The sequence below is a fragment of the Aedes aegypti genome, chromosome 2 (assembly GCF_002204515.2).
Source record: "Aedes aegypti strain LVP_AGWG chromosome 2, AaegL5.0 Primary Assembly, whole genome shotgun sequence".
Lineage (NCBI taxonomy): Eukaryota > Metazoa > Arthropoda > Insecta > Diptera > Culicidae > Aedes > Aedes aegypti.
This window is the reverse complement of record NC_035108.1, coordinates 158,287,679-158,359,767: the sequence shown is the minus strand read 5'-3', so window position 1 is coordinate 158,359,767 and position 72,089 is coordinate 158,287,679. Positions and strand designations below refer to the sequence as shown.

The window sequence follows — 72,089 nt, the reverse complement described above, 5'->3', positions numbered from 1 at the left end:
TGATAATGGAGTATAAATTGAACAATTAGACGGGGTTGGTGGTCTGATGGCTACCGCTTCTGTTTCATATGCAGAAGGTCATGGGTTCAATCCCAGGCCCGTCCCTTTCCTCGTACTTTGTAGTTGTATATCTCTCACTTGCTTCTATCTTCCATTCTAAATATATCACACTCAAACTATTCGTTCATAGCAAACGCTAGAACCAGAGACGGACAAGAAACCGTTTCCCTAACGCTTCCTACTTCCACGCGCACGCCTTACTTACGCCTGATACATAGGCAGTCTGCTAACCACAAAAGCAAACCTCTCTGCCATGCCTTTCCCCAATCCATACACTCCCGCATGAACTGACGTGGATGCAGTGGAATATACGGTCTACGTGGGAGTCAGTTCAATGCATCATCAATTCCTCCCCCTTCCCCTCATTGGTCTGCATTCTGACGTGGCAGGTGCCATTGTTGCCTAAAAATAGAAGATCACCAGCACTTATACACTGAGGATGCCTGTTAGTCCCAAGCAGTCATTCGGTTGGTTCCTTGTGTAAGTGCAGCTGATCTGGCGATACTGGAGTGCATCCACGGGCGGCCAATCAAGCTCAAGCTCAAGCTCAAGCTCAACTTTGATAATGGAGTATAAATTGAACAAGATTGAATGAATTACGGAACATTTATAAGGCGTTGCAAACCACTAGGCGTTTAACGCTACATGGAAATTTCTGACTTAGATTACAAAAATGGTCCCAGTTTGTCAAAATGGTTTTCGCTAAGAGATTAGATACCGAATTAATGTTCTACTATAACTAGGCTGTGATGGGTAAGTGACGAACTCATTATGAATTTATCAAATAGTGGTCGTAGAACAGATTGTTTGTACGCGTTGAAAAAATGCTAAAATCATATAAAAATTTATAATATTTGCTTAAACTCCTCAAATGCACTTGATTCCAACGAAAATAGCTTTGACATGAAGTGTCATACTAATACTCTTTACTTTTGCATTCGTTTTTCTTAACTGATTGACAGAAACTTCGTTATTTCGTTTAATATGTTGGGGGTCTAGCACTATCAAAGTTACCCGCATTATCAAAGTTACCCCGTTTTACGGTACCTGATTAAAAACTGAAATCACCTGCATATGGGATAAAGAAACGCTTTTTATTAAACTAAACTTTATAATACAGCGCAATTATTACAGTTGATAGTTTTTGTGGTGGACAGCGCAAGATATAGTACTACAACGATAGGGGAAATCAGGGTAAAACCAACACTGTGGGTAAGCTCGACACCCTTTGATTTTTCAAGTTTTGAGCAGATTTTCATGCAATTTCCACCACGCTCTATCTTAACTTATAAAATGTTGTGTTTCGAATGACATTACAACTGACGCTACCAATGAACTGCCAAAATAAATAACAAAATCATATTGGGATAACATAGAAGCAACAGCAGATGCAATATTTCGCTGTTATTCTTTAACTATTTCGCATGTGAAATTTTTTTAAAGTCATTTTTTGTTCTGCGGCTACATCATCATTTACTATTATTACGTTGATACAACATCAAGGAGAAATTAATTTTTGGTTTTTCGAGAGCTGAAAACGCTATTGAAAAACAAATGTACACTCGGGGTAAGATCGACACTTTCATTTGGGGTAAAATCGACACCTTTCTTTGCTTCATAATCTAACTTCAGGGAATCTTTCTAATCGGAAGACTATCTCTGTAGTTTATGTGAGTCTTTATTTTCGAATTACAGTGAAGTTCATGAATGGCGAATTTGTTAACATGTAAAATATGACACTATATGACTTGCCACAAGCTATCATTAAGTATTCAAAAAATATTTCTATGTTATCACGTTTCAACTAATTTGATGAAACTTGGAGAAATTTTTCTTATTTTAAATTGAAGAATTAATAGAATTTGAAATACTTTCACATAAATTAATCTTATTGTTTATTTATAAACTATGAGGTTCGACAGTTTTTATCATCTAAAAATAATAACACTTTTCTGTTTTGTTAAAATAAAACAGTATTTATTTTTAAAAACAATTATCGCTGCAACTTCATCTTCGTAAGCATTTCATGAACACAAATTAATAATATCCATGTGTATTCACCCCAACTTTGTAACCTTAGCATGGGACATTTGAAATTTTCACATATATTTAGTGGATCTTTGGCCTCTCCTCAATAATTTACGTAATATGTGATTAATCCTTTGGAGTAAGGGGTCATAAATGTCAAAAGTCACGTTTAAAACATTCGTTCAAATATGCATTGTGATGCTGATGTTCACAACGTATAAATTCTGTACTTTAAATCAAAATGGAAGTGTCGGTTTTACCCCAACAGGGTGTCGATCTTACCCGCACTCTAAATTGTCTCACCTAAAAATGATGAAATTTCAATTTGATTTAAATCACTATATAAGCTTAATATATCATCCAGCGATCGCAAGGATTGATAGATTTATAACCAATATGTGATTCTACAACAATTTTAGGTTCGTTTAACAAGCGAAAGTACACAAATTTTATCAATAAGCTTAGGGTGTCGGTTTTACCCCGAATTCCCCTACTCGGTAAGTACCACTTGTGTATTGGTGTTAACTTAATGCTATCGATGGTCTGAATAACTAGCGAGCGAACACGGCTATTCATTCTTTGAGTTATACGCGTGTGCCACGGATCTCGGCACCACAGTTTTAATGATTACTTTTGAAAGTTTTATTAGAAAATAGTATGGAAATAATATCGTTCTTATAATCTGAGGAATTATAACTCAGTTTTGTGGGCTTTATAGCCATGCGGTTAGTGTTGTCAGGCAACTGAGCGCATCGTGTCATGGGGTGCGGGTTCGATTCCCGCGGCAGTCATTGAAACTTTTTGACAGGAATACTTCTCGGCTGTACCATTGAAGCATGATTGTCCGTTGTCTAGTGTTACGTTAAGCCTGTACAGCTAAATGGCTAAACGGTGTCCGTATCTTTTAAAAAAAAAACAATGACGATTAGAAATAAAATACATTGAGAGAAAAAATCAGCAAACTTATATTGAATTGAATATAATGCCGATTACTTTAAACCATACCCTTTGATTGTTTGTAGTTTTTCCCTGGGAAGCTTGTCCATAACCAAATTGAAAGGGAAAGTTGCGTGAATCTAATACTCATTCATACCGTTTTGACTCATATTCCGAACACTTAAGGCCAACAGTGACTTCAAATGCATCTGATAGGCATAAATTAGCTGATATTTGTGAAAATTTCAATTTTTTCGCAAAGTCCAACTGTTAGCTGTTGGGTTTGCCGATAAAATTCTTTATTTTAACTTGTTTAGTATTGTTTTTACGCAAAAGTATGGAACAACATTTTGATTCAAATGCCGAACACTGTGTTCATTCTGTCTCATATTCCGAACACCTTGACTCATATTCCGAACAGCACGAATAAATCGTATTCAAATAAATAATTTTGCAAATAAATTTATCTGCGCTAGTTTTACTGGTCTCGAACTAGAGGATCATCACTACTCCAGAGGTATAGAATAGATTAGAAGAGTTTATATTGGATTGCAATTGACTGCCATTTCCTTGCAGTTTGATGACATATTTCAGCGAAACATTTCAACCAAATCCCCATACAAAAACGGAGTGTTCGGAATATGAGTCTGTTCGGAATTTGAGACAAAACGGTATTAACATGCTCATAGTTGTTTTTTTGAATGTTCTGAAAAGGCTTTTCATTAAAAATCAAATTCATTTCAAAGCAATACAAATGCAATCAAGGACAAATGAAATGTTTTCCATTATGAAACAGCTTTTGAAGTTTTGATGATGACGGAAATCCCGGCAATGAAATAATTACCATAGTCCGGGGTAAAATAGATCAGTTTTTTTTAATATTTCTTAAATGTTTCATTTTAAAATGCAAATGTTGCAAGTTTTGTATTTTTAAAACAAGTACTGCCACCCATAGCTCGTGACAATATACTGTATTTTGTTTTTTGAAAGATTTAAGTATGTTTAGCTGATATGGGGTAACATTGATCACCTATGTAAACAACATTCGGTAATATTGAAAATGTCGTTATTTACTCTCTGAGTTATTTTAAAGTTAAAAACACCTCGAACCGCGGAATACGCCTAAAAGTAGGCAATTTCCTAATGAAATTCGACATTCTTGACAGTAATTCGTTGATGTTGCCTAATTGAACATACTTATAAAAGTTTTGACAACAGAATCGTTTTCGGCGATGCCATTTTCAGTGATAACCACATTTCTTTTGCTCATATCGCCTGTAGAACTTACGTGAGAAATGAGTCTTCGGTAGTGTCTTCCTTAATCATTGAAATCGATGTTTCGAAAAGTTGGAAAATTTACGCGTGAAATATACGGAATTTTCACATAAATGGTAATTTTTATAAGCTCATGAATATAAGAAGGAGAAACGCCATTCATGCTTTCGAAATGTGTCATCAATAAATTATAATACAAACGTTTTACGAGATGAGTCATTCCGATCAATGTTACCCACGCTGATCAATGATACCCCGGATTACGGTACCGTAATCCGGGGTAACATTGATCATTTTTCTGAATGTTTCTTTAATATTTCGGTTGAAAATGCAAATGTTGCAAATTTTATATTTTTAAAACAAGTACTGCCACCCATAGCTCGAGACCATATACTGTATATTGTTAATTGAAAGATTTAAGCATGCTAAAAAAATGTTTTAGGCGATTTTTTGAATTATCTGATATGGGGTAACATTGATCACATATATAAACAATGTTCGGTAATACTGAAAATGTCGTTGCTTACTTAAACCATGGCCCCTGAAGCCGAATATGAAGGCCAAACGCTTACATCTCATTTACTTTTTGAGTTATTTTAAAATTAAAAACACCTCGAACCACGGAATACGCCTAAAGGTAGGCAATTTCCTAAGGGAATTCTACATTCTTAAAAGTAATTCGGTAATGTTGCCTAATTGAGCATACTTATAAAAGTTTTGACAACGGAATCGTTTTCGGCGATGCCATTTTTAGTAAGAATCACATTTTCCTTGCTTATATCGTTTGCGGAACTTGAGTGAGACATGAATCTTCGGTAGTGTCATCCTTAACAATTAAAATCATTATTTCAAAAAGTTCATAAATTTACGTATAAGGTGAACTCAATTTTCTCAAAAACATTAACTTTCACCAGCTCATGAATATAAGAAAAAGAAGCACCATTCATAATTTGGAAATGTTTCATCAATAAATGATAATACGTACTTTTGATGAGATGAGTCATGCCGATCAATGTTACCCCGCTGATCAATGATACCCCGGATTACGGTACTATAAAAATGTCGGTTTGTTATGTTTATTTCCGTAGACGATTCACAGCAATATTCAAGTTTTATATTTGCAATAATAGCTTTTATACTCTTGATTGCTAGAGTACATGATGAATATAATAGCTTCTAATCAGTAGCAGAATGGGCAGTTGATAAAAACAATCTCTCCGATTATATGGATGCATTCATGTTCTTTCCGTTACTCTGATAAGATAGGCGCATGCGCTCTATTGACGTGAAGCTTTTCCAACGCTATCTATTTACAGTCGACTGAACTATACTTTGTGGGGATAAAGCTTCTTGATAAAACTTAAGGCATTGAGCTTTTGCTATCCAATTGTGTGGTTAGAAATTTATTGCAATGCAAGTACCTTTCATGCTACGTATTTTGAAAATCGACTCTATAGTAAAATCTAGCTCCTGAACGAAAGTTATTCAGCCAACAGACTTGTCACAAGCTGGAAAGCCGACTGAATTCTGCATAGATTTTTTGTTTCTTGACTTCCCGAAAAATTCTTGTTAATAAAAGTCTAAAAGGTTATGAAGTTGGTGGTTGAAGATATCCACTCAGGTTGAGGTATCCACTCAAGATTCAGGTGAACTAGAAGTTCGGTATCTTCGACAAAGTTTTTCAGCAGATCAAGAGATACTTTTACAAGAAAAAAAAACTGTCTAGTGACGCTGGTGAAAATTATTCTTGAGTTTTCTATATTTCAAAATCCTGATAAGTTGGAAGGTTTGGCGTCTTTGTCAAAGTTGATCAGTAGATTAAGGGCTATCTGATTGAAAAGTATTCATCTAGGTTGCACTTGCTACGAATTTTATTCAATCTTCCATTACTCAGGATATTAAAACGGTAAAACGTTCAACGATCTTGGATCTACTTGATTGTAATTGAATCAATTTAAGTATCATTTGCTATGTGGCAGTAGTGATAGTTTTACTTTTATTTTTTTTTTTTTTTCCATCACAAGATCCTTATGAGCGAGAAGGTTGATGTCGTCAGCAAAGTTGTTCTGTATGTTGAGGATCATCTGGCGGTGAAAAGTTTGATTGAGTATTCATACGCTAGGTGTCGTTAGTAAATTATCTTCTTCAATCCTCTATATCTCAAGATCCTGATAAGGGGGAAGAACACATGGTGATGTAGTGTTTAGAACACATAACTCTCACGCCGAGGACTTGGATTCGAATTCCGTCTCCGACATAGACACTTTTCAATCTTAATGTTAATTCCCTTCGGAAGAAAATGAATCTGGGGCTAAAAATAAGAGAAGAAAAGATCCAGACTTTGTATCGTACAATTTTCACCTATGAAAGACTAACATCTGATAGTGATAAAATTGTTCAAATTTTGTCCACTTGGTGTCGCTAGTTGGGCCTTCCTTAGTCGAGTGATTAGAGTCCGTGGCTATATAGCAAAGCAATGCTGACGGTGTCTGGGTTCGATTTCCGGTCGGTCCAAGATCTTTTCGTGATGGAAATTCCAAACAAAAGTATCATTGTACCTAACACACGATACACGAATGTGAAAATGGAAACTTTGGCAAAGAAAGCCCTCAGTTAATAAATGTGAAAGTGCTATAAGAACACTAAGCTGAGAAGCAGGCTCTGTCCCAATTAGGTAATACCTAGAAGAAAAAAAAGAAGTGTTGCTAGTATCATATTTCAGAAAACTTCTGTACTACTAGATCCTAGTATGCTAGCAGATTGATTTTAACGAATGTGTTCACATTCAAATGTCGGTCTATAGCTATAAAATACGTCAATGGAATTTTTAATATTGTTCACTTTGAACCTCCTAGCTTGTCAGGATCATAAGATAAAGAAGTCCAATTTTAATCAATTTGATAATTGACAGATAAATATTAGACGTTTGCACATATTGGCTGTAGTTACCAACCTTCTAGAATGGCCTAGAATGGGTGGCCTTGATGATCACATTAGAAATTTATCACAATATGATTTTTCCGATCTAAATAGTGCTTATTTGAGGCTGAAATTATGTACAACTCATATCACATATTGAGTTGATAGTAAATAATTCTGATAGAAATTTCAATACTAGTACATCATGGTGCTCAACACCGCTAGCGCATCACAGCTAACCATAGTAGCATGTCCGAAAGAACTTGAAACTATTGAGAACCAGAGCTACAGGTCCAAAGCCCTGATAAAGGCTATGTGATGGCTATGACCGTGGTCATCATGTAAAGAACAAACAGACAATGCTGTATCGTGTCAGCACCGAGGAGGCAGCCCCTCTAGCACGATGTAGGTAGCGCAACCCTGGTTAGGTGGCCTATCGAAGACTCTTCACCAACCAAGAAAGGCAAAAGTAGAGCAAACGGATTAATTTTACGGCAACAGACCCGGCAACGAATAAAGGACAACTATTGGAAAGTTGGATCTTGGAACGTGAGAACGTGTTGAGCTCCTGGCTCGTGAACTGCGGAATGTCGGCGTGAACGTGGCAGCTATCCAGGAAATACCCTAGCCGAGAACCAAAGAGCGCGAATTCCGAGCGGTGGACCCCATCGCCAACACTTCATTCAAATAACATATCTACTACAACGATAGTGACAGAGCAGCATGTGGAGTTGGCTTCATAGTGATTGGGAAGCAGATGAAGCGAATTATTCGGTGGAAACAGGTAAGCGACCGAATCTGTGTGTTGAGAATGAAGGGCAAGTTCTTCAACTACAGCCTGATCAGCATATATGCGCCAACGCACGATAAGCCCGATGACATGAAAGATGAGTTCTATGAGAGCCTGGATAAGGCCTACGGAGAGTGCCCAAAACAAAATGTCAAGATAGTCATCGGCGACGCAAATGCGCAGATCGGGAAAGAAGATTTCATCCGACCCGTCATTGGAACGGAAAGCCTTCATTCCGTTACCAATGATAATGGCCTGCGGATAGTGACCTTCGCTGCTGCTAGAGGGATGGCAATCAGCAGTACTTACTTCGCACGAAAGAATATCCGCAAACACACCTGGCGACACCCGAGTGGCGATGCCTGCTCCCAAATAGACCATGTGCTGGTTGATGGGCGACATTTCTCAGATATCATTGGTGTCAGGACCTTCCGAGGCCCTAATATCGACTCAGATCATTATCTCGTTGTAGCTAAAATTCGGGCGCGGTTATCCAGCGTCACGAGTTCCATAACAAACAGAACACTGCGCTTCAATATACAACGCTTGTCGACTGATGGGGTAGCTGCGCAATACCGTCAGCAACTAGACGAGCAGTTGGGAAGAATCAACGTTGCAGGAGACGTCGACAGCCTGTGGGACCCTATCCACGAAGCTGTGACAACAACGGCGCGGGAAGTGATCGGCACTGGTCAACGACGAAGACGAAACTGCTGGTTCGATGAAGAGTGCCAGAGGGTGACAGACATGAAGAATGTCGCCAGAAGCCGTATGCTTGTGGCCGGTACCCGACAGAACAGAGAGCGGTACAGGGCTGTGAGAGCCGAAGAAAAGCGAATCCACCGCATAAAGAAAAGGCAGCACGAAGCAAGTGTGGTAGCAGACGCTCAAGAAAGCATGAACCGGAATGATATGCGGAGATTCTTTGCAACGGTCAATGGTGCGCGGCACAATACCGTACCAGTGCCCGCCATGTGCAATGATCGAGAAGGGAATTGGCTGACTGATGAAACGACGGTGGCTGTCAGGTGGAAGGAGCACTTTCAGCAATTGTTGAACGGTGAGAATGGAAATGTAGCGAGGAACAGGATGAACATAGATGATGACGATCAAGCTGTGGACCCACCATCCATAGGAGAGGTTAAAAAGGTTATCAGCGAGCTGAAGAACTGTAAGGCTGCTGGGAAAGACGAGATCCCGGTCGAGCTTCTCAAGCACGGAAGCAAGCAGCTTTACCACTCGATCCACCGAGTACTGCTGAAAGTATGGGAGGACGAAGAATTGCCCACCGGCTGATTGGATGGCCTCATCCGCCCTTTCTACAAGAAAGGGCACAGACTGGAGTGTGCCAATTACAAAGGATTACCCTACTGAATTCGGCGTACATAATTCTGTCGCGCATCCTGTTCAACAGACTGAGACCGCTTGAAGAGTCTTTCGTCGGCGAATACCAAGCTGGTTTTCGTGAGGGCCGTTCGACAACGGACCAGATGATTAGCTTGCGAATGATCCTAGACATATTCCGAGAGTATAACTTGCAGACTCACCATCTGTTTATTGATTTCAAGGCGGCGTACGACTCAGTGAAAAGAAATGAGCTTTGGCAGATAATGTCTGAAAATGGTTTTCCGGCAAAACTAATTAGGCTGATACGTGCTACGCTGGATGGTTCGAAATCAAGTGTTCGGATCGCAGACGAGGTGTTAACCTCGTTCGTGACGTTAGACGGATTGAAGCAGGGAGACGCACTTTTGAATTTACTGTTCAACATTGCACTCGAGGGTGCTATTAGGAGATCTGGCGTGCAGAGAAATGGCACTATTATCACAAAGTCGCACATGCTCCTTGGATTTGCGGACGATATAGATCTAATTGGAATCGATCGCAGGTCAGTGGGTGGAAGAGGCCTTCGTGCCTCTGAAAAGGGAGACAGCGTGAATAGGCCTGACCATTAATTCTACCAAAACGAAGTACATGGTTGCAGGTAGAGATAGAGTCAGGTTTGGTGGTGTAAGTGCTGCGGTAGTGTTTGATGGGGATGTGTTCGAAGTTGTTGAAGAATTTGTTTACCTTGGAACACTTGTGATATGTGACAACGACGTTTCCCGCGAAGTGAAAAGACGTGTTACGGCTGCGAATAGGGCCTTTTACGGAATACGTAACCAGCTTAGGTCACACAGCTTGCATACGGCAACAAAATTCACCCTGTATAAAACATTGATTCTTCCGGTGGCTCTCTACGGGCACGAAACGTGGACGTTGAAAGAGTCAGACCGGAAAGCTCTCGGTTTTTTCGAGCGTAATGTGCTGCGGACAATACTCGGTGGGAAACTCGAAAATGGTGTGTGGCGCATACGCATTAATCACGAGTTGTATCAAGTGTACAAAGATCTTCTTCTTCTTTCTGGCGTTACATCCCCACTGGGATAGAGCCTGCTTCTCAGCTTAGTGTTCTTATGAGCACTTCCACAGTTATTAACTGAGAGCTTTCTATGCCAATGACCATTTTTGCATGCGTATATCGTGTGGCAGGCACGAAGATACTCTATGCCCTGGGATGTCGAGAAAATTTCCTTTACGAAAAGATCCTCGACTGGTGGGATTCGAACCCACGACCCTCAGCTTGGTCTTGCTGAATAGCTGCGCGTTTACCGCTACGGCTATCTGGGCCATCTGGGTGTACAAAGATGCGAATATTATCACTTAGTGCGAATGTCGGAAGAAAGATTTGCGAAAACAATATTCAGCAGGGAATTAGGTAGAGGTCGGCGGCTTCGGGGAAGACCACCAATATGCTGGCTGTACGCAGTTGAAGAAGACCTGGCGACCCTAAACGTTCGGGGCAACTGGAGAACTTTCGCCCATGACCGACGAAGATGAAGCTCTACAATACGCCCGGCAATGGCGTGACGCTACGCTGTAGCCATCAAGGTAAGGTAGGTACATCATGGTGCTCATGTATAATCTCAATGTGACTGGTATGCAATTACAATTACCAATGTGAAAAAACCTGGTATTTGTTTCGAATTTTATAGAACAATCTCACAGGTTTGAGTAAGTTGATCGAAAGTATTTATCATTTGATGACTCTCCCCGGTATTAATTCAAAATTGTCAAAAATGTCGAATGTGACATATATGCAGTTGACATATACACTACCCGTCATAAATACGGACTCACTCAAATAAGTATTGCAACACACAGCTGAATATTGAATCACCCTGAAAAGTTTAGCATCACCTCAAAACAGGTAATTTCACATTGCTATACCTCGAGATCCTTACGACTTACAAAGAAGCGATCTTCAGCAAAGTTGTTCAGGGGATCAAGGACATCCTGAAAGCAAACAGTTTAGTTCGCGATTTTGCCGATAGGTGGCGCTAGTGAGCATTTAAAATTGAGCATTTTGAACTAGTTCTAGCTTGTGATCCATAAGAGATAGAAAGTACGGGTCTTCGGCAAAGTTGCTCAGGGGTTCAAGGACATCCGGAAAGCGAACAGTTTAGTTCGCGATTTTGCCGCTAGGTGGCGCTAGTGAGCATGTAAAATAGAGCATTTTGAACTAGTTCTAGCTTGTGATCCATTAGAGATAGAAAGTTCGGGTCTTCGGCAAAGTTGCTCAGGGGTTCAAGGACATTCGGAAAAGGATCAGTTTAGTTCTCGATTTTGCCACTAGGGGGCGCTAGTGAGCATGTAAAATTGAGCATTTTGAACTAGTTCTAGCTTGTGATCCATAAGAGATAGAAAGTTCGGGTCTTCGGCAAAGTTGCTCAGGGGTTCAAGGACATCCGGAAAGCGAACAGTTTAGTTCGCGATTTTGCCGCTAGGTGGCGCTAGTGAGCATGTAAAATAGAGCATTTTGAACTAGTTCTAGCTTGTGATCCATTAGAGATAGAAAGTTCGGGTCTTCGGCAAAGTTGCTCAGGGGTTCAAGGACATTCGGAAAGGGATCAGTTTAGTTCTCGATTTTGCCACTAGGGGGCGCTAGTGAGCATGTAAAATTGAGCATTTTGAACTAGTTCTAGCTTGTGATCCATAAGAGATAGAAAGTTCGGGTCTTCAGCAAAGTTGCTCAGGGGTTCAAGGATATCCGGAAAGGGATCAGATTAGTTCGCGATTTTGCCGCTAGGTGGCGCTAGTGAGCAGGCAAAATTGAGCATTTCAAACTAGTTTTAGCTTGTGATCCATAAGAGATAGAAAGTACGGGTCTTCGGCAAAGTTGCTCAGGGGTTCAAGGACATCCGGAAAGCGAACAGTTTAGTTCGCGATTTTGCCGCTAGGTGGCGCTAGTGAGCATGTAAAATAGAGCATTTTGAACTAGTTCTAGCTTGTGATCCATTAGAGATAGAAAGTTCGGGTCTTCGGCAAAGTTGCTCAGGGGTTCAAGGATATCCGGAAAGGGATCAGATCAGTTCGCGATTTTGCCGCTAGGTGGCGCTAGTGAGCATGCAAAATTGAGCATTTCAAACTAGTTTTAGCTTGTGGTTATCGTTGGGCGATTTTGAATCGATGTCCCGAAAACCGATGTTTTCATTTCGATTAATCGATTTTTTGAATCGATATTTGGATCACATTAAACCGGGTGAATCGATTCTCTTCATTTGATTTTTTTATTCGATTCATTTAGATGAAATCGATATATATATTTCTTAATGAGTTGGTAGGAAAGAAACCAAATTTTGAACTAGCTTTGAAATACTAAATCTGTTCGATTGATTTTCAGAATAGATTTGATTGAATGATGTTGAAATCGAATGCAAATAAATATGGTTCAATTTCAAACTTTATGAATTTCAATTTGCTTTCGACTCGAATCGATTCAAAAACATCGATGCAAACGATTCAATTAAAACAGTGAATCGATTCGGCAGCTCAAATGTGAATCGATTCAGTAACATCGATGTTCTAGACAAATTTGCCCAATGCTACTTGTGATCCATAAGAGATAGAAAGTTCGGGTCTTCGGCAAAGTTGCTCAGGGAATCAAGGACATCCGGAAAGCGAACAGTTTAGTTCGCGATTTTGCCGCTAGGTGGCGCTAGTGAGCATGTAAAATAGAGCATTTTGAACTAGTTCTAGCTTGTGATCCATAAGAGATAGAAAGTTCGGGTCTTCGGCAGAGTTGCTCAGGGGTTCAAGGACATCCGGAAAGGGATCAGTTTAGTTCGCGATTTTGCCGCTATATGGCGCTAGTGAGCATTTTGAACTAGTTCAAGCTTGTGATCCATAAGAGATATAAAGTTCGGGTCTTCAGCAAAGTTGCTGCAAACAGTTTAGTTCGCGATTTTGCCGCTAGGTGGCGCAAGTGAGCATGTAAAATTGAGCATTTCAAACTAGGCACTTTCAGACCTGCAGCACTTGAATATAAAGCGAATCAAACCTGAATCACTTGAATATGGAGCGAATCCGACATGAATCACTTGGATATGAAGCGAATCAAACATAAATCACTGGAAATAAATCCTAAATCTCTTGAATATGAAATCAATCAGACCTGAATCACTTGTGCATAAAGTGAATCAAACTTGAAACATTTGAAAATGAAGTGAATCACTTGAAATCATTTGAACATCAATGAATCAAACCTAAACCAGTCGAACATGAGTGAATCAGATAAGAACCACTAGGATATGGAACAAATTGAATCACTCGAAAATGAAATGAATCAATTCTGAATAACTTAATAATAAAGTGAATCTGACGTGAAACACTTGCGGGTATGGAGAGAACTAAACTTGCATCTACTGAATATAAAATGAATCAATCCTGAGTCACTTGAACATGGAGTGAAATTGACACGATTTTTGTTTACTCCATATTCAAGTCAAACCTGAATTTCTTGAATATACAGTCGACTCTCCACAACTTGATATTCTATAACTCGATATACTCTATAACTCGATCGATTTTTCGGTCCCTTCAAATTCCCATATATCGTGCTCTCCATAAGTCGATATTTCTATAACTCGATATCTCCATTAGTCTCTCACGTGACAGGAAAATTTCCTTCCATAACTCGATATCCATTTTAAAATCCTTCTTATACTGGGAAACTTGGACTTATTCTTGTCTGGAAGTGAATAAATACTTGCAAGTTGTAATAAATGTTCAAAACATTAAAATAAAAAAAAATCGTAAGGAAAACAATGGGATATTTGTTTGTAAAATAACATCAACAAATTTTTATTGCTTTTTTACAGAAGTAATCATATATGTATTGGAAATAATAAAATTTGTTTCTTCGATTTTGGGATTTTTTTTGCGTTGGTATATTCTATAACTCGATTATTCTATAAGTCGATGGTCCCTTGAATATCGAGTTATGGAGAGTCGACTGTAGAGTGAATCAAACCCGAAAGACATGAATATAAAGAGAATAAGACATCAATGACTTGGATATGAAGTCAATCAAACTTGAACCATGAAGAGATTCTGACTTGAATAATTTGAATATGCTGAATATGAGTCCTGACTGAGTCACTCGCACATGGGGTAGGTCATACCAGAATCACTAGCATATGAATCAGATATGATACACTTGAATATACATTTGATCAGACCTTTCTATCTCTTGTGGATCGCAAGCTAGAACTAAATCAAAATGCTCAGTTTTACATGCTCACTAGCGCCACCTAACGGCAAAATCGCGAATTAAACTGTTCCCTTTCCGAATGTCCTTGAACCCCTGAGCAACTTTGCCGAAGACCCGAACTTTCTATCTCTTATGGATCACAAGCTAGAACTAGTTTGAAATGCTCAATTTTACATGCTCACTAGCGCCACCTAGCGGCAAAATCGCGAACCAAACTGATCGCTTTCCGGATGTCCTTGAGCACCTGAGCAACTTTGCTGAAGACCCGAACTTTCTATCTCTTATGGATCACAAGCTAGAACTAGTTCAAAATGCTCAATTTTACATGCTCACTAGTGCCACCTAGCGGCAAAATCGCGAACTAAACTGTTCGCTTTCCGGATGTCCTTGATCCCCTGAACAACTTTGCTGAAGATCGCTTCTTTGCAAGTCGTAAGGATCTCGAGATATAGCAATGTGAAATTACCTGTTTTGAGGTGATGCTAAACTTTTCGGGGGTGATTCATTATTCAGCTGAGTGTTGCAATACTTATTTCAGTGAGTCCGTATTTATGACGGGTAGTGTATATGCAGGGCCGTTCAAAATTGAAAAATGTTTGAAAATTAAATCTCCCATATATCATAAAAATAGAGTTTTGTGAAATTTTAAGATTTATAGGTGGCCAAAAGACAATGTAGGTTTATATGCAAATTACGATGGATACATTTTGAAAAAAATATTCCAAACTCGTTAATTCTGTAATGTAAGTACAGACTCATCATTCCATAGTGAAAACATCGTACCGTAATTTCGGGTGAAATTGATCATTTTTGACAGTTTTTCACGTCTGCTTTCTAAAATGATGTCAATGCCAAACAACTAAATGCGGGAAAACAAGTACGGCGGTGAGCCTTATTGGCCCATGTACAGAAGTTTTCTTACAAATGTGATTTTAAAGCTGAAAATAATCTCTAAAATAAAAAATCAGGATACCCCATTTCGGGGTGAAATTGATCACTTGTCAAAACAAATAATGTTAGTTTCGAAAACAACTTTACTTACTTAATTTGGGCTCCCTGAATCCGAATATGCTATAAAATGCTTAACAGTGTAATAGTTATGGAAATGATAAATAATTAATTTTCAAGATTATCGCAGCAAACGCCTAAATGTAGGCAGTTCCCAAAGGAATCTTTTGATATCTAACAGAAATTACCCGTAACGCGGGTAGATCACCTTTTCGTGGTGCGTTACGGGGTAAGATCTACCAATTTGAACTCTAGTCTCATCTTGTTTGTCAGGCTAGGGTAATATGTTCTGGTAATTCAAGGATTCGCGGTACAAAGTCCTTGTTACTGGCAACAGTTTCTGAAAATTAATCTATTTTACCTAGCAGATGGTTAAAGACTCGGAGTTGGTCAGTCCCGAGACTACACTTGAGGCCAGGATAACAATCATGAGTATTAACTCAACAAGGACTGTAAGTACTGGTAATTCAAGGACTCACGTGAATTCTGATTACGATGGCAACCAGCCCGTGTTCCCATGCAACAATTGGCGAGACCTAAGGACCAAGGAGGGTTGAAGCTCCAGCTACCATTTTTCAAGGGGAAAGCCCTTCTTATCAACCGCCACCTCCAAGAGATTGGTTCCATTCCATACTATCAATCCTTTCTCACCCAAGCAAATCCTCCCCCTCCCACTGCAGATCTTCCTTGCCTTAAACTCATCCTGCAAACATATCCTCGTTTGCCAGCCCTTATCCAACAATCTCCATCCTCCAATCTAATAAATAATTACTACATCGATCAGACCGATCGACCGAAAGTTGAGCTGCACCATCCAACTGTGAACTGGAAACGAGTTTGGAACAACGTAAGCAGCAAACGAATGAACTCAGCTCAGCGTAGCAGGTGGTACCTGCTCGTCAATGGGAAGCTAGAACACAGACAACTGTGGTACACCATTCGTCGTGTGGACAGCGAGCAGTGTCTGCATTGCAATGCAGCCACGGAAACACTCAAACATAAGTTGAGTGAGTGTCAACGAGCGACTGCGGCGTGGTCGCATCTGCAGAATGTGTTGGCAACGTTGATTAATGATCGCAGAAGACTCTCATACGAGGAACTTATTCACCCTGTTTTAGACAGAATAGGGAATAGAACAAAAACAAAAATACTCAAGTTGTTCATAAGTTATGTCTCCTTTATCATTGATTGTGATAATGCAGTAGATGTCGGTGAATTAGATTTTTATCTGCGAATTGAATAGTAACTATCTTCAATGTAACTAGTTTTAAACAATCTCAACGACAAATAAACTGAATTTTATAAAGTAAAAAAAAAAAAATTACTAAACAAATTTTCTAGCTTGATTCGGTTTTGCTGCTAGCATAAAGCCCCTTTTTTTCTAGTATTTTTCTGGGACTAAACTAAAAGCGAAACAAGGATGTGACTAGAGTTCCGTTGCATGGTCAAATATCAGTAGTACCGATTTGGTTCCTCAGAAATTTAATCGATTATGTTTGCCAAGGGGCGCGCCTTCGATGAGATGTAAATTTCTATGAAGGGTGTAAACAGCGGGACCTTTTCATCATAGTCGATTTTTATCAATTTCTGAGGAATCAAAACAAAAACTGTACAGAAATCGATGCTTCATTACCTATCAATGGAAATGGAGTAATGCGACATGCACTATACACTAAGGATACGGGTAATGCCACAATAGATCTAAATACTGGTCGCAGTGGCGCATCCGAACAGAGAAAAAAATAAACAGAAATTCAGTTATTACAACAAAATGAGCGTATTGATACGAATTTCGATAATACAATCTGTTTTGGGGATATATTATAAGCATCCTCACAAACTTTCAGGTTGACACCATGTCCAAATCATAGTATAAACTTACAAGTTTTGTAGATGTCTCACAATACCACATCAAACATGATTCTGGAATTTTACATTTTTTTCATGGAAATAACATTCTTTAAAATAAAAAAAAAACTTCACAATATGCAATTAGACAGTAATTAAGGCATACAACGTTCATTTTCCAAAGTTTGCATTGATATTTGTGCTCTATAAATAAAATATAAAATTGTGTGACACGGTGATCAATTTCACCCTACTGATACATTTCACCCGAATTTACGGTAGCTTATAACAAACAACGGGGCTGTTCACTTTTTGTATGAAAACATTTCATTTCCAAAAGATAAATGAGCTCTTTAAGGAAGTTTATACCCTACCTGACCCAGAGTTGTTCTTGAATAACTTTGTCCTCAATGTCCTCAACAGGTCTATTTTTAATTCGAACCCTACCATGAACAATGTTCACGCTTAAAAGATCAGTTCTTTTTGGTCTAAACGCACATAATTTTTTTTTCAATGATTTTCAATTGAAAAATAAAATAATTTTATCGATCGTAGCTAAAATAAGTTCATTTACCTTCAATAGTTGTGGATGTTCCTATAAGGTATGCGCACAGCAAAATATATAAATAGTATAAAAATGAATCTATTTATTTCGAAATCCAATGTATCTCATGACAAAAAGAGTTAATTGACGAACATTCGTAAAAAATCATCATTCGCCTTCATATACACATGCACGAATTTTCATACACAACATTTTGCACAATTCCCTTCGTTACAGTTTTGGAATCATTTCGAGCTTTTTTGAAAAACATTTCTCATTATTTGCCTCTTCTTACGTTCACGGGATTTTACCTCACAATGTCCTAAAATATTTCAAATAGTGCTGGAATTTTTGAAAAATAACAATCCTTTGGTATAATTTTAATGTTTTTTTTCTGTATATCACCGCTGAGCCACTTTGTATTACATAAGTGACGCAAAATAAAGCCAAAATAATGCAGAAAGCATGTTCTTCTATATAAACGACAAGAGCCATTTCTGCAGACACTCTAACTTTTAATTACTGATTAATTGTAACGGTTGATTTCTGGTGGAGTTCTGATCCGATTTTATCAGCTTCTTTTAACGAACTTTTTGTTGTCAACTTTTTGTTTTGCTCATAAAAATTACAAGTGTTGCTTTATTTCATAATTAGCTTAATTGTTTTGATTTTTCTCGAGAAGCCGAAAAACGTTCTTTAAAAGGGGCTGGCAAAATCAAGTCATCTATGTATCATGCTTTTCATACCACAACTACACATAGCTTGCTTAACCATTCGTGGCTGGATTTTGGTCGTTTATACTGTTTTGAAGCTTATACTTCAAAAAGTGCTTATAATTTGCTTCGCAGTACCAATAGTTGTGAAAACTGTTCCTGTAATGAAGGATCTCATAAGAAAACAACGGATACCGCACCTGTTGGAACAAAAATTGAAAGTATTCCGTAAAATCGGGTGTAATTGATCAGAAGGGTGAAATTGATCATCGTATCACACGATTTTATTTATGCATAATGGAGCACAAATATCAATGTAAGCTGCAGTAAATGAACGTTACTTGTCGCAACTATTGTCAAATTGTATGTTGTGAAGTTTTTTTGTGTTACAGAATGTTTATTACTATGAAAATAATGTAAAATTTCAAAATCATGCACGTTGCAGTATTGACAAACACCTATGAACTTCTATTTCTAAGCAAGGATTTGAACATGGTATAAACTTGAAAGTTTGTGAGAATGCTTGAGATATATCCACAAACCAGATTTCATCACCAAAACTCGTACCAATTAGCTCATATGGTTGAAATAATTGAATTTCTGTTAGATATCATTGAATTCCTTAGGAAATTGCATACATTTAGGCGTTTTTCGCGTAATTCTTGAAATTTGACTATTCGTTATTTATATAAATATTGCATTGTTAAGAATTTGACAAGCATATTCGGATTCAGGGAGCTCAAATTTATCATGTAGAGTGGTTTTGAAAACTAACAATAATGGCATTGACAAGTGATCAATTTCACCCCGAAATGAGATCCCCTGATTTTTTATTTTAGAGATATTTGTTAACACTAAAATGACATTTGTTAGAAAATTTCGGTACATGAGTCGATGAGGTTCACCTTCGTACTTGTTTTCCTGCATTTAGTTGTTTGGCATTGTTAACATTATAGAAAACAGACTAGAAAAACCGTGAAAAATGATCAATTTCACCCGAAATTACGGTACCACAACTAAACGAACAGTGTACCAATAGATAGAGGGACAACAGAGACCAGATTTTGACAGCCCCTCAAAGATTATTAGGCTGACAAAATGGGGAACTTGAGAAAGTCGTGTCACTTTTTTAGTTCTTGTTTTTTTTTTTCAAATGTTAACGTGGAAATATTGGCTTACGAACTGCGTCTGCAACCTGCATGGACTTCTAGGGAGGCGAGGGAAATTTGTGTAGCCAGGTTTTTTTTATGAATATATTGAAACATGACGAAAACGATTCGTTTGTCATATACAAAATCGGGTCAGTACCATTATTTTTAACTAACATCCCGTTACAAGAACATATATAACAATATATACATGTATTGATCTTATTGAATTTTGAGAGATTAATTAAAATTGAATCGTGCCTAATTACTCCAGTATTGGTACATCTATCCTCCTTTCATTTGATGGAAACGAAAAACATGAATATATAAGTTTAATTAATTAGACATTTTTCAAACGTCTTCAAAGAAAGATCCTCATTTTTAATTGTTTAGTTGTTTCCGAATTGTATTAGATATTTGATGTTAGTTTCAAAAAGTATTCAAGCACTCTGTTATTTAAAAAACAAATTAATATCGTTTTTTTTCAGCTAAAAATTGCAAAGACTAAACGATTAATAAGATTAGGCAACGGACAACACAGTCCACCCAGAGCTCGGTGAATAATTATTTATTTGCAAAAAGTTTCCTCCGCAATACAGACGATACGCCGTTAGCCGCACGACAACAATATTTCTTATGGATTTTCAAGGATAACAAGCATCACCATTTTGCTAATCAATGATTTACAGTGCTGAGCACTTAGAATCACCTTTTTATACAATAGATCCATTTTTTTTAACACATTTACACCAGACTCCTTACAAAAAATGAAAAGAAATTGTGCGTTTCTTTCGTTTGTAGATTTAATATTGTTTATTCTAGTCACATTCCGCAAAACTGGAGTGTGTAGCATCGAGATCTGTATTCTGATAAATGAATTCAATAAAGTGAGATACTTTGGTCAGCACTCCGGGATATGGTGCTATCGTACACGGCTTGATGCTCCACGACACAATGCCGATTTGGACCCCTTTGTGCAACAATGGTCCACCGGAGTCACCCTGTAACGGCACAAGAACATGAATTTAAAGCTTATTTCAAAGCAATGTAACTATAACATCACACTTACATTACATTGCCCTCGGCCACCTCCAGGATATGCGGCACAAATCTGTTGCGGGAAAATTGTGTCCGCATGAATTCGATCGCACTCGTCGTTCGGCACCACGTAGTATTCCACCTGTTGCAAAACGGTTTGAGCAATTTCATTCTCATTCAAGCCCCACCCTATCAGCGTCACTTCCGGATCGGTTTGCTGTACTTCAAAACAGGGCGGCGGCAATTGCACTGGTTGCACAGTTTCACTGAACTCCAGTGGCCGTCTGAGCTTGAACACGGCGATATCGTTAACGAAGCTATTGTAGATGTCGTAGCCCGGATGGATGATCACCGACTCTATCTCGTACACCGATTCGTCTACAGGTCTGGATATTTCCGTTCGCCCGACTTGGATCGTGTATTGGGCGGGGGTTAAAGTTTCGTGAACGCAATGAGCGGCAGTCAGAATCCAATTCTGGGTGAGAATGCTTCCACCACATGTGTGGCCCCCGTATGTGGATCGCAGCGAAATCATGAACGGGTAATCTTCAATCGAGGCATCCGTTCCGTTGACAATTTTGATACTGGATGGTGCGGCTAATGATAGATGTATTCAAGCAGCTCTTAATACAAATATGGATGAAAAAGTTCATGAGGCTACCAACCTGATGCCAGTATCAAACACATCAAAAAGTAAACTAGTTTCAGAAACATTTTAAAACCCACTTGATTATACTCTTGTCTTGTGGGTGAACTGTTTGCAGAACAATAAGGAAGAAGATACTTATATCAGGAAATAATTGCGCTTTCCGCTACTTTCAGCTTAAGTAGATCAAACGTGAGCAGTTTACAGGTTATCAGTGTAGGACAGTGCAAGGTTCGCATGCGCAAGTGGTCGTTGCATTTCTAGGGCAAATGTATCGATCAATTAGGGCCATCGCTGCTTGGATTAAGTACGAAAACTTCTGTGCTTATTGGGTGATGAATTTTGCAAACGGACATTAAGTGGGGCGGTACAAAATGCATAAATGCTTGGGAATTCCATCTCCCATATTTTTTATTTATTGGTATCGAGCGGTGTATCGAAAGAAAGTCGCAAACATTTAAAACAATTCAAAAAATACTGAGTTGGACCCGCAAACAATTTTAAAATTAGAAATACCTCACATTGTATTTTAAAATTATGAGACGTTGGTATTATTTCAGTAAAATGGATTTTTGTAGTCTGCGTCGATGTTGATCATTGGTCAGAAGGTTTTAAAGATATGATATAAACATGTATATTTATATGATGTTCCTTGGAGGACCGACATTTCCCATACAAAAATTCTTTGGGCGCCATTTTGTTTTTAGTCAATTTATAAAAAACCTAAAATGTGGGATAAGCAATGTCAGGTTATAGGGATTTTTTTTTCTGAAAAAAACATACAAAACATTTGAGTACAAGAATTTTGAAAATTACAAAACGATGTTTTTAGAAGTTTAAATGATCTTCATACGGCCAGATTGGTACAAGACACATAAATGTTTATTACTCGAAAACGGTTGCACCAATTTGCTTTATTTTTGTACAACAAACTCAAATTAAAGTGTTGTTTTCGAACAGTAAATGACCGAACATGACAAAAATATCTGTAGCCTGAGATATTTACGTAAGCTATAGAAAAACGTCGGTCCCCCAAAAAAATTCGGAATGCCTCTGGATCTAGATGTCTGATGATCAATATTGACACAGATATTCAAAATAGAAGAGTTTTTTGAGGGCTTGGGAAAAAATGGTGCAAAAACATCGAAAAACGAAAAAGTTATCGCTCTTTGAATATTTTGTTGGGGTAAAAAGTGAAGCGGCCGGTAGAGGGGTTAAAAATGACTTTTATGGCCCCTGGCTTTTATGACTCTAAAGTATAATATACATATAACGTAAATTATTGAGGAGAGGAAAAAGATCCACTAAATATGTGTGGACATTTTGAAGCTTCCATGCTAAGACTATAAAGTTGGGATGAACATACATGGATATGATTCATTTGTGTTCATTGAATGTTTTCGAAGATAAAATTGAGGCGAATGATTGGCTATCACAATAAGCACAGCTTTATTTTATCAAAACAGAAGATTCTAATTATTTTCTGTTACTAAATATTGTTGAACTTCAAGGTTTTGAAATTCAAAATGAGTTTAATTTATGTGAAAGCGTTTCAACTTCTAAAAGCTCTTCATTTGTTTATGAGAAAAAGTAATTCAAGCTGGATCGAATATGTTTAAACGTAGTAACATAGGAATAATATTTTTATTTTTTTATTGCATGTGACAAGCCATATAGTATCATATTTCATATGTTAACAAGTTTGTAAACCGTGTACACTTGAAATAAAAAAAAAAAACAAGACAAAACAAACAAGACCGAGAGCGGCGGGCTCGTGTGTGATGCAGAGCACCACATCCAAGGAACGGTGAAGCATGGAGGAGGAAATGTGATGGTCTGGGGGTGTTTTTCATGGAGTGGAGTAGAAAACCTCGTGAAAATCGACGGAATAATGATGGCAGATTCCTACATTAACATCTTGCTGGAAAATCTGGAGGTTTCGCTGATCCAGACGGGCCTTGAAGAGAAATTCATATTTCTCTAGAACAACGACCCGAAGCATACTGGAAAGAAGACCAAGTCTTTTTTCCGGTCTTGTCGGATTAAACCGCTGGAATGGCCTCCACAAAGCCCAGACCTCAACCCCATCGAGAATTTGTGGGCGATTCTCGATGCCAGGGTTGAAAAAACTGGTGTTACCAACAAAAATAATTATTTTGAAGCCTTGGAGCGCGCCTGGGAAGAACTAGATCCACAACACCTACAAAACCTGGTGAAAAGCATGCCGAAGAGCCTCCAGCAAGTCCTTAAGGCCAAAGGAGGACACATTAACTATTAAATTGCTTTTTATTTTTCTTAAATCATCTTTTCTGGGGCCAAGAAGGAAGTGGGCACTTATTTTTGTCACTACTTTTTTTTCAATACAAATTGATTTTCTTTTTCTTTAAGTAAAATTCTTTTTTTTATCAAAATTTCGTAAGTGCAACTTTAAAAGAACATCAAAAATAAAATATCACAAAAAGATTTAGGTGTGTTAACTTTAATTTGAACCAAATCAATGAGAGAAATTCGAAAACTGGTAAGGTGGGCACTTTATTTTGCCTCTCACTGTACATGAATTACAGAAAATGTTTTCCAGTAATAAAAAAAATCCATGAAGTAAGATTATGAAGCAATGTGTCGGTTTTACCCCGAGTGAATATTTCTTTTTAAATAGTATTTTCAGCTATCGAAAAGCCAAGAAATACCTTTTCCTTCAAGTTGTATCTACGAAATAATAGTAAATGATGATTTAGACTCTGACATTTTAAAAATTTCACAGGCGTTATAGTTAAAGTATGCATTGCAGTTGTAAAAATTGCAACTGCCGTTTCTTCTATGTTATCGAATATGATTTTGTTAATTATTTTGGCAGTATATTGAGAGCGTCAGTTGTAATATCATCCAAAAAACAACATTCCACAAGTAAATATGTAGTGTGGTGAAAACTGCATGAAAATCTGCTCAAAATATGAAAAATCAAAGATTGACCATTTTACGCTGACTATCTCCAAGGCAAAAGCTCGTTGACTGAAATATATAATATAGATACTTCTGTGACAGAAACTAGCCATAAAAAGTTGTTTGCATAAAAATATGCAATACATTTTGATACCCAAAAATAGCAATTATTCCCTAAGGTAGCGTCCATTTATTATGCGACGCTAAAATTGGAAATGTTTAACCTCCTCACCCCCTTGTATGAGCCGTAACGCTTGAGCCTACCCTCTCCACATCTTCGAGCGTAACGTAATTTAAGGACGTCGCCTAAACTATTTTTTTTCTGTCCCATGCAATGGAAGATTGATTGAAAATTAAAATTTTCACGTTTAGAACTAACGAAAAGTAGAGGGTGTCCACGATGAAATTGCCACACACAAAATTGATTCGCAAAGTTCGAGTTTTCATTCGATTGCCATCAAATTTTCAGGGATTGACAAATAACTATTAAACTATTCATTTTACCATTTTACTCGTATTTCATTTACAGTACATACGCAAATGTCCGCACCTTGGCCTTAACCCCGACCATAAGATTCTGCACAACCTGTGGAACAACCGTTTTTTGCATGTAAACCTATATTTTCTTCAGTTCCTCGACTGCACAGTGGTCCAGGAATCATTTTTACCCTTAAAGATGCATTTTGAGCTTTAGAATGAAACATTAGACGAAAACGGTCTTCTACAAAGTTGTTTGTATTAGTTAAGCCCTTTGTTTGGTGTTATTTAAAATTAGGGTGGACCACATTTTCATAGAAATTGTGTAACTAACTTTCTTGCATGAGCAACACTAACACACTCACAAATCAATGAGGGTAGGCGTACCTCGTTGCGTATACCCCTCCTGATGAAGGATGAGAATCCGCAGGAAAAAAAAAATCACCTTTAGATACTTTGCTTAACTCGTTAGCGGTTGAAAATATCACTTCCGCAAGGTACGCGATTCCGGCCAACTGGGGGAACACTTTTAAGACGCACTCTGGTGCGTTCTCATCCGCACAGTACGAACTTTTCCGCGAGCGATGAGTGTATCTTTCCGAATCCGTGATTCAACCCCTCAGATCAGTTCCCAGATAGCCGTAGCGGTAAACGCGCAGCTATTCAGCAAGACCAAGCTGAGGGTCGTGGGTTCGAATCCCACCGGTCGAGGATCTTTTCGGGTTGGAAATTTTCTCGACTTCTCAGGGCATAGAGTATCTTCGTACCTGCCACACGATATACGCATGCGAAAATGGTCATTGGCACAGTAAGCTCTCAGTTAATAACTGTGGAAGTGCTCATAAGAACACTAAGCTGAGAAGCAGGCTCTGTCTCAGTGGGGACGTAACGCCAGAAAGAAGAAGAAGAAGATCAGTTCACTTAGACAAATTTGACAAAAACTAGAACAAACTGCGAAACTTAACAGTTAATGTTTTCTTGTATTCTTCGTACAATTGTGAAATAAAGATATCTGAGGAATCTTAAGGTAAAGCGGCGTGTAACTCAAAGAATCATTAGAATCATCATTGATGTAATAGTAGTAGTGTCGCCTTTTCATGTATATTTTCAAAACAAACAAACAAAAAATATAACATTTGTGTTTAGCATATTTTGATGTAAACACATGGGAAATTTAGTAGATTGACGAGTATTGGAAATCAAAATCAACTCTTCAATCGTACATATCAAAAGAAAACATTACAATTTAATGAAGGGCAACGGAATTTCTCTGTTTTTAATTGAATTTATCGCATATTTTTGTTATGCATCGGTACGGTTTATGTTTGCAAGGGATGACGGTGTTGCCAGGTGATTGGTGACAGATTTTTCTAGCAATTGTTATATGCTTGTTTTCGGAACATTTGCTGCATATTATAAAAACTTATCATTTTGCAAATAGTTTTCCATCACAAGATCACTGATTTAATAAAATTTCAATGATTTTTGGGATCAATTCACATTAAATGCTATGATTTTACAGATAGCAACTCAGACATCACTGCGCTCAACGATCGCGATGATTGTGCACACACGATTCGCGTCTACGAAGGTAATTACCACAGTTGACCCTATGCGTGAAGCTCCGATTATTTAACATGGCAAAGCATAGGAAGTCAATTTTCAAATGCTTCTAAAAAATTCAAAACACTTTTTAATTAAATTCTGTTAAGTGTACGGGGTTAGACTATTGATCAACTATAGAATCAGCAGCACATTGAGAAAAAAATATAAAACTCAAAATTATATGCCTATGATGTAGCCCATTAAAAGTATATAAACATATACTGAAAAGATTTTAAATAGCTATTGTAGTTAATTTTATATGAGCATTTGAAATTTCGATTCCTATACCTTGCCGGGTAAAATTTTCGACGCTTCACGCATCGAGCAAACTTTTCCCAGATGGCAGCACCGTACCTTCGTCTACTCGAATAGACGCGTCCTGACGCATCCCGACGCATCGCACTGTGGAGCTTTCCAATTATTTTGGGTGGTCCAAATTGATAAACTCTTGGTATGATTTTATGCTTCGTAGAGATGGTTTTCGTAATTTGACAGAATCGAAAAACAAACAACGTATGAGTTCCAAGTTTCTATGCTTTGCCCAACCTTTCCGTACTGAAAATTAATAAAACAGGAACAAAATTGGATATTTTAGACTATAAACACAGGCATGTCTCAGTGTGCGGTGGCGGCGTCGATTTGCAGCAAGTAAAAAACAACCCCATAATAGTTTTGAGTGTTGTGGTTGATAAAACTTTATAAATATTTGATTCCCGTTTGAAATGTGTTCCTCTAAGGAAAGTAAATGAATGATTTGTTTAGTGGAAGTGTAGTGAACGCAATATAAAATCCAAAATACAAATGTTTGCTGCAGAATTACAATGGAAAAGGTAAGCACCTTCTATTTACAAGTGTAGTTGTGTGAGGCAATGAAATGCGGCATAAAATCGGAGATTTTTTTCGAGAATATCTGTATCTGAAAGTGTTGTTTATTTATTGAAATACCACCTGAAGCATTTTTCTTCGCATAAATTATCCATTCAATCAGGTGATAAGCAGTTATATTTCATCGATGCTGCAAATACCAATACTATCATAACAATATGTTAATGATTTTGGAAGAAGCCATTTTGTGATGACGCACCAAAAGACCTTAACTGAGCTTTCTAGAAAAAAAATTCTGTCGACTCTCTATAACTTGATATACTGCTTCACGTTATAAAATGGGTTAACCAACGTGCGAAGTTTGATTTTTGACCAGCTTTGCCGCGCCGCAAATTGATTCTCAGGGGCATAGATGCGTACTATAGCGAAGTGACTCACGACGCGGTATTGATTTTCAGTATTTTTATGAGCATTTTAATAACACAATTTGAAATAATATTTTTTTTTAAATACTATCCACAAAATAATGATAATTTTTCCATTTTCCTCACAAAATTTCAACTCTCTCGAGAAACTCAAAATCACTTAGGGCCGATTTCTTCACTTTCGTTTAAGCCGTAAACCACGTTTAGCCATACGATTAAACCAGGTTTAGGGCCTAAGCGGTGGTGAAGAAACCGCTTATTAAACAGCAACTTGTGCTTACCGGTGAATCTAATATTTTTGGTGTTGTTTTCAAAATCAATAAAAAAACAAAACTTCCCCTGCCTCCCATATTGTTAGTTATACATCTGTAACAAGTGAAAATAAAACATAAAAAAAGATAGTAAAATTTTATTTTTCAAATTTTGTAAAATATCAGGCCAAACAAAACATGCAATAGCGAGGAAGCGTATCATTCAAAATGATTCTCTTCGGAAGAAAAATATTAAATGTTTCTGTTCAATCTGATGGAAATGCTTTGTTCTTGAAAGTTTGTCACAACTTTGAAGAATACATTTATAATTCGTTGAATAGTTTATTGTTCTTCTCTCGAAAGTGTATTAAAGCTAACAAAATTACATTTTAATTAGTTCTGCAAACTACTGTCTTCAACATTGCAGGGCCACTAAAAGATATACAGTTAACTCTCCCTTACTCGATATTCCGTTTCTCGATATCGAGTTAGAGAACCATAGTAAAAGTTGGTTTTCATGGCAAACTCCCTTGGATCCCAGTTGCATTGGTTTTGTGTTCTGTAACTCGATACCTCCCTAACTCGATGGTCCCTTCAATATCGAGTAAGGGAGAGATGACTGTAGTACCTAATGAAGTACTGTTTTATCTCAAATTCCTCTCATAACTCATATTCCGAACAGTTTTGATTTCAAAGATAGGAATTGATATTTTCACAATTTTTATATATAGAGGACTTGGTTCTTGTTTAATTGATAGAACAAGTCAAGTGTTCGGTATTTGAGTCATGTTCTGAATTTGAAGCAGAACGCTAAGTAAACATTCGAGCAAAATTTATTGGAAATCAATGACAGCCGGTTACACGTACTGTGGCTATTTAGCGGGGAATGACCCACATACAGTTTTTGAACCGTAGCTTCTGAGTAAACCATTGTAAACAAACGGTATTTTGTATGCAAGTAAATAGTGCGTAACTGTCTGCATTCCTGCAGTGTCAATGGAAAATAGATTGCTTTTGTGAGATTCCCAATCAGGTTATCGATATTTCACAAATCCATCATAGCGCTAGATACGAAAGGCGCTACATTTACGCGTCAAACTGCTCAACAGTAGTAACTGACCTAGATCAATAAGACATTTGCGTGGAATCGCTTTGTATCTGATGAAGTGATAAGCAGATACCTTCAGTTCCCGATTTAATATAAATATCCATACGATTCCAATATTGGCATTCAGTAAGCTACCAAGAATCAATCGCAATCACATCTCAAAACACAAACCAAAATGATAATTAAACTGTTGAGTATCGTAGCATTAGTGCAGGGGCTGACGGCCGCTCCTACGGAGAAAATCATCAATGGAACTGATACAACGATAGAGCAATACCCATTTATCTTTTCGCTTCGCTCTTCATCCGGTAGCCACTCCTGTGGTGGAAGTATCCTAACAAACTATTGGATGCTCTGTGCGGCTCATTGCGTCAACGAGTACACCACTCCAATCCTGCAGTCGATTCAGGTCGGCCGAACGGAGATAACCAGACCGGCTGACAGTTCTGTGTACGACATTGATCGGGTAATCATACACCCGGCGTACGATCCGTCCAACAGCTACATCAACGACATTGCCGTGTTCAAGCTGAAGCGTCCTTTGGAGTTTAGCGATGCTGTCCAGCCGGTTCAACTGCCTTCACCGTGCTTTGAAGTTCCAGAATCGAACCCGGAAGTGAGTCTCCTTGGGTGGGGTGTAACCGACGCAGGAGTTGTTGCCACGATTCTTCAGAAGGTGGATTATTACGCAGTACCGAACGAGGAGTGCGATCGGATTCACAGCAATACGATCCACTCAAGTCATATCTGTGCAGCATATCCAGGCGGTGGCAAGGGGCAGTGTAGTGTAAGTTTTTCATGATTTGTGGCATGCAGTGGGTATTTTATCAGCGTTTTTCTTTATTTGACAGGGCGATTCTGGTGGCCCGTTGATACATAACGGAGTGCAGGTAGGGATCGTATCGTGGAGCATCAAGCCTTGTACGATAGCACCATATCCCGGAGTGCTGACCAAAGTTTCACATTTTATTGATTTCATTCAACAAAATACTGATGTGGAATTGAGTGCGCACTACAATAAAAAATGTGTTTAACTAGGTAACATAATAATTGCGAATATACTCGAAGTTTTTTAACGAAAGATAGAAGGCACAGTTTGCACGGCGTGTCTGGTAGAACAATATTATCACAAAAAAATAGGCATCGCTAAATCTTTCAGCATTCGAAAATATAAGTTTTTAGCTTTCATTTGACGGGTTCCCCAAAAAAATCCACCGAGGGATCCCGAACATTTTTTTTTATTTTAAATTTTTGTTCCTTGAAGTACAATATTTTCAAATATAATCATAGTAAAAGACAGTTTTTTTTCCCTCAAGCTCGATGGTAGCCCAAATTTCAAATGAATGTTGATATAATATAGATATATAAGATAACATATTGTAATAGACATAACTGTCCTATGTGATCTGGGGATACGACACTTACTCGTACAGTGGAGGACACATTCAGTTGAGTTCAACTAATTTTCATTCTTTTACCAAGATCCGCACAGCTGAGCGGTAAGCAAATTAATTTTAACTGATATGTCAGCCTAACATCAAGTTTACTTAAGGTGACACAGTTTGGAATCAATTTCTAGGACTGCACTGAAACTTAAAAGGCACAAATCTCGCGAAGAAAGCATCCAACAACAGTGAACTTTTTATTTTGACTTTGTGCACTAGCAGAAAGCTTAAAATAAGAAGATCAGAAACGTTTGCCAACTATTACTGCAGTTTTGTGCCTTTGAAAACGTGAGTAGGGGCACAAGGCGGCCATTGTGACGACCATCTTTGGATTCCGAGGTGTTTCACCTTAAAACAGCACCTTTGGGTGCCGTTACCAAACGTCACTTTTACTAAGATGTCAACAAACGACCTTTTACCGAGATTTGCACAGCTGAGATCGGCATTCGGATTTAAGTGTGAATTTGATTCTAGTGTATAACTGTTTCTGTTCATATTTAGAAAAGATTAATTTTCTTTTCCTTCTTTCTGGAATTACACCCCTATTGAGACAAAGCCAGATTCTCAAATAAGAGTTCTTCAGTTACTCATTAACTGAGAATTTGATTCGCCTATCATGATTGTTTTTTTTTTATATTGTGTGTAAGAAAGACATACTCGACCGATGAGATCTAATCAACCATCCTGTAAATTTCACAAACTACGTAACGCTCAAGGAGAAGGGGGGAATTGCGTTTAATTTTTCCATACAAAAAACGTTACGGAGGGGGATGGGGTGAGGTGGTCAAAAATTTCCGATTTTAGCTTACGTAATAAATGGACGCTGCCAAACGATTGATACGAAATAGAGCTCTTTTGAACCATTTTTACAAATCAATATCACTTGCTGATAAGTTAATATTGTCATATTTTCCACAATTAATATGATATAAAAAAAAAACAATATGCCAATATAGTGACTCTTTGAATTGAAAATAGTCTTGCAGTTGTGTTAACTCAACTGTTATATCCTTGAAAATATCGTGGTCAACAGGCACTACCTGGCTTCATAAATAAGCAAAAATGTCACATTTGAGGAACAGAAAATCTATTCAAGATTCAAGAAACGCCATTCCATGACCAAGTAACTAACAGTTTGGACCAGACCAAAAGAATCATTGAGTCATTTTTTTTTTTTGTCAAACAGTACGAAACAGTCGATAAATTCGATATCTTTGGAAGTTTGTTCATTATGTCTCTGCAACGGGAATTCCATGAACATCTGACATAAAAAAGACACATGATTTGAATTTGGAGATCCTAATTTGACTCCTCCTGACTTAAGTTTATGGAGCCACTGTAAAAACAGAGGCAGAGCTCAAGGCAGACTCTTGAGTCGCTATCATCGCAAACCCCCCCAAAAAGCTCCAAAAGGTAATGTAAAATGCATGCTGTATGGAGCTCATTTTGCTACGACCAATAAATGCAGCCACTTGATTGATGTTGCTTTTATGAAAAAGCCCAAAAAATTGCAAATGTTGCAACCTGTATTCGCTGATGTCCGCACGAATGAGAAGGTATCTTTTCGAGATATTGAAACCTTTCGAATAAAGTCATAAAAATCTACTGTAAATTGCAGTTACTCAACTCTACGGGGCAAGTGGGCACATGAAATTTAACTTTTTATTCTTCCTCATAATAGTTTCCGTTGCCAATAATCACATAATTAACCATATTTCATGTTGAAAACATATATTGTATAAATATGATATCAATCTAAAAGGAGTATAAAATGGTAAAACTTTCTTGTTTGTTAGCTACTTACGTGTTTTAATTACTGCAGTAATTGTGAAAATTGTATTATTGTTGTTCTGCTTGTCAGAAAACCACTTTCACGGTGGAATTATTTTTATGATTTGATTTAACAGGAAATATCTTCCACTATATTCTTAGCTAAATTCCAAGCTAAAAACATCAAAATAACTTCATTACTGTTAAAAAAGTCTGTGTAGTGTCACTTACTCCGGGTGCCTGGATAATATTCTTAATGAGGATTTTTTAAGCTTTTTGATAAGGCTTGGGTAACAGGGCGTTTAAGCATATTCCATTTAATTTCGTAGGCCGTTGTAATGTTGATCCATTCTATTTTTAATCTTTAACGGTTGATTGGCAAAGAAAATTCTCAATCAATAACTAAGTACTCAACGAACTCTAAGCTGGGAAGCAGGTTATGTCCAAGCAGAGGTGTAATGCCAGACAGAAGAAGAATAAATTTAATGTATTCTAACCATGAAAAGAAAGAGTGCTCGGTTTGATATACTTCCACAGTATGAATAAGTGAACAGTCGAACTTAGAACATATCTAATCGAATAAGTGTCCTATAGCTCAATAAATCCTCAAAATCACATAGGACAGTTTTGGTTTTTACAAAATGAAAAACTCAATAGATATGTATATATATATTTATTTTATGAACTTTTATATGGAAATAAAACTTTTATCCAACGAAGCTGTCTTTTGCAATGATTACATTTAAAAATAATGTACTCTAAAGAACAAAAATTTTAAATAAAAAAAAATGTTCGGGATCCCTCGGTGGATTTTTTTGGGGAACACGTCAAATGAAAGCTAAAAACCTATATTTTCGAATGGTGAAAGATTTAGCGATGCCTATTTTTTTGTGATAAACTTTTCCCATATACACGCCGTGTTTGTTTTATTTCATGAAGAAAAAATCTTTCGATGGGACATCAATTTCTGCATCAATACACAAAAATAATTTATTCAATAGTTGAGACACTGATGAAATAGTGTTTGTATGCACTAGCATTCATAAAAAGTAACATAACTAATGATTACACAGCGTTTTGCAAAGAACACTTATGACTGCTAGAATCCATGACGACTATCGTATTTATAGTTGTTTAGTTAATTATGATCGTGGTTAACGGCAAACCAGCTGAGTGAAAGTTTAACAACTACCGAAAAACTTAACATTAGAGTAAATTGGGGAAAAAGTTCGACCTTAGAGGTATAATCAAAGTTTCCAGGAAAACAATAGCAGTTGGAACAAAACAAATGACAACAGTGAACCTCCAACATATTGGCTATAATTTTGCTGAACAAACTTGTGTCAACATATTTATCCATTTTTAGTTATAACAGTTTCAAAATTAATTGTCTTAAACGATCTTTTGCCCCACCGGTGGGGCAAGAGTTCGAATTTAGTGTGGGGCAAAAGATCGCTGACTAAAACACAAAATATTGATATTTTTTATGACAGGCATGCTTTATACAAGCCGTAAACTTATGTTTGCCGAAAAATACACACACAATTTTCATCAAAAAAATTCCCAAAACAGGGTTTATTGTAATATACTCAAAAGTAGCATTTTTTCGCAAAACTAAGTGGAAATGTAAAATTTTGGTGACTTTTCGCACGATCAGGCAAATTTTGCTTTATTAGAAGATAATATGTGGATTTTAGGCAATTTGCAATTTTTTCCATAAGTTTATACATGGGTCGAACTTTTGCCCCATTATGGGCCATAAATTGTCTCCAAGCATTTATGCAAAAACTAATACACTTCAAAGCATCCTTATTATAGGCCTAGAAACGCCCTTACATAAAATATTAAAAAAGATAGTATCTTCATTTGATTCCGTACAACGAAAGTTTGACCAAAACTTACAATATTCACGTCGAAAAACAACACATAGCCATAACTTTTACAAATCCTAATCGATTTTTACGACATTTGGAGTGAAAGTCTCTTACTTGCATTCGAACCACCATGACAATTATAAGTTTTTTTTGAATTGAGCTAGAAATATTTAAAAGAAACTCTTGCCCCACTCGAACTTTTTTTCCACTTTACTGTACATATACTTTGCAATTGGATTAAAAAGACAAATTGATGCGAAATTTGCAAAAATGTTACACGTCTTCTCGGTGAGAATCGAACTCCCGACTCCCAATTCTCTAGATACAGCGCGTTACGTAATTATGCCTAACGTCGTGTACAAAATCTGCTCTTTGGTCAATATTTGAAGGAGTTTCAAAGTATTCGTCATTCATCCTTGACTACCTAACGGGTGTTCAGTAAAATAAATGGGAATGTTCTCAACACCTTTCTGCAATTGACGAAAAGAGCGTAATTTTTTCTTACTAAAAGAATTGCATTATGAACTCTCTAAAAATGGGTGGCATATTTCTTTTCGCTCGGGTGCTGTCAGTTCAATCGAAGGATAGCGTCGAAACAGCAAGCACTCCGCGAGCGTTGTGTACGGTTCACGGTTTTACGTATGTGCCGAAAAAAAAGAACCCTACCAGCTTGCCCCAGTGCCGTCCCATTGAGGTTTTTTTCGACTCCCTAAGTGCCCTAGTGTACAAGAAGCAATTAACCACGAGGATCCGGAATTGTATTCGGAAGATGGACGTCAGTGACGTCCAGCACTCTTATGAGAGCATCGTGACTGAAGCTTTGATTACACAGTGCGTTCAATGCACGCACATTTGGCCAAGTTGCACGAATGTCTGCGTGAACTGTGGAATATGTGCACGAATTACTAGCAAACATTTTGGTTTTTTGAAGTTGTGTTGCATAGCAAACGTATGAAAGTTGTGTAGTGCGAAAAGAAACCATTTTTTTTTTTTCAATTTCTCATCGTAATAGGCTGTTTTTCATCACACCAATCTGTCATGAAACGGTCCACTTTCCTGCACTGAAGTATGCAGTGCGGCAATAGTCATAGCCCTACCACTAAAACCAGTGATGTGATGATTCATTGCGCAACGCTATCTCATTACGCAATTGTTTTGAGTTGCGTAATGAATTATTACACAACAATATTTCAGAAATTGTAAAATAATGGTGAATGCATTCTTTCCGATATAATTTCTGATACCCTCAAGCGGTCTTCAACGAAATTGCAAAACATGTTGTACGCAACTCGTTGCAGAACTCGATTTTTACAGCACTCGTCACAATTATCCTACTCGGCAAGCCTTGTAGGATAAATTTACGACTCGTGCTGTAAAAATCACCATTCTGCAACTTGTTCCGTACTTTTCGATTTTATGAACAAATAGTATTTAAAATGAATAATGCAACTTTTTTTTACAAGGTACCAGTACTAGTTTTAAAAATATAAAATAAACGACTTCGATACATAATGTAGAAATAATCAGATAATAAAATCTTACAAAATTACCCCGTTTCACGGCGCTAAAGTTTTCAAATATTTTTTTTTCTTACTATCCTGAGTATCTAGTTTCCTTGAGGCCATTTTTAATTGTTAAAAGCCGTTGCAGGCCGTTTTAGGACAATTTAAGCCATGTTTAGTCGTTTTAAACCGTTTATTGCCGTTTTAAGCCATGCACAATGGTCGAAAAAAAAGTGAAGTTTGGCCAAAACTATTTTTATCGCCTTAATCGATGAAATATGTAATCTGAATACGTTATTTGACGTTTTTGTGGTTTCAGAAGGGGTCATTCACAAAATACGTAACTTTAAAAAAAAGGTTTTTTTTTAAATAAAATTGGTACCCAATTGGACTCAAAGCACAAATTTTGTTTATATTTGATCGAGTTTGATCAAAATGTGTATAAATAGTGTTTAAATATATTTTAAATAAACTTTGTATGAAAAATATCGTCAAAATATATGTAAAATATTGAGTTATTCAAATAGCTCTAACTTGCAAATCAGCAAATTTCTGCAAAAATTTCAAAGGTTTTTTGTAAGATCTAAGGATGCTTTTTGATGTGCAATATTTGAAATGGCGGCGACATGACGCGACAAAAGTTGTTTTTCATGTTCAAAATCATCAAAATTACTGAAGTGTAATATTGAATAGTATTAAAACTTCAACCAAATATTTTTTTCCATCCTTATGCTCGATAAAAGTGTTGAACCATAAGCTTTCAGATAGTGGGTAACTTTGGGGAAATATTGCATTCCTAAATTATAAATTTCGTGCTTTATTTTATTGTTAAATTTTTCAATTTTTTGACTTCAGCCGATTTGCCGTCATAAAAGTCATAGAAATTTAAATTTTAGTTCAATTTCAATTAAGGATCATAATAATATAACACATGAGGTATATTTTAAAATTAAAAAAATCATAAAAATCTCAAAAAAGTTTTTGGTAGTTTTGGCCGCCCCTTTATATGGAGCCCGACCATTGTGCCATGTTAAGCCAATTTCAACAGTTTATAGCCAGTTCAAACTATTTTAAACAGTTTTAGGCAATTTTTAGACATGTTAATCCGTTTTAAACCAGGCCAGACCATTTTCAACCACTTCAAGTCGCTTCAAACCGTTTTAAGTCGTTCAAAGCCATTTTCAGCCATTTCAAGCAATTTTAAGCTGTTTTCAGGCGTTTCAAGCCATTTCAAACCGATATAAGCCGTTTTTAGCCATTTTAAACTGTTATAAGCCGTTTCAAGCAATGTTATGCCGTTCCAAGTCATTTTAAGTCAGTTCATACCATTTTGTGGGCTTTGTGGCCTTGCGGTTAGCGGCGTCAGTCGTCTAGGCGTATTGTGCCACGGGGTGTGGGTTCGATTCCCGCTCCAATCGGTGAAAACTTTTCGTCAAACGAAATATTCATCGCTGGGCTACTAAGTGTTTAGTGTTGTCCGTTGCCTAATGTTAGTGATCGTTCAGTCTGTGCAGCCTATGTGCTGAAGAAGGTGTAAAATGTCTTTTAAAGACATTTTGAGCAGTTTTAAGTCGTTTCAAGTAATTTGAAGACATTTTAAGTCATGTTAAGCCAATTTCAGTCGTTATAAGCCATTTCAAGCCGTTTTAAACCATTTTAAGCAATTTAAACCGTTTCATCCCTTTTTGAGATGTTTCAAGCTGCTTCAAGTCGTTTCAAATAGTTTTAAGATGTTTCAAGGCATTTTAAGCCATCGCAAGCCATGTTAAGCTATTTTTAGCCGTTTCATTCTGAGCCGCTTTAAGGTGAAGATGAATCGAAGCCAAAGTTCAAATTTTCAAGAGCACGGATCTGGAAAACCAAACATCCGTTTAAGCTGAAAACCTATTCGATTGGTCACTAGCTGGTGGTGACCAATCGATTAGGTTTTCAGCTCAAACGGATGTTTGGTTCTCCAGATCCGTGCTCTTGAAAATTTGAACTTTGGCTTCGATTCATCTTCACTTTAAGTCATTTCAAGCAGTTGTAAGCTGTTATTTGTCATTTAAAGCCGTTTTAAGTCGTTTTAAGGCATTGCAATTATTGTTAAGCCATGCTAAGCTATTTTCAGCCGTTTAAAGCCGTTCCAAGTCAATTTAAGCCATTTCAAGCAGTTTTAATCCGTATTATGCAATTTCAGCTATTTTATGTCGTTTTTAGCCGTTTCAAACCGTTTTAAGTAATTTTATGTCATTTAAAGCCATTTCAAGCACGTTAAGCCGTTTTAAGTCGTTTGAAGGCACTTCAAGTTTTGTTAAGGCATGCCAATTTTAGCCGTTTTTAGTCATTTCCAATTTAAGTAATTTTAATCAATTTAAGTCAATTACGCCGTTGTAACCCTTTAAGGCCGTTTCAAGCCGCTTCAAGTAGTTTCAAGTCGTCCAATGCTTCCATGACCTTGAAAAAAGTGTAAAACTTATAGGTTATCGTCAAAAATAAACACAAAATATAAAAAAGGCCTGAAAAGACATCTTCTTGGCATTAACGTTCTCATTGGGACAGAGCATACTTCTCAGCTGAGTGTTCTTTTGAGCACTTCCACAGTTATTAACTGAGAGCTTTTTCTTTGCCAAAGTTGCCATTTTTGCATTCGTATATCGTGTGGCAGGTACGATTATACTCTATGCCCAGGAAAGTCAAGGAACACACCTGGACACCTCCAGCATTGCTTTACTTTGTAGCCGCGGACTCTAACCACTCGGCTAAGGAGTGCTTTGTGAAGCCCAAGCAGGACAGTTCGGTTTTGCGTCGTCCGATTGATTTAGCTGACGGATTCGCGCGTTTTCGTTGCCGGAGAATTTTTTCCCCCTGTTTTGGAGCGTCTTGCTGGGTAGTGCTTCGAGAAGCCCAAGCAGGACAGTTCGGTTTTGCGTCGTCCGATTGATTTAGCTGACGGATTCGCGCGTTTTCGTTGCCGGAGAATTTTTTCCCCCTGTTTTGGAGCGTCTTGCTGGGTAGTGCTTCGAGAAGCCCAAGCAGGACAGTTCGGTTTTGCGTCGTCCGATTGATTTAGCTGACGGATTCGCGCGTTTTCGTTGCCGGAGAATTTTTTTCCCCCTGTTTTGGAGCGTCTTGCTGGGTAGTGCTTTGTGAAGCCCAAGCAGGACAGTTCGGTTTTGCGTCGTCCGATTGATTTAGCTGACGGATTCGCGCGTTTTCGTTGCCGGAGAATTTTTTTCCCCCTGTTTTGGAGCGTCTTGCTGGGTAGTGCTTTGTGAAGCCCAAGCAGGACAGTTCGGTTTTGCGTCGTCCGATTGATTTAGCTGACGGATTCGCGCGTTTTCGTTGCCGGAGAATTTTTTTCCCCCTGTTTTGGAGCGTCTTGCTGGGTAGTGCTTTGTGAAGCCCAAGCAGGACAGTTCGGTTTTGCGTCGTCCGATTGATTTAGCTGACGGATTCGCGCGTTTTCGTTGCCGGAGAATTTTTTTCCCCCTGTTTTGGAGCGTCTTGCTGGGTAGTGCTTTGTGAAGCCCAAGCAGGACAGTTCGGTTTTGCGTCGTCCGATTGATTTAGCTGACGGATTCGCGCGTTTTCGTTGCCGGAGAATTTTTTCCCCCTGTTTTGGAGCGTCTTGCTGGGTAGTGCTTCGAGAAGCCCAAGCAGGACGGTTCGGTTTTGCGTCGTCCGATAGAGTTTGTTGACGGTTTCGCGCGTGTTTTCGTCGCCGGAGATTTTTTTTTTTTTTTCCCTTTGTTTTGGAGCGTCTTGCTGGGTACGTATTTGGGAAGGCCCAAGCAAGACGGTTTATTTTCGGGACGCCAAGAAGTTTTGCTGTCAGTGTCAGTTTTGTGTTCAGTCGAGAATGGATGGCCAACTGGTGAGTTCGTTTCATGCTTATGATACACTATGGGCGGTTTTCATACAGACTGGCGGCCAAAAATATTTTTTCCATCTCATGTCGTATTTATGAGTTTTACGATACGAATTTGATGTTTTATTTTCAAAAACAAGTTTTCGAGACTAACTTTTGAATAGGGCCTATAGCGAAATATTAAACTTTGTTACTTATAATGCATATAAGCCATTTATGCGATTAACGTTGTGCAAACCATTATAAATATTAAAACTTACATAGAAATGATGATTTGAATGATTTAGCGAAATTCAGTTATTTTGTGAATTAGTTTTTAGCTGTTTTCAATAGAAAATGGTTAAAAATATTGGAAAAATTCAAAAAGCCTTAAATCAAAAAAGTGCAAATTTGTGCAACTAAATTCTTCACGATCATTTAGTTTACATCTCAAAGTACCCTTGGAACTGAATTTAAGCCTGGGACAACTTGGGACAAAAAAGTACTCGATGTGTTAACTATAAGCTTATTCGATTTTTTTAACCGCTTTATAAAAAAACATCATCAAAGCCACTATTTTGAACCTTTTTTTAATTTTTTTTATTGTTTCTAGGAAGCCTTTTTTGTAAGCTTTCAAATGGTGTAAAAACATTTTACGTAAGTATTATAGAAAAAAAGTTATATTCATTTGAGTAAACCATAGTTTTTGTTAATAAAAACAAGTTTTTCTCCATAGGCTCAACTTTGGCACCTCATATCTGAGTGTGCAATGCAAATCATGCCCTAATATTTTGGGGATTTCTTAGCAGACATGTTTACAATGAAATGGCGAACAAGAATTGAAATTTGGGGCACATCACTTTTTTGATTATTGGCCACCTGATAAGCCATAGTGTGATAACACATATTTTCTTGAAAGCGTAACTTTTATGTAATATTAAAACAAACTTTGTATGGTTTGTCACTATAGGTGTCGGCATTATGCTTTTTTCTTATACAATTTGAATATACATATATTTTTCTCTTTTTGACATTATTAAAAATTATCCTTTGAATTGTTCGACATTGTGAATGTTGACGTATTTTCTAAAACTTCTACCATATCGAGACAAAATGCACAGTAATACTCATATGTAATTTTCAAACAAACTATGTATGGTTCGTCACTACAAGTGTCGGCATTATTCCTGTTTCATATAAGTTAAAATATATACATGTAATTTTCAGTTTTCGTCATTAATAAAAACGTCTTTTGAATTGTTCGACATTATAGATGTTGACGTAATTTTTCCAAAAACTTCTCGAGACAAAAATACAAAACTAGCTTTAAATACAAGTCGTATATTTCCCCCTTGTCCATGGATCGCATCACCGACCAGAGGTGACTCCCAGATCTTTTCCTTCCTCACTAATAAACACCCTTCCCGTGGTGATTGTGGAGATGCAGAGGTATTCTCGGTCTCTAGAAGCAACAATCATTACACCCTAACATTCCTTCCCCATCCCAACTGACTGTAAGGACTTGGCCGGCGCCGTTATTGATCAATAATATTAGATCTGCTAAAATTGCACTTCGAGAGTAAGCGGAAACTCCCATCCCTTATTCATTTGGATCGTAGTGCAATTCTTACCAGTTCCGATCAATCACGGAGTAGCAACCATTGACATGTACAGTCAGTTTATGCTATGCTATGCTATGCTATGCAAAACACCCCTTTCTTTTTACCTTTATTTTTGTAATAAAAAAAACTTTGAATGGTTGGACACTACAAGTGTAGACTTCCGAAAGGTTCACTTTATTCAACAAACTTTGGATGGTTCGTCACTGTAAGTGTCGGCATAAGAATAGGAGTGTTAGGAATGTTTCATTTAGGTATTTGTTCAACAAACTTTGAATGGTTCGTCACCCCAAGTGTCGGCATAATCATGTTTATATCTCACAAATAATTATTTATCATGGTCTAATTGCTTATCAAAGTGAATCCTGTGACCCAACGATCCTCCCCATTAACAAACATCCCTCCCAGTAACCTTTGTGGAGATGCAGAGGCAAACACGGTCTCCAAATAGCAAAGGTTACACACTAACATTCCTTCCCTCAATCCCACCTGACTGCAAGGACGTGGCCGGCGCCGTTATTGACCCTGTATAAATAGAGGCACTGAATTATGCACACTGAAGAAGATTATGGCCAATCCCAGTCAAACTTCTAGTTGATTCTTTGTGCATTTTCACTGACTTCGGTCAATCACGGAATAGCAACCATTGATATGTGTAGTCAGTCTAAGCTAAGCTAAGCTAAGCTAAGCGGACTCTAACCACTCGGCTAAGGACGGCCCCAAATAATTTCTATTGACATTTTTTTTTTCTTAGACTGGCCAAAAGCGGTGCTTTTACCCTAAAATAAAACTGTGACATACACAGATAAAAATAAGTTGTAAATTTCTGTTTATTTTCATGCACATATTTGCAGCATCAAAATGAACTGAAATTTCAACGCCAAGTCGCTTATTTTTCAATAGGTCCTTCAAAATTACCGGATCATGTAACATTCAACCATCTTTAGTTGAAAACTATACGTGATGCTGCAACAATAGATGAATTTGAATCGCTTTTACTATACTCTTCTGTTAACACTACATTGAAAGTTAAATATTTTTATCTGTGTAGGCTCAAACGTCATCAATCCATGAAATAGTCAAAATCTTTAATGAGGACCAGGACAAATAGTTTACTTCAGATCATCAAAATGTAAGTCAGTGAAGGAAATATTTTGTTCAATTCTGAAATGAGAGAGAAAAAGCACAATAACAGTCAAGAAGCATCATTTAAGGCCGCACGAGACGGTATTATAATCACCCTATCCCTTTGAAGAAGCAAATCTCAAGTACCACTCAATATATCGATGCGAAAAATATATCACTATAATTCTATATATGTAGTGCACAACCCAATACATTTTCAACTTAATCGATTCATTCAAACTAAAGATTTGCTTTTGCAAAGTTTTGATGATAATTGTTAGAGTGAGACAAAAGATAGGGAAAATAACACGGTCTCCCGTGTCACCTTAAGAACCCGGTAAATATTTTCATAAATTGAAGATAATTACTTTCTTAAATATCTTGTACAGATGAAGCGAAATAATTTTATTTTAATTGATTAAAATTAATTCTTGGAATGGTATCACGAGTATATTGAAAAACAATACGAGGAATATCTTTACAGGATTCACCACTATTGCATAAGTTCGAGTGTCTAATATTTATAAGATATAAATGACTATTCCAAATCTAATAATTGGAAATTTACCTAGATAATGTGTATTTTTTATTTCAGAATAATATTCTGATGAAGCAATTTGATCACAGCGAACAACCACTTTTGGTAAAGAATCAGCCTGCTCTTTACCATAGATATATAAATGCGCATTTACATAAACACATTTTATAATGTTACCCTGAGAATGTAAACGAAATAACTTTTCTCTGAACTTTAAAATTTTGTAATTAGTTTTAGAACTAAAATTAATAGATATAAGTGCACTCATGCAGCTTAAACTACACTTTGGAGCACGTTTTTGTCTCAAGCACAAAAGTACCAATATTTACTTAATTAAGGGTTGCTGAATCCATTGCCTTTTTCAAAAATATCATAACACGTCTAGTGTTTTATATATTGACTGTTGAAAACGCAAAATTTTACTATTTCTGCCAACTTGCATGCAATTTAGTCAGCTTGTATAACAATTTATTTGTTTTATTTGTCACATAAATCAAACTTTATGTGTATAAAAAGGCTTAGCTGCGAAGTTATTATGATTTTCGATGGTCAAAAATTATATTTTGGTGATTCAGAAAAATATTGTATTTTGCAAGCATATTCTAAAAATCGATTTCATGTCAATTTTATCTTGCGATTTTAACTGAATTACATCTAAATTAAAATATTTAGTCCTATTTTGCCTGCTTCGTGGAATAGATCACAAAAAATTTTCGATAAATCATACATTAAATTTCATGAAAACATAAATTAAATCAGTATTTTATACAATTTTGGCGACCTGTAGCAAAAAATTGTGACTTGCTGAAATATTTCTGAGAACAGCATCAGACTCAGCTATCCCAACTCTACTAGAGACACATTATTTGATCCTTGAGACACGCAAACATGTCGTTTTTGTCACGCTGTGTTATCTGTGCATATGATTAAAATATTTTGAGATGATTCTTTTTATTAATGTACAAGTGAAAAACAATGCAGTTAACTCAGCAACAAAAATGAGAACAAGGATATTGTAGTTTAAAAAAATATGCAAAACAATGATTATAAACACAAAAATCAGTAATACTTTTAATTAATGAACCACCGGAAAAAATGATTAGTGTCAAGACCAACAAATTTACGTTTGAAGTTGGATTCTATTCAAATGTGAGTAGAAGATTCTTACCGTGTAAGATAATGATGTATCAACAATTCCGCTAACATATTTTTTATCTTCTCAATCCTTCGCATAGAAAATGTGGATTTATTTTATTTAGGAAGGAATTTTGAACTTTGAACAACAGTTTTTTGGTGTTTATGAGGAAAAATCTTCATTCCCACTACTAAAATAATTTAACTAGGTTCTATATCTCCTCAAAATCGTTCGATAGTAGATAAACAATGAGTTGAAACCCGATTGCTAAATAAGTTGTATGGGACATAATATGTGCCCCCTTTATGAATTGAACACTTCTTTGCAGGAAACCAGGCTACAGACGGTAGGTCAAGGTTGTCACAAAAAATGGGCCAGTGCATCATGGGCTTGACTGGTTTGGCTGTAAAAAGAAAAGATAACATTCGCTAGTATGACTCTCGTGAATGAAAATCAGCTGTGCATCGTTATCATGGGGAGGACTGGGTTTCCAATGTGTAGACTGTAAAGATGCCAGACCATTACGTTGCCGTTTCTTATCTTTGAAACCTCATAGTACAAAATAGATATGGAACTTAACCACAGAAAGGGTTACTTGCTTTGCTTTTTGACATCACCGAATTTGATGTTGGAAATGAAGCTCTTCTACACCACAGACAAAAGGTGGTTACCGTAGCTTGGAATTTGTAAGTATCTCTAGAGACATTAAGACGATTTATATAAATATTGATATGGTTTCAGACATTTTAAATATTGGCCACATCCCCAGGGGTGTTTGGAATCTGCTACAGGGTCACTTGTGTGAAAGTTGGAGTCGCGCAAATAACTACATAGATGTCGTCTTAAAGAAATATGAAGTGATTAATTAAAAAAAAAATGGTATTTCCTCGGCAGGTTTAAACTTTGCTTGTTTCGTAGTTTGTTTATTTGTTAACATTTCCACGGTCACTTGAATCTTTTTCAGCACCTTGGACATCCAGTATTTATAGCACATCCCTGTTGTCGAAAGACAATACGACGAATTCCTAAACGTCGAAGTGACAAAACGTCGAGAGGACCTAAATCTACTATAGGTACAAACAACCATATAGCTAAAATAGTCTTTGTCATTTAGACCAAAGCTATAAGATATTCTTAAGGTGAAACTGTTTGGAATCTAACTTCTAAATTTGCACTAAACTTTTAAAGGCACTAATCTCACAAAGGAAACATCCAAAAAGAGCGAACCTTTTATTTCGGCTTTTTTCACTAGCAGAGAGCTTAAAATAAGAAGATCGGGGAAGTTTGTCAACGATTTTTCCATTGTATTGCCTTTGAAAACGTGAGTAGGGTCACAAGTCGGCCATTGTGACGGCCATCTTTGGATTCCGAGAAGCTTCATCTTAAATATTCTAAGAAATTGTGAATATATTTCCAATAACGAATATATAATCATATGCTCCAAAAGAAAGGAACTCAAATTTGCACACAAAATTTATGATGAATATAATTATTCGTTCAAGAAAATCATAGTTAAACATTTAGGATAATTTCCTCGCTAACAGACTTTAAAAGTCACTAACTTGTTTGCCAAACTAATTTCATTTACGAACCTTCTCAATTTCCGAACACTAATCTAGTTCGTAAATTGAGCTTCTGGTGTATCCGAATTGTGAAACGAACTTTCTGATAAGAAGCTGTTTATCATATAGTATCAATCTGCCATCTAGCGAGTACAAAACAATAAAAGCTGCAATAATCTTATCCACCAAGCTTTATCTCGACCAATGTCGACTTGTGCGAACACTCAGACACACTTACACCAATTTTTTTCCACTTTTGAATCAGAGAAAGCACACTGCTTTGCCTTTCACTAACAGTTATCATGCTAGACCTCATGTTAAGATTCGCGTGTTCAAAAACCGTCCAATCGATGATTATTCCGGACGTTTATTTTTGTAATTCTTTATTAGTATCATTCCAAACATCACATTTATTTCTTATATCTAGGTGTTCTGTTTTGGACAACACTAAATATCATCCCAATTTGGGAAAACAAATTTAAATTTATTTATACATTTTGTTAGCAACATATTACATTTCATTTGCCGTACCAGTTCAAAATTTTTACAGTTGAGTTGATTTCACCTGCTTATGGAAGAGAAAAAAAATACTTAACCTAAATATAATGCATTAATCGTGGCAACAGAAAATTGTAACGAATTTGACTAATATTATTAACTATTTTATTTGAAATTTGTTCCAAAGTTTCAACATTGGATATCACAGCGTAACAAAAATGACATTTTTGTGTGTCTCAATGATCAAATTATGTGTCTCTAGTAGATTTGGGGTTGCTGAATCTGATGCCGTTCTCAGAAATGTTCCAGCACGTCACAATTTTTAGCTACAGGTCGCCAAAGTTGTATAAAACACTGGTTTTATTAATGTTTACATGAAATTTAAAGTACAATTTATCATACTTTTTTGTAATCTTATCCACCAAACATGCAAAATAGAACTTGAATTTTCATTTCAGACATAATTTGATTGAAATTGCGCGATTAAATTTCGATTAAACTGATTTTTTCAGCATGCTTGCAGTCTCCATACAAAATTCTTCGTTTCTTCTATATGGCAAATACAACAATTCTCTAAACCATCAAAAAATAACTTTTCCGTATCGAAAGTAATACAAACTTTGATGATAAGTATTGTCATACACATAAAGTTTGGATTCTGTTGCAAATTAAGTCAATATATTACCTTACAAGCTGGCAAACTTGCATGCAAGTTGGCTGAAATGGTCATTTTTTGCATTTTCAACAGTCAATAGCTCAAAACCTAGACGTGCTATGATATTTCTGAAAACGGCAATGGATTCAGCAACCCTTAATTAAGTGAATAGCGGTATTTTGGTGCTGGAGACAAAAACGTGTTCCGCAGTGTATTCCATGCAGCTCATTAGAACTATACCAGGGAGGAATCTTCAGAGTCATTTTCAAAATTTTATTTTGTATCCTCTGTAGGGCTTCCTTCCTGGTATTACAACAGCTAGTCCATATTGGCTTGCCTGGAAATTTGTTTGAAGTTCAAAAGTTTGTCCTTAGGACATAGTTAAGATTTTCTATTAATAACATACACAGTTCGACAAAAAAAAGTCTATCTGAATGCACAGAGACGAGACACCCCGGGCTTGAAAGTATGAAAAAGACAAAAATAATGGCGTTTACAGAATGTTCGTGTCTGCCCCAGGTCATTTTTAAAATATACTTGAACATTTTGCATTTTTTATTAAACTGTCGGTAGAGGCAGCTTCATTATTTACCGCTAAAAAATATTCAAATCAATTTTTGTTTCTCGATATTTTTGCACCATTCTTTCACAAGTTCTCAAAAAACTCTTCTAATTTTCGAATATGTGTCAATATTGATAATTGGTCATCTGGATCCGGAGATATTCCAAAATTCCTTGGGGGACCGGCGCGTAGCCATAACCCACGTAAATATCTCAGGCTACAGATTTTTTATCGTATTCGGATATTCTTTCCTCGAAATGATACATTAAAAAGAATATGCTGTGAAAAAATGAAGCAATTTGGTGCAGCCGTCTTTGAGTAATGAGCATTTATGTTTCTGGTACTATCCTGGACAATTAAAGATCTTGAAAACTCTAAAAAACCTCATATCGTAATTTTCAGATTTCTCCAAGAAAACTGAACCGATTTGTATGATTTTTTCAGAGTAGCTCTTTATTACCTGATATTGTATAGTACACATTTTATTTTTTTGATAAATTGATCAAAAACAAAATGGCCGCCAAAGACATTTTATATGGAAAATGTCGGTCCCCCAAGGAACAACGTAATATCTTCAATACCAGATCACCAATGATTAATATTAGCACGGTTTCTTAAACTAGAAGAGTTTTTGAGATCTTGTGAAAAAATGCAGCAAAAATATCTAGAAACAAAAAAGTTATCGCGATTTGAATATTTTTATTGCTGTTAAAAATGTAGCTGCCGGTAAAGGGGTTCAATATCTAATCTAATCAACAACCCGACACAGTGTTTTATTTTCAGGACAGCGGAATTCATGTGCCATATAATGTTTTAAACTTGAAATTCAATATGAATAGTTGTACTAAGATTTGCATGGACTCCCCCCCTTTCGTACCCTCCCCATTTTGAAAGTATCGAAAACGATGGAATATTTGATATAAATGGTTGAAATAAGCAATTTAGATGATACTACAATCCACCAGCTATCTCTCCAGAAATATAGTGGTATTTGAACAACCCTTCGACTATAATGTGGAGCCGTCCATAAAATGCGTATTCATTTTGGAGGGGAGCGGGTCTGTTCAAAGGTTACGGTTCGTATGAATGAAAATAGAAGTTTAAAGAGTTGATCATAAGAGAAGGGGGATAAAATACCAAAGGAAGGATAAACAATGCTGAAATGGAAGCTATTAGAAACCTGACCAACGTTTTACAGGTAAAATAAATTTGTAATGAACATAAAAAACAATTGATTATTTTTTTTTGTTATCGAACTTGCTTTTTCGAGTGGGTAGCTAAAACTCATCTTTTCAAACATTACCTCACATTCGGCCGTTGAGTTAATTTATACCTATACTTATATAAATAATGTACGACGTGATATGTTTCTTCATTCAAGTGAAAAACAAAGTGTTAATTGCAAGGTGAAAATGGATAACTCTAAGTGTGATTTGGTTAGAAGTCTCTTGTGTAACATTTGTGGTCTTTACACGCCAAGACACAAGCAAAGAAGTTTCACTCAACTGGTAATTGAAAAGTACAAGCAGTACTTTAAAAGGGATCCACAAATCAACGAGAATTTTTCTCCAAATCATCTTTGTGTTTGCTGCCATTCAATGCTGCTCAAGAAAGAACATCGGTCAATACTTGCAGTCCCTATGATATGGTCAGTTCCTGATGTAGCTCATATGTATTGTTATTCCTGTCTAATGCCCTCATTAGTGGGTAGAAAATGGTGCCAAAGGCGTGAAATCCAATACCCAACAAGGTCGTTGTGCACTCTTCCAGAAAAAGTCTTACCATCTGACGGGATGGAAAGTGAGGAGGAGGAAACTTGTTGTCCTGATAACCACGAGGATGACTTACCGGTAATAAACTCGACGCCTACAATAGCAACAAGTTCATCATATCATCCACAACCGTCTACGTCAGCGGGTCATGCTGATAATCCCGACTTGGTTGGTCAAGCTAGCTTTGATGATTTAACGCGGGATCTAAATTTGCCTTCAAACCTTTCTGAATTGTTAGGATCCAGATTGAGGGAGAAAAAACTGTTAAAAACAGGTACAAGAACCGCAAATAGGTCGAAGTTCGATGATTTCCGCTCAACGTTCGATGAACGCAACGGAATAACATATTTAAGGAATCTTCACGGGCTGTTTGAACTTTTCGAGGTCGATCACGATCCAACTGAATGGCGTCTTTTTATTGATGGGAGTGTATCGTCTTTAAAAGCCTTGTTACTGTACAATGGAAATGTTTACCCCAGTATTCCAGTGACTTACAGTAACATACATAAAGAAAAATATAACGTGCTACAAGACATTTTATATTTGATTAATTACCCTGCTTTTAAATGGAAAATAATTGCAGATTTCAAGCTGATCAATATTCTCATGGGACTGAAAAGCGGTAATCCAAAGTTCCCATGTTTTATTTGCCTGTGGGACAGGAACAATGATGGTGATAAATATTCCGAATCAGCATGGCCACTACGTCCTTCTTTTGATAAGTACCCAGGCAATAAACCAGATTTATACAGTGCTATATTAGAACCATTAGTCGCCACAGAAGACATCCTTCATCCACCTTTGCACATTAAGCTTGGACTTGTTACACAGCTCTTCAAAAAATTTGTTCAACAAAACTCTAAAGTGAAGGAGCATCTGAAGGATCTTTTCCCAAAATTAAGTGATATGAAAGTTGATATGGGCATATTCGATGGGCCTAAAATTCGAGATATATTCAAAAGCACTGATTTTGATAATATATTGACAATTGATGAAAAATCTGCTTACCAAAATTTGAAACTTGTTTGTGCTGGTTTTCTGGGGAACAATAGAGCTAACAACTACAAAGAACTTATAAGTAACATGATGACTTGCTATAAAAAGCTAGACATTAATGTTACATTGAAAATGCATTCTTTGATTTGTCACCTTGCAAGATTTCCTTCAAACCTTGGAAGTTTTTCAGACGAGCAGGGCGAGCGAGCACATCAAGATTTTAAGGACATCGAACAACGGTTTAAAAGGAAAAATAACGTCAATGCAATGGGAACATATTGTTGGGGATTAGTTCGACAAAAAGATCCAGAAGAACATAAAAGACAATCACCAACCAAAACTAAATATTTCGTTGTTCAATATATGTAGAAAAAAAGGTTAATAAAAATATCATGAAACATATATTCCATTTTATTATTCTTAATCCGAAATCCGAAAAATGTAAATAATTGTAACAAAAGTATAAAAATGAGATGTACAAAAAATAAAGCAGAAGATAATTTAGCTGCAAATAATCTCTACTGTACTGTTACCTCAAGGAATAGTAGATCTCCGTGAACAATCAATTCATTTTGAAAATGTATATATTTTTGATACTTGTAATCATTCTCAAATTCTCAATAACAATTAAAAGGCACTCTTTGTGACCAAATGAAATATTGTCATTGTAATGCATTGTGCTGTTCATATATGATAAATGAAGCAAAGATGATATAGCCATCACAATCGCATCAAATTCGATAGAAATAAGTAAAACGTTCGTTAGTCTGTTAGATCTTAAATTCATTATAGTAAACAAGAAACAAAATAACCTGCAAGGGATCCTCCATAACCACGTGGAAATATTTTTGGTATTTTTCACCCCCCTTCCCCTTGTGATCAACTCTTCATTTTTTTATTTTTATTTATATGAGCCGTTACTTCTGAACAGACCCCCCCCCCCTAAAATGAACACGCAATTTATAGACGGCTCCACGATATGGTCAAGGGGTTGTTCATAAACTACGATATTTCTGAAGAGATAGCTGGTGGATTGTAGTATTATCGCTTATTTCAACTATTTATATCATATATTCCATCATTTGCGATACTTTAGATATGGGGAAGGTGCGAAAAAGGGGGACCCCATGCAAATCTTAGTACCGTAAAACGGGGTAACTTTGATAATGCGGGTAACTTTGATAGTGCGAGACCCACAACATATTAAACGAAATAACGAAGTTTCTGTTAATCAGTTAAGTAAAACGAATGCAAAAGTAAAGAGTATTAGTATGACACTTCATATCAAAGCTATTTTCATTGGAATCAAGTGCATTTGAGGCTTTTTATACGAATATTAAAAATTGACACAATTTTAGCATTTTCGAAACGCTTACAAACAATCTGTTCTACGATCACTATTTGATGAAGTTTTGAATAGTTGGCCACTTATCTTTGACAGCCTAGTTATCATAGAACTTGAATACGGTCTCAAATCTCTTAGCGATTAGCATTTTCACAAACTGGGACCATTTTTTGTAATCTAAGTCAGAAATTTCCCTATAACGTTAAACGCCTAGAGGTATGCAATGCCCTACAAATGTTCGTTATTCATTCAATTTTGTTCGATTCATACTCTATTATCAATGTTACCCCAAAACAGAAAACCGACTTTCGATTGTACGAAAAATTATATATCCATTCATAATAAATCTTTTGGAAATCTGTCGACTGCAATCGATAGCTACGATGCCAGTACTTGTTTTAAAAATATAAATTATTATTCTTTGAAACAGCATGCATAAATATTCAAGTTTTCTTCGAAAAAACTATCAAAGTTACCCCGTTTTACGGTACAACTATTCATATTGAATTTCAAGTTTAAAACATAATATGGCACATGAATTCCGCTGTCCCGAAAATAAAACACTGTGTCGGGTTGTTGATTAGATTAGATATTGAACCCCTCTACCGGCAGCTACATTTTTAACAGCAAAAAAAAAAAAATTCAAATCGCGATAACTTTTTTGCTCCATTTTTTCATAAAATCTCAAAAAGCTCTTCTAGTTTAAGAAACCGTGCTAATATTAATCATTAATGATCTGGTATTGAAGATATTCCGATGTTCCTTGGGGGACCGACATTTTCCATATAAAATGTCTTTGGCGGCCATTTTGTTTTTGGTCAATTTATCAAAAAAATAAAATGTGTACCGTAAAACGGGGTAACTTTGATAATGCGGGTAACTTTGATAGTGCGTAACCCACCGCATACTAAATGAAATATCATAATTTCTGTTAATCAGTTAAGAAAAACGAATGCAAAACTAAAGAATATTAGTATGACACTTCATGTAAGAGCGGTTTTCATTTAAATCAAGAACATTTTAGGCTTTTTATACGAATTTAAAAAAATTACACAATTTTAGCATTTTCAAAACGCTTACAAACAATCTGTTCTACGATCACTATTTGATGTAGTTTTGAATAGTTGGCCACTTATCTTTGATAGCCTAGTTATCATAGAACTTGAATACGGTCTCAAATCTCTTAGCGAAAAGCATATTCACAAACTGGGACCATTTTTGTAATCTAAGTCAGAAATTTCCATATAACGTTAAACGCCTAGAGGTATGCAATGTCCTACAAATGTTCGTTATTGATTCAATTTTGTTCGAAACATACTCCTTTATCAAAGTTACCCCAAAACAGAAAACCAACTTTCGATTATATGAAAAATTATACATCCATTCAAAATTAATCTTTTGGCAATTTATTGACTGTAATCGATAGCTAGGATGCCAGTACTTGTTTTAAAAATATAAATTGTAAATCTTTGAAACAGCATGTAAAAATATTCAAGTTTTCTTCGAAAAAACTATCAAAGTTACCCCGTTTTACGGTACTATACAATATCAGGTAATAAGGAGCTACTCTGAAAAAATCATACAAATCGGTTCAGTTTTCTTGGAGAAATCTGAAAATTACGATATAAGGTTTTAAGGAGTTTTCAAGATCTTTAATTGTCCAGGATAGTACCAGAAACATAAATGCTCATTACTCAAAGACGGCTGCACCAAATTGCTTCATTTTTTCACAGCATATTCTTTTTAATGTATCATTCCGAGGAAAGAATATCCAAATACGATAAAAAATCTGTAGCCTGAGATATTTACGTGGGTTATGGCTACGTGCCGGTTCCCAAGGAATTTTGGAATATCTCCGGATCCAGATGACCAATTATCAATATTGACACATATTCGAAAACCAGAAGAGTTTTTTGAGAACTTGTGAAAGAATGGTGCAAAAATATCGAGAAACAAAAATTGATTTGAATATTTTTTAGCGGTAAATAATGAAGCTGCCTCTACCGACAGTTTAATAAAAAATGCAAAATGTTCAAGTATATTTTAAAAATGACCTGGGGCAGACACGAACATTCTGTAAACGCCATTATTTTTGTCTTTTTTCATACTTTCAAGCCCGGGGTGTCTCGTCTCTGTGCATTCAGATCGACTTTTTTTGTCGAACTTTGATATTTATTACATTTTAATTCAATGTGATTTTTGAAAATTGAATTTTTATCTAGCCTGAGCCCTAGACACTTAACTTCATCTGATCAATTTATTGGAATCCCTCTCATCGTGAAAACATGTGTACTTGGAGGTTTCAAATAAGTAGCCTTTGGTTTATGTGGGAATATTATTAGTTGAGTTTTGGAAGCATTGGGAGAAATCTTCCATTTTTGCAAATATGAAGAAAAATTATACAAACTTTTTCGCAATCGACTACAGATGACACTCAAGCTTCGTCTTTTGGCGGAAAAGCCTATGTCATCCGCAACCAAGGATTTTTGACATCCCTGAGGTAACTCAGGTAAGTCAGATGTAATAATATTGTATAATATTGGTCCCAAAATGCTGCCTTAAGGAGCACTAGCTCTTTCAGGAAGTATTTAAGACCTGGAATTCTGATAATTAACCTGAAGTGTACGATTTTACAGATAATTTTGGTTTATTCTAACAACGTACAACTGTATTGTGGAAGAGTAAAGATGCGGGAAGGTTATCAATCTGTCGTTCTCACTCAAGTGACGACATGACTAAGCGCTCGTCTAGCATACAAGAGTCCTGGGTTCAAATCCCAGCTGAGCACGTGGTTTTTTTTTCATAATTTCACTCATAATTTGTCCATATTTACCACGCCATTACCATTTTTATTTAAATTATTATTTATTGAATCCATTAGAAAAACGTAATACAATAACAATTTGATTAGTAAATTTGACACAAACTTCGACTGCTTCAGTCATAGTGGTGGTTTTGAACACCCAAACAACCAGAAGTCACATAAAAGTTCACGTAATGACTCGTTTATTCATACAAATTACATCAAATCCGCACAACGCGGTGCATAAAATCGCCAGATTGATGAGTTTCCTTGCATAAAACGCTATTTTTCTGAGTTTATTTGTTTTTTTTTTCGTGCCATATACTCGTACAAAGGAAGTCGAATCAATCCGTAGCAGCTGTCAAATCAACATTTGTTATCATAAGTTAAATCGCATAAGATCCCAGGTTAGTTCAGCAGAAAATTTACACACTCGCATTTTATGCTTTTATTAATCACATAGTAAATGCACGCATATCGCCTCCAGTTTTGTACGTAGAAGGCCTTGTCGCGACATCTTATAAGTGAAATTTTGCACATGCAAGGCCGCCAGGTGATTTTGTTATACGTACATTTTGATTGTCTGGGCAATGCATCAATCATTAGATTTAATTGTTCAGTTAGAAAATTAAAATCCGAGATAGACATATCACTTGAAGTGGGTACATTATCTGATAATTTTCCGTTAGAAGAAGAGGTGTAATAGAAGTTTCCTGTGGCGGCAGGTTTTTTTTTTTCATTTGATTTGAAACAGTTAGAACGGGTACCGTAATCCGGGTAACATTGATCAGTTTTTTTGAATATTTCTTTAATATTTCGTTTGAAAATGTAAATGTTACAAATTTTATATTTTTAAAACAAGTACTGCTACTCATAGCTCGTGACTATATCTTCTTCTTCTTCTTTCTGGCGTTACGTCCCAACTGGGACAGAGCCTGCTTCTCAGCTTAGTGTTCTTATGAGCACTTCCACAGTTATTAACTGAGAGCTTTCTATGCCAATTGACCATTTTTGCATGTGTCTATCGTGTGGCAGGTACGAAGATACTCTATGCCCTGGGAAGTCGAGAAAATTTCCAACCCGAAAAGATCCTCGACCGGTGGGAATCGAACCCACGACCCTCAGCTTGGTCTTGCTGAATAACTGCGCGTTTAACGCTACGGCTATCTGGGCCCTCGTGACTATATACTACATTTTGTTTTTTGAAAGATTTAAGCATGTTTAAAAAAATGTTTTATGTGATTTTCTGATTTAGCTGATATGGGGTAACATTGATCACCTATGTAAACAACGTTCGGTAATATTGAAAATATCGTTACTTACTTAAATCAATGCCCCCGAAGCCGAATATGAAGGCCAAACGCTTACAAGTCATTTACTTTTTGAGTTATTTTAAAATTAAAAAACAATTCGAACAACGGAATACGCCTAAAAGTAGGCAATTTCCTAAGGGATTTCTATATTTTTTACAGTAATTCGTTAATGTTGCCTAATTGAGCATACTTATGGAAGTTTTGACAACGGAATCGTTTTTGGCGATGCCATTTTTAGTAATAACCGCATTTTCCTTGATCATATCGTTTGCTGAACTTATGTGAGGCATGAATCTTCGGTAGTGTCATCCTTTCCCATTGAAATCATTGTTTAAAAAAGTTGACAAATTTACGCATAATGTAAACGCAATTTTCGCAAAAATCCTCAATTAAATTAGCTTATGAATATGAGAAAGAGAAGCACCATCCGTAATATGGAAATATTTCATCAATAAATGATGATTTGAACTTTTTACGAGATGAGTCATTCCGATCAATGTTACCCCGCTGATCAATGATACCCCGGATTACGGTACTCATAGTAATTAAAGGGAAGGAGTTCAAATTACCTGCTACGATATCGACAAAGGATTTTCCTTGGGTGGAGAAATTCGAACGGGTAGCCGATTAAAATTAGTTGGTGAATGAGTATGACTAAAATCCACATGATGGGTATGATTCATATTCAAGCGATCGTTAACTGAAAAATGAGCATTGTTCGATACTCAATCAGGGGAATTCCGGAAACGTCCTTTATCGTAACGGACATTATCGTTCATCTGCCTGACACGAGCCTCGACGAGTCGCCTACGCGAAGGGCAAGCCCAAAATTTTGACTTATGATTGTCACCGCAATTGGCGCATATGAACTTATCGGTATCTTACTTCACAGGACAGACGTCCTTGGCGTGAGAAGAACCTCCGCAAATCATGCATTATGCATCCATGCGACAATTGCTTCTTCTCTTCAAGATGTTTGAGAAGAAGTTCGCGATCTTTAAGAGTTTCCGGCAAAACGCGACAGTTTCCTTTCTTTGCGATTTTGAAAGATACCTTTATTCCACTAATGGAGTTCAAGATCTCCTGCCTAAATCCTCCAAATTCGGAACAACTGATCACGATCGGCGGCACTATTTGCTTCCTCAATTGAATCAAAGAGCCTGGGCTACAGACTGCTTCGATTTGGTGTTCGGAAAATTTGTCTAGAGCATCGATCTGATTGCTCATTTCGATGAAATTATCGACATTATCCATTTCACCTTTGGAAGAAAGTTCACATTCCGGAGAAACGTTCTTTTTTCCATTCTTGCCACGTTTAGTGACTGTTTTTTGACTGACCTCACTTTATTGAAGGAAGAATTCAGAGATTTATCCTTCCTTTTGTTTGTAGTCACAACCATGTATATTGAATTAACGAAAGAAGACGTATAGGGCTGATATATTTTTATGTCAGATATGCTGTTTGGTTAGCAGACTGACTATGTTATAAGGCGTGAAGAAAGACACGCTATAATGATGGAAGAATGGAAGCCTAAGGAAAATGTATTTTTTCCCGTCTCTGGTTCTAGCAGATTCTATGAACTGTAATAGATCAACTGTGATGGATTAGAAGTGGAAGATAGAAGCAAGTGAAAGATACAACTACAAAGAACGATTAAAAGGATGGACCTAGGAAAGAACTCATGACCTTTTGCTTACGAAGCAGAAGCGGTACCCATTAGATCACCAACCCTGTCTATTCTTTTTTCTCTTATATGGCAAAACAAAATACTCTTCTAAACCATCAAACAATAACTTTTGAGCATCGAAAATATGATGAACTTTTTTGATAAGTATTGGTTTGAATTTTGTGGCAAATGCAGCAAATAAATTACCATACAAGCTGGAAAACTTGCATGCAAGTTCGCTAGAATAGTCAAATTTTGCATTATCAACAGCCAATATCTCAAAAACTAGACGTGCTATGATATTTTTGAAAACGGCAATGGATTCAGCAATCCTTAGTTAAGTAAATAGTGGTATTTTGATGCTGGAGACAAAAACGTGTTCCATAGTACAGCCAAACCTCTTTTTCGCCCCTAACTGGGGGAGCGCAAAAAGAATCGGAGCGTAAAAGGAGGGAGCGTAAGTTGGAATTTGGAGCGTAAGTTGGAATTTGGAGCGTAAGTTCGAATTTTGAGCGTAAAAAGAATTAGCGTAATAAAGCTTTTCATTTATTATCGAGAATTTTTGCGAAGATGTGGGGTTTATCCGTGGTACTTCTCAAGGTTATCAATAGGGATGACGTAAACCATAGTCTGACGCCATTTTGAAATCCAGGCGACCTTTGGTTGGTGAAAATCACTTTAAACTCATGCAATATGTGACGGATTCCATGTCAAATCGGTCAGTCACAGAAGCCGACCATATTCGATTTGCATTAAATTTTGCACATGTTTTTGATATGGTAGAATAAGTGTTTTCCATAGAAAAATTGATCATTCTGAGTCAAGTATAACTTTTGAAAATGGCCTATAATTTTTTGCATGCAACTTATTTGAAAAATTTTAACTCCGAAACTGTTGATTTTAAAGAAAAATGTTTTTTGAAAAAGTTTTAGTGAACCGTTTGGACTATAAGAAAAAAATATACACTGAAAAAATATTTTATATATTTTTATAGAAAAATCAAAAATAAAACTTGAATTTAAAATAACACAAAAACTCCATTTTTAATATTTTTGAAATTTTCCCCATAGAATCTTGATAGTAAAAGGATATTTGGGATCAAGTTTCATGATAGAGAAATTTTTAATAGAAAAGTTTGTATAAGAACAACTTTTGATCGATTTAAAAAAAAAATGATTTTTGTCGATGTAAAGTAACATAATGCCCACCAGTAGTGACGTAATGCTCAAGTGAAGAATAATACTGACTCCTACACACATGTTTAATAACTGACATCTTGGCAGTTGTGAACAAACGCATTTCCATTAGTTTATTATTCCAGGAGAAAAATCATTTCATTTATTTGGTATACTGGTTGATGAAATCGATAAAGTACGAAACCTTGGTCAAAACTCCGGGATATGGAGCAACCGTACATGGCTTGACACTCCAGGAGACTATACCAACTTGAATTCCATTATGCAGCAATGGTCCTCCAGAATCCCCCTAGAATACAAACAGATTGTGTGAAATTTCCTAGAAAATTAGCAAAGCAACTCCCAAAAACTTACATTGCATTGCCCTTTGCCACCTTCTGGCACAGCGGCGCAAATTTGACTCGGGTAGATATGCTGCGAATGGAACCCGTTGCACTGCTCATTTGGCACAGCGAAGTAATCCACCTTTTGCAGCGTGGTCGGCAAATCGCCATTAGTCCACAGTCGGCCCCAACCGATCAAGGTAACATCCAAGTTGCCATCTTCCAGTTCGGACCACTTGTTGGCAAGTTTCACTGGCTGGACATTTTCGTTGAATACCAATGGTTTCTTCAGCTTAAGCAGCGCAATGTCGTACACGTAACTATTTCCCGCATCGTAAAACGGGTGGATCACTACATCATCCAGGAAGTAGACGGAATCGTCCACATCTCTAGAAACATCGCTTCTGCCCACCTGAACCGACTGCAGAATAGGTGTAGTGTAGTAGTTGACGCAGTGAGCCGCCGTCAGAATCCAGTACTCGTTGATAATGCTTCCACCGCAGGAATGTCCACCACTAGCACTTCGCAGCGATACCATAAAAGGATAGTCGGTGATCGATGCATCTGTGCCATTCACGATCTTGGATACCGCTGGAGCAGCTGTATGGTGCAAATGAAGTTTAATGAAATTCAATAAACGGGACGCGTGTCCTGGTTATTGGAGAATACTTGCCATAAGCTGCGTGGATTAGCACGAATGCGCTGATTAGCTGTGTAATCATGGCTAGACAACTGCGAAATGAGACTTATCTGCTGGCAATTGTATTTCAAGGTGGAGGATTCCTGATTGAGCAGCTAATTCAATTGATATCACATTGCCTTTATCAGTTTAAATTGATACTTTCCATGATATAATCGAACGGGCACTACTGAATTTGGGACATAAAAATGCTTCCATGAATTATCAAGCACAAGTTTGCAAAGACAATCCGTGGACTAATAACCCGAGCAAAGGTTGAGATCATATTGAAAACTAACTTTGATGTTGTGATTATGTAAACTATTGATAACTCATTTTGTAGTCACTTTATTCGTTTTATTCGGTTAAAATGTCAAAATTAAAAGCAGAAACACGTTCTCACGAAATCAAATTGAATACTATGTTTATACACATTTGTGTTCGATATGAATCTTGTCGATTTCATTCATTTATTAAGTTAACATCTAAACAAATAACACTGAATCAACAATTCCACGCCACAATACTCGGTTCGTGGTCGAATCTATCCATCCTTGGTTCCGCCCCACGCTCGACAAATCGATACGCACTTGATCCGCCCACCCAGCTCGCTGCGCTCCACGCCTTCTGATACCAACCGGATCTGAAGCGAATACCATCTTTGCAGGGTTGTGCCCGACATTCTTGCAACATGCCATGCCCATTGTGTCCTTCCAGCTTTGGCTACCTTCTGGATACTGGGTTCGCCGTAGAGCTGGTCGAACTCGTGGTTCATCCTTCGCCGCCACACACCGTTTTCCTGCACACCGCCAAAGATCGTCCTAAGCACCCGTCGTTCAAAGACTTCAAGTGCTTGCAAGTCCTCCTCGAGCATCGTCCACGTTTCATGCCCGTAGAGGACTACCGGCCTTATGAGCGTTTTGTACATGATACATTTGGTGCGGGTGCGAATCTTTTTTGAACGCAGCTTCTTGTGGAGCCCCAGCTTCCACTGATGATGTGCCTCCGTATTTCACGGCTAACATTGTTGTCAGCCGTTAACAAGGATCCAAGGTAGACGAACTCGTCGACCACTTCGAACGTATCCCCGTCTATCGTAACACTGCTACCTAGGCGAGCCCTGTCGCGCTCGGCCCCACCAGCTGACATGTACTTTGTCTTGGACGCATTCACCACCAGTAAAACTTTTTCGGCCTTGCGTTTCAGGTGGGTGTACTGGTCTGCCACCTTTTCAAATGTTCGGCCGACAATGTGCATATCATCCGCGAAGCAAACAAACTGACTGGATCTCGTACCGGCTGTTAAGACCGGCTCTCCGCATAACACCTTCTAGCGCAATATTGAACAACAGCAGGGCTGGTAGCAGACTTGAGACAAAATAATAGTGACTTTAGTGACCAAAATGCTGAAAAAAGTGACCAAAAAGTGACCAAAGCTGGAAGTACTCGCATACTCTCCGATGTACTGAAGACCCGCGGTTTCGACATCGTAGCGCTGCAGGAGGTGTGCTGGACAGGAGCAATGGTGCGAACGTTTAGAGGTAATCATACCATCTACCAGAGCTGCGGCAACACACGCGAGCTGGGAACAGCTTTTATAGTGATGGGTGATATACAAAGGCGCGTGATCGAGTGGTGGCAGACCAATGAACGAATGTGCAAGTTAAGAATCAAAGGCCGATTATTTAACTTCAGCATAATCAACGTGCATAGCCCACACTCCGGAAGCACTGATGATGACAAGGGCGCATTTTACGCGCAGCTCGAACGCAAGTTCGACCGCTGCCCAGGCCACGACGTCAAGATCATCATAGGAGATTTTAACGCTCAGGTTGGCCAGTAGGAGGAGTTCAGACCGACGATTGGAAAGTTCAGCGCCCCCGGCTGACGAACGGCCTACGACTGATAGATTTTGCCGCCTCCAAGAATATGGCCATTCGTAGCACTTATTTCCAGCACAGCTTTCCGTACCGGTACACCTGGAGATCACGCAAATCGGCCACTTCTTGATCGATAGACGGCACTTCTCCGAAATAACCAACGTCAGAACCTATCGTGGCGCTAACATTGACTCCGACCACAACCTGGTGATAGTGAAACTGCGCTCAAAACTATCCGTCATCAACGATGTACGTTACCGACGCCCGTCTCGCTACAATCTAGCGCGACTGAAACAACCGGATGTCGTGAATGCGAACGCGCAGCATCTTGAGGCAGCGTTGCCGGATGAGGGTGAGCTCGATAGGGCCCCTCTTGAAGACTGCTGGAGGACAGTCAAAGCAGCCATTAACGATGCTGTCGAAAGCATTGTCGGATATGTCGAACGGAGCTCAAGAAACGATTAGTTCGACGAAGAGTGCCAGGAAGTTTGAGAGTAGAAAAATGAAGCGCGGGCTGCAATGCTGCAGCATGGTACGCGACAAAACGTGGAACGATAAAGACTGAAGCGGAAACAGCAAACCCGCTTATTCCGGGACAAAAAGCGTCGCGTAGAAGAGGTGGAATGCCAAGAGATGGAGTTGCTGTACCGTTCTCAAGAAAAGCGGAAGTTCTATCAAAAGCTCAACACATCCCGCAAAGGCTTCGTGCCGCGAGCTGAAATGTGCCGGGATAAGATGATGAACCCCTGAATGGTGCCGAGAACACAGGCACAGAAGGTCAGGGCAGCGAAGGCGATGGCTACGTCAGCACAGCGGACAGTGGAAATCAACCAGATCCCACGATGGGGGATGTTAAGGATGCCATTCAACAGCTCAAGAACAACAAGGCCGCTGGCAAGGATGGTATCGGTGCCGAACTCATCAAGATGGGTACGGACAGGTTGGCCGCTAGTCTGTATCGGCTGATAGTCATAATTTTGGAAACGGAACAGCTACCGGAGGAGTGGAAGCAAGGCGTTATATGCCCTATCTACAAAAAAAACGACAAACTGGAGTGGGAAAATTATCGTGCAATCACCATCCTAAACGCCGCTTACAAAGTGCTATCCCAGATTATCTACCGTCGTCTATCACCTATAGCAAACGAGTTCGTGGGAAGTTATCAAGCAGGTTTCATCGACGGCCGCTCGACAACGCACCAGATCTTTTCCGTGCGGCAAATCCTCCAGAAATGCCGTAAGTACCAGGTCCCTACGCACCATTTGTTCATCGATTTCAAGGCGGCATACGACAGTATTGACCGTGTGTAGAGCTATGGAAGATCATGGATGAGAACAGCTTTCCCGGGAAGCTCACAAGATTGATTAGAGCAATGATGGACGGTGTGCAAAACTGCATGAAGATCTCGGGCGAACACTCCAGTTCGTTCGAGTCTCGGCGGGGACTACGACAGGGCGATGGACTTTCGTGCCTGTTGTTGAATATTGCCCTTGAAGGTGTCATGCGGAGAGCCGGACTCAACAGTTGAGGCGCGATTTTAACGAGATCCGGACAATTTGTTTGCTTCGCGGATGACATGGATATTATTGGGAGAAAATTTGAAACGGTGGCTGATTTGTTCACCCGCCTTAAACGCGAAGCAACAAGAGTCGGACTAATGGTGAATGCGTCGAAAACATAGTACATGCTGGTAGACGGAACTGAGCGCGACAGGGCAGTGTTACGATAGACGGGGATACCTTCGAGGTGGTAGACGAGTTCGTCTATCTCGGATCCTTGTTGACGGCTGACAACAACGTTAGTCGGGAAATACGAAGGTGCATCATCAGCGAAAGGCTCCAGAAGAATCTGCGGTCAAGAAAGATTCACCCCCGCACCAAATGCACGAGGTACAAAACGCTCATAAGATCGGTAGTTCTCTATGGGCATGAAACGCGGACTATGCTCGACGAGGACTTGCAAGTTCTTGGGGTTTTCGAACGCGGAGTGCTAAGGACGATCTTCGGTGGCGTGCAGGAGTACGGCGTGTGACGGCGATGGATGAACCACGAGCTCGCTCAACTCTACGGCGAACCCAGTATCGTGAAGGTAGCTAAAGCTGGAAGGATACGCTGGGCAGGGCATGTTGCAAGAATGCCGGACAACAATCCTGTAAAGATGGTGTTCGCTTCGGATCCGGTTGGTACAAGAAGGCGTGGAGCGCAGCGAGCTAGGTGGGCGGATCAAGTGCGTATCGATTTGGCGAGCGTGGGGCAGAACGGAAGATGGAGAGATGCGGCCACGAACCAAGTATTGTGGCGTGAAATTGTTGATTCAGTGTTATCTGTCTAGATGTTAACTAAATAAATGAATCCTCCAATTATTCCTACATAATTTCTTTCGAGATTCTGTCCAATGTTTTTCGAGAAGTTTCATTAGAAAACCCTACGAAATACAATCCCGAGAATCGATTGATTGTTTTATCGAATATCTCAGCAAATTATCTATGGAATATTCTTAAACTTCTTCGCAAATCCAGGAGTTCATTGATTATTCATCCTGAATTACTTTTAATCTTACACAGGTTTTATTTGAGGTTAGAAATTTCTTCAGAAATACCTCATAGATTCATTTTTCAGAAACAAATTCTTAGCATTTCCCTGGAGAAAGTCCTGGAAGCAATTGTGGAAAAAAAAACTTCAAGACTTACTTTGGAAAATCTCATAGTGGAGGAATTTCTGAAGGATTCTTAGAAGAAATCTCCGGAACAATTGCTGAAGGTATTTTCAGAAAAAAAAATCTAGTTGAAATCTCATATAAATCCTGATATACAATTTCATAGGAAATCCCTACTGAAACTTCCTGGAGGCCACTTTAGAAGACCACTTGATAAAATTGAAGAAATTATGACTTTCTTAAAGAATATCTCAAAGAATTTTTGGGGGATTTTTTTTTTTGATTTTCGAAAAAATCTTTGGAGAAAATTCCTTCGGTAGTGTCGCTTGCCCCTGCGGGGGCGGGCAGAAGAAGCAGGATCGATTTCCTAGATTTTAGTTTTTTGTTTCTATTATATTAAAAACAATTTCTTTCTCAGAAGCGATCAGGTAAATTCAAATTGAATTGTAATACATATTATTATTTTTACAGTTAACTCTCCCTTACTCGATATTCTGTATCTCGATATCGAGTTAGAGAACCATAGTAAAAGTTGGTTTTCATGGCTACCTAGATGGTCCCTTGAATCGCAGTTGCACTGGTTTTGTGTTCTGTATCTCGATACCTCCCTAACTCGATGGTCCCTTCAATATCGAGTAAGGGAGAGATGACTGTATTACCAACTAGCTGTCCCGGCACACTTCGTACAGCTCAGTAGGCTTTGGAGAAGTCCATAGAAAATCCCTGCACAAAATGTCAAATTTGTGTTCCCGGTTTCCCAATTTTCTCGGTAAGTTTTTCGCAAATATTGTTCCATACAAACATGTCGCAACCCTTGAGGAACGTATCTGCGAAGAAATCACGTAGATTGGTTGACCCGTTCTCATGCCATTTTGTGACATACAAACACCACTTTATTTTTATTTATATAGATAGAAGATAATGCTCTGAACTGTCGAATTGAGCTAATCCTTGAATACACCCTACCCTACTAACACAATCTCACTATCCCGTGACGTCTATGAAGATCGTTTGGGTTTCCTGTACCTTAAGCAGACGTTGAACTAGCATTCCTTCCCTTCCCCTAGCGATTGTAAGAACGTGGCCAGTTGTACAATGTCATGCTTGTTTTGTGTATTTCTATTATGAAGAAAGAGACGTTCATCCCAAAAGTTTTTTTGCGACACTACAAATTCTCAAAACCGAAAGAGTTGAGCATTGTACATTGTACAGCCACCTACGATTTGTACAGTCGTTAATGCTATGCTAATCTTTGGAGAAATTGGATTTCAGTGGTACGTTTTCTGAGGTATCCTAAGCAAAATTTTTGGAGAAATTCCCTAGGAATATTCCTTGGGAAATAATAGCTAAATGTACACCTATAGAAAATTACGAAGTAATATCTGCACATACCTGCAATAATTTTTGATGAAAAAATAACGCATACAGTAATACGAGCAGGAATTCTCAAAAAAAGTCTCAGATCTTAGAGAAATATCTGCTCTGATGGTATAAATAATCAAACTCTTATTACCTGATTTCTATTGGATTTCATTTTGTTTTCTAGCTTCTTATTTAATCTCTTTTTGGCCACTTTTTGGTTCCTTTTGGGCCTCTTTTTTTAGGGTCTTTTCTGCCGGGCAGTGCGTCGAGAATGCCCGAGAAGTCGTCATTATTTTTCCTTCTCGGGTGACGCGTTCTTTTATGCCGGGCAGTGCGTCGAGAAAGTCTTAGCGGTGCGTCGAGAAAGCCCGAGAAGTCGTCAGTTTTTATTGTCTCGGGTTGCGCTTTCTTTGGAGTGCATGGAGAAAGCCCGAGTAATTTTAGTATGTTTTTCCTCGGGTCACGCGCCCTTTTTTCTGAGTGCTTTTATATGGCCGAGCAAACGAGTGAAGCTGAAAGTGGATTGTGGCTGCTCAATCAAGGATGAAGGATCAATTGGTAAGCTCGTTCCATGTTTTTTTTTTTCAAATCTGTAAAATATTTATGACCGCACATATAATCGTTACATAAATATGATTTTTCAACAAACTATGAATGGTTCGTCACTGTAAGAGTCGGCATAAACTCTCATTCATAACTCTTTTGTTTTATATTTTTTACATAAAATCCCTTACTTTTATTTTTATAAATAAAAAAAAAAGCATGAATGGTTCGGTCTGTTTGTCTGAGCTAGAAGAGTAGACTTGCAAAACGTTAATTTTATTCAAAAGACTTTGAATGGTTCGCCTCTGTAAGTGTCGGCACAAGAATATTATGTAATGGTCCAGCCAATCGATTTTTTTTTTTCAATTTGAGTAAAATATCCTAACAGTTGTAGGAATGTTGCTTATAGCTAAAAATTTTGAATGGTTCGTCACTTCAAGTAACAACATTATTTTCTCATATTTGAAAATTTTTCATGTCAATTGAAAATATTATATTCCTAAGTATGTTTAAATCTCACAAATAATCGTTTATCATGGTCTAATCGCTTATCAAAGTGAATCCTGTGACTCAACGGTCCTCTCAATTAAAAAAAATCCCTCCCAGTAACATTTGTGGAGATGCAGAGGAAAACACGGTCTCCAAATAGCAAAGGTGGCACACTAACATTCCTCCCCCCAATCCCACCTGACTGCAAGGACGTGGCCGGCGCCGTTATTGACCCTGTGTAAATAGAGGCACTGAATTATGCACACTGAAGAAGATTATGGCCAATCCCAGCCGAACTTCTAGTTGATTCTTTGTGCATATTCACTGACTTCGGTCAATCACGGAATAGCAACCATTGCACAATGGACCGAATCGACAATTTAGCTGGAAAAAAGTGTTTTCTCTGTTCTCTTCGATTTTAGACGTTCGATGTCTTCAGAGAAGTTATTCGTATTTGAGTTTTGCATCTTTTAAGAAAAAATTTGAAGACAGCACGCCGTTAACTTTAAAATCTTGTGAGTAACAAGCGAATTTCGAGTTTTTTAAGTGAATTTTCTCAATTTACAAAAATTACGTTCTCGCAGTTTTCGCAGCAAAAGTTGCCTATTGTATGGCCTTTCTAATACCACTAAAAGAAAAATTTTATCGAACCAACTCCATAAGTCATAGGCATCTGAAGATTTCATAGTTTTTCATTTAAATTTGCTTATAACTTCAAAATCACAAGAATTAAAAACTTGCAATGTTCAGCAAAAATGTGTATCTTTACTTCCTCTGCAACTCTTCTTAAGACCACATTCTCGTAAAACTGAAAATAAAAAAGTAAGATCAAAATAACTGATTTTTGGGTCCACCCTATGTTAAAACTTTCAAAATCAATTTAATTAGCTCAAATGAAGAGTTAGATCAAAAGTGTCTTCGACAAAGTTGTTCAAAATAACATTTTCTAAAAGCTTGCAGAAGAGCGCAGCCACAAATTTCATCAAACAAAAAAGTTTGAGTCAAAATTTTAACTTAAATAAGGGCCACCCTATTCAATTTTTTCTTAAAAGATGCTTTACTCAATTACGAATAACTTCTCTGAAGACATCGAACGTATAAAATCGACGAGAACAGAGAAAACACTTTTTTCCGGCTCAATTGTCGATTCGGTCCATTGTGCATTGATATGTGTAGTCAGTCTAAGCTAAGCTTTTAGGCCTCTTTTTTCAGGCACCAGGTCGTTAACCCTCTTATACCCATTTTTTTATTGTCGATCTAAATATCATTTTTCGTTATCTAAAATCGTTCGAAACACGATTTGGCAATAATTTATTACCGAAAAGCTAAACATTACATATAATTTGCAATTGGATTAGATAGACAAATTGATGTGAAGATTTGCGAAAAAGTTACACGGCTTCTCAATTGCAAATTATATGTAATGTTTAGCTTTTCGGTAGTTGTTAAACTTCCACTCCGCTGGTTAGCCGCAAATCACGATTCATAATTAAAAACAAGTATTTATCGAGCAACGGACTCATGTTCCGTAACCGGTCGTTTGAGAACTTCGCGACCCATTGGAAGCCCACACAATAGAAACCTCAGCCAGCGCAGTTGCTGGCTAGTGTAGTGTGCTATTCCTATACCTAAAAAACAATGCGCTCTCGGGCTAGGCATTGCCCAGATAACACACGATCGTATATGATATGATATAAGAGTACAAAGGTGGAGGCGATATACGTACATTTTGCATGTAGCCTTATGGCGCATGTGCGTGTATCGCCTCCACTAATGTACTCTTATACGCTATCGTATACGAGTTTGTATTCACTGGAAAGCGTTGTGTTTGGATGGGCATCTAATTCTTCCGAAAGAGGTGCACTTTGCGAAAAAGGACCACGTGATTATTGAGCTGAAATCGAATTCAGGTTAGCTTCTGCGTTCATGAGTCTTCTCATGGCGTAGGGGTAACGCGCCCTAACTAGAGATCAGGGAGTCGTGAGTTAGATTCTCACTGAGAAGCCGTGTAGCTTTTTCGCAAATCTTCACATCAATTTGTCTATCTAGTCCAATTGCAAATTATATGTAATGTTTAGCTTTTCGGTAGTTGTTAAACTTCCACTCGGCTGGTTAGCCGTAAACCACGATTCATAATTAAAAACAAGTAATAATGTATTCTAATTTAAAAATTTATGAATTTTTGGTTTTTGTTTTTTATAATTATTATTTTTGAACATCCCTACCCTTCTTTACTTTTTTCTTGAAGCCACTCCTGATTACTGATTTTTGGCCATTAAGAAAAATCTAATTTTTACTGTACTTTTGAAAATATTATTTTCACTTATTTTTTATGGAGCATATTTTGTTTTCCGTGTAATTAACGGAAAAAAACAGGTTTAAAATTATCTCAATACCATCCGGATCTCCTTCTGTGATAGTTCGATTGTAGAAAAATATTCAAGATACGATTTTTATATTACACGTTAAATTAACCCCAGTCATTTGTAGGTTATATAAAAATAAAATTTTTCAAACATTTTTTAAAAATACAAAAAAATTCAAAAGTTATAAAAAAATTTCCTTATATGCGTGTTAGCCAAGGTTTAAGTCAAACATAAAATCATTTTGATTTCCAAACTACGAATAAATACACAAAATAGCTAAGTGTACCCAGTCTAAAGGCGGGATTGGATATTAGACGGTATATCTCATTTTCTAGGTACTCAGTCGCTACCAGCCCTGTAAAAAAGGAAAGCTTTCTTAGTCTTGTGCCACCATCGGCACCCTTTGCGTTTGAGCCCCTGAAATATTGTAACTTTCAATATTTGGCTTTTTTAAACGTTTGTCCTACCCATGGTTTCGAACGTGGACGCGCCTCTAAAGCTAGTCGTATGTGAAGTGTACTTACCTTAGAGTGAAATATCAGGCTTCGCTTAAGCCATTCGTCCGTGCTCGTGCGCTGTGCTGTTCAACTATAGTCGTTCTGTTGCTGCTACAAACTCTCCCCCAGCTGATTGGGTACCACCCACCCACTTGCAATAAATTTTGAAGGTGTTGCTGATAGGGTACTGCGCCGATAGTGAGCTAGCATTGATTCAGGAGTTGCCTCAAAAAAAGAACAACGTAGGTAAGCGCCAACAGTTCATAAAACTTTCAATGCTCAAACATTATTTTTGAGGGTTTCGATCAGTATTGTATTTTGCCATAAAAAGAGAAACGAAGAATTTTGTATGGAGACTACAATCATGTTGGAAACATCGGTTTAGTCGAAATTTAATTTAATCGCACATTTAAAAAAAATGTGTCTGAACTGAAAGTTAAAATCATACATTGCATGCTTGGTGGATAAAATCACAAAGAAGTATGATAAATCATACTTTTATTTCATATGAATATCAATGAAAACAGTGTTATATACAACTTTGACGACTTGTAGCTGAAAATTGTGACGTGCTGGGACACTTCCAAGAGCGGCATCAGATACTGCAACAGCAAATCTACTAGAGACACGTAATTTGATCCTTGAGACAAGCAAAAATGTCATTTTTGTTACGCTGTGCACGATCTAACAATTTCCCATGTTCTTAAACAAATACTTCTTTAGCTAACAATTTTGGAAAAATTAGTAGACGAGACCTGATACTTGGGGACTTTGAAAGAGTGCAATCTGGTGAAACTGGATTTCAAATTTTCCACTTTATATTTCGCTCACAAAAAACACGTAGTCATAAGGGAGGAAGAGGTATTGGTCAAAGCCACGTGGGGAGAAGGGATGTTGGGAAGTAAGAAAAAAATGACCACTTGGTTCATGACCAGCTTCTAAGTTATGTGTACCATATTTGTTTTGATATTTATTTTGATGAAATGCAGGTTTAAGAAAAACTTAGAAACTATGTGATAAAATGTGAATTTAATTAATAAAAATCAGTGAAAAGCTTGCCTATGGCATCTGTCCTGCTTTCAAGCTTCCCGAACGGCTACATTACGAGATGCGTCATTTCGTGTCCAATGCGCGCTAATTATCATCAATTTCGCTAATTTGTATCGGTCATTCAATTGTCACGACCCATTGAATCCAATCATCCTTCGGTATCGCTGCAAGACAGACACCGTCCTCCACAACCATCTAGGCGCTGACTCTCGCACCTGTAACTTCCGCTCAACAGTTTTTATCTCCCCACACTGTTTTAATCCACACGACGATACGGTTAATCTTTGCTCTTTCCATTCAGTGAGTTCGGAAGCTTTCTTCCCCTTCTGAGAAACTCATACTTTCCGGGAGGGGAAAATGAGTGACACGCTCCAAGGTGGGTGACCGCGGAGGGGAACTTCCGATCAACAGGTTCATTCCGAACTTCCCCAGCCAATCTTCTGCACCCGGGGGTTCTTAACGTTGGTCGGGCAATCAATGGAACGGGGGGAAGAAGGTTCTCCGAAAACAAGTTAAGACAAAATAAAGTGATTTCAACTGACACCGAGAGCAGGTTTCTGGATGGCAGCAAATCAAGTCATAAAAATTCGGTTACTGTAGACAGGGGTGAGAAAAACGTAACGAAACTGTTCTGGGAATGACCGTTACTGCACGCACCGTGAAGAGGCCCTAATTAATTGGGGAGTTTTGAGAGTCGGGCCGCAATAGTGGCTCCATGAATTACATTCGGTGCGGGCATGGACGTATTCCAAAGAAGGCAGGGGGACGGCAATAAATTTAATACTATGCGAAAAAATTAAAAAAAAAATCGTCGTGAAATAATTGCAACATGTGAAAATCCTTCGATAACTCTTGTTGTCTACCAATACTCCATGCTATGCTTCTATAAAAGACTTCCCTATAGATTTCGTCGTTAATATACCAAGGACCTCGCAAAGAAACCACCTTGAATTTGCCATGAATCTCTTTCATCATTCATTTATGTATTGTTATTACAATAACACCGCGTCAACAATTCCTCGCCATACAACTCGGTTCGCAGCTGCCTCCTCCTAAGTATCATCGGCTGCGGCCCACATTCGCCAGAACTTGCAGCACCTGGTCAGCCCACCGTGCCCGCTACGCTCCTCGCCTTCTTGTACCTGCCGGATCAGAAGCGAACACCATTGTTGCAGGGTTGTTTTCCGGCATTCTTAAAACATGCCCCGCCCAACGTAGTATTCCTGCTTTTGCTACCTTCAGGATACATCGAGCTTCTACTCTTCTAGGTTTCAATAAATTGATCTACGGATAGGCAGTGTTTTAGTGTTAGTTCAATGAAAATAGCATAAACGGAATTACCAAAACTATAGAAACAGCCGTAGCCATTCACCCTATTTGTCCTTTAATTTTGATTTTTCAAGTTTGCGGCTAACCAGCCAAGTGGAAGTTTTAACAACTACCGAAAATCTAGACAATACATATACTTTTTAATTTGATTAAACGAAATAAAACTGAAATTTACAAAAAAGTTACACGTCTTCTCGATGACAAACGATCTCACGAATCCCATTTAACTAGACAGGGTTCGTTAACACTACGCCACAAGAGGACCCACGAAATTATTCCGAAAAAAATGGGATTTGCGAAAGAGGGCCACTTATAATAATTGGGTTGAAATATAGTTCAGGCTAACTTCTGCGTTAACGGGTCCTCTCGCGGCGTAGCGGTAAATCGCCATGTCTGGTTAAATTTGAGTCATGAGTTCAACCTCACAGACAAGACTTATTACTTCTTCGCAAATTTTTACTTCAATTTGTTCATTTATTCCCATTGCAAAATTTTGTCGACAACAATAGCAGCAGTAGACGGATGCGAAGTGCAA

The 72,089-nt window shown here is 37.6% G+C and overlaps 3 protein-coding genes across 3 annotated transcripts; 1 reads left to right on the top strand and 2 right to left on the bottom strand.

Annotated features, from left to right (window-relative positions):
• Positions 1-20,646: 20,646 nt before the first annotated feature.
• On the bottom strand, positions 20,647-21,687 carry LOC5571037 (chymotrypsin-1). Its single transcript, XM_001659424.2, has 3 exons — positions 21,565-21,687; positions 20,931-21,496; positions 20,647-20,862 (listed from the first exon to the last, which is right to left on the bottom strand). The coding sequence occupies exons 1-3, from the start codon at positions 21,611-21,613 to the stop codon at positions 20,680-20,682; spliced, it is 798 nt and encodes a 265-aa protein (XP_001659474.1). The 5' UTR covers positions 21,614-21,687; the 3' UTR covers positions 20,647-20,679.
• Positions 21,688-29,282: 7,595 nt separating this feature from the next.
• LOC5571038 (chymotrypsin-1) lies at positions 29,283-30,261 on the top strand. The gene is made up of 2 exons (XM_001659423.2): positions 29,283-29,963; positions 30,028-30,261. The coding sequence occupies exons 1-2, from the start codon at positions 29,352-29,354 to the stop codon at positions 30,208-30,210; spliced, it is 795 nt and encodes a 264-aa protein (XP_001659473.2). The 5' UTR covers positions 29,283-29,351; the 3' UTR covers positions 30,211-30,261.
• Positions 30,262-58,446: 28,185 nt separating this feature from the next.
• On the bottom strand, positions 58,447-59,511 carry LOC5571039 (chymotrypsin-1). The gene is made up of 3 exons (XM_001659422.2): positions 59,379-59,511; positions 58,737-59,305; positions 58,447-58,671 (listed from the first exon to the last, which is right to left on the bottom strand). Exons 1-3 carry the CDS (start codon positions 59,425-59,427, stop codon positions 58,525-58,527), a joined length of 765 nt encoding a protein of 254 aa, XP_001659472.1. The 5' UTR covers positions 59,428-59,511; the 3' UTR covers positions 58,447-58,524.
• Between the last annotated feature and the right edge of the window lie 12,578 nt (positions 59,512-72,089).

Bases quoted from the DNA above. Each gene is read 5' to 3' on its own strand.
- LOC5571037 (XM_001659424.2), bottom strand. From the start codon at position 21,613: ATGTTTCTGAAACTAGTTTACTTTTTGATGTGTTTGATACTGGCATCA. The intron at 21,497-21,564 runs GTTGGTAGCCTC...ATCTATCATTAG, and splicing joins GTGTTTGATACTGGCATCAG to CCGCACCATCCAGTATCAAA. The intron at 20,863-20,930 runs GTAAGTGTGATG...GTGCCGTTACAG, and splicing joins GTGGCCGAGGGCAATGTAAT to GGTGACTCCGGTGGACCATT.
- LOC5571038 (XM_001659423.2), top strand. From the start codon at position 29,352: ATGATAATTAAACTGTTGAGTATCGTAGCATTAGTGCAGGGGCTGACG. The intron at 29,964-30,027 runs GTAAGTTTTTCA...TTTATTTGACAG, and splicing joins GTGGCAAGGGGCAGTGTAGT to GGCGATTCTGGTGGCCCGTT.
- LOC5571039 (XM_001659422.2), bottom strand. From the start codon at position 59,427: ATGATTACACAGCTAATCAGCGCATTCGTGCTAATCCACGCAGCTTAT. The intron at 59,306-59,378 runs GCAAGTATTCTC...TGCACCATACAG, and splicing joins GCTAATCCACGCAGCTTATG to CTGCTCCAGCGGTATCCAAG. The intron at 58,672-58,736 runs GTAAGTTTTTGG...TTTGTATTCTAG, and splicing joins GTGGCAAAGGGCAATGCAAT to GGGGATTCTGGAGGACCATT.